This window comes from Thamnophis elegans, chromosome 6, assembly GCF_009769535.1.
Source record: "Thamnophis elegans isolate rThaEle1 chromosome 6, rThaEle1.pri, whole genome shotgun sequence".
Classification (NCBI taxonomy): Eukaryota; Metazoa; Chordata; class Lepidosauria; order Squamata; family Colubridae; genus Thamnophis; species Thamnophis elegans.
Genome location: NC_045546.1, coordinates 60,121,536 through 60,193,624, shown reverse-complemented (window position 1 = coordinate 60,193,624; position 72,089 = coordinate 60,121,536). Strand labels below are relative to the sequence as shown.

The 72,089-nt window shown below is 41.1% G+C and overlaps 1 protein-coding gene and 1 non-coding gene across 2 annotated transcripts; one reads left to right on the top strand and one right to left on the bottom strand.

Annotated features, from left to right (window-relative positions):
• Positions 1-4,206: 4,206 nt before the first annotated feature.
• On the bottom strand, positions 4,207-5,535 carry LOC116510697 (2-aminoethanethiol dioxygenase-like). Its single transcript, XM_032220341.1, is given in 3 exon segments — positions 4,207-4,979; positions 4,982-5,182; positions 5,185-5,535. Coding segments are annotated over 3 exon segments (669 nt in total). The 5' UTR covers positions 5,381-5,535; the 3' UTR covers positions 4,207-4,707.
• Positions 5,536-57,836: 52,301 nt separating this feature from the next.
• LOC116510839 lies at positions 57,837-57,939 on the top strand. The gene has a single exon (XR_004255676.1). It is a non-coding gene; the product is annotated as a U6 spliceosomal RNA (small nuclear RNA).
• Positions 57,940-72,089: the final 14,150 nt, after the last annotated feature.

Below are 72,089 nucleotides of genomic sequence, written 5' to 3'. Positions count from 1 at the left end.
AGACTAGGATACAATAGACTTTAAAGAGCCAGTGTCCACCTCCATGCGACAGGGCTTGCCCTTGAGTTGGATGCTGAGATAAATTTTATTTCCTGATGTCATGTTGGTCTGGCTGTTTGGCAGGACAACCTGCCACTGTTCACAAAAAATTGCAGAACAGTCCTCCGAGGTGTGGTAAGACTGTGACTTTGGCTTGCGAACGGTCAGCTGGTTAACTTTGAGGAGGAGATGGTGCACAGCACACCTTAGCCAATATTCTTTTTTCCACAGTTGTGGCAAATAGCTGATTTGAAATGAGACCAGGCATGGGCATGGTTCCCGCCACAACCAGCACAGTGGTTCTGAGGTAATTTCATTCGTGAGTGCCCTGCTCTGCTGCCTGCTGTCTTGAGATGGTCAACGCCAACCTCATCGGTGTCAGATGAAGAATGTTTGTCCACCTCCCCGTGATGAATAGGTACGGTAGTAGATGGTAACTCAGGGAGCACTGCAGCTTGACCCCTTTCAATCTCAGCAGAGGACTTGTTGGACATCTGAGAGGCACGAGCCTCATCTAACGCTGCTTGCAGGCTGAGCTCAGAATGAGCCAACAAACAGCGACATAGCCTCGAATTGGTCACCCTGCACACGAATTGCTGCAGTAGGGAGTCATCTAGATTAGGAAAATTGCAATGCAACTCCGTAGCCCTGAGGGCAGCCATGTACTGGTTCACTGACTCCCCCTCTTTTTGCAGCCTTTGTTGTAATGTATAGCGACTAGCTATGCGAGATGGAGCTGGGGCATAATGGTTCTGCAGTCTTGCCAACAGAGTCTCCCATGATAGGGACTGGACTGGTTGCAGGGCGGCCAAACCCCTGGCTGTTCTGAACATCTTGCACCCACAAGCATTCAGGAATTGGGCTCTCTTTCCATCACTGGGCAAGTTAACCAGATTGTTTGCCTTGAGGAAACATTCAAAATGGTCAATGTATGCCTCCCAGGACTCTTAACCTGGTGCAAATGGTGTTCAAAGTGGCCATTCTGAGAAAAACACATTCTGAGCCGAAAAGCCTTGTGTTAATAAAAAAAAAACTTTCTTACATGATACAGCCCTTCTTATGTCTCAGAATATCCCACCCTCATCACCAATAATATATTTGAAGGGGTGGCAATGACTGAGGCAAGGCAGTGACTTGGATAACAAGGCTTTATTACAACAGCTAACACAACAGCAACTCCAGAACCAACAAGTTGAACAGTTCCCGCTTGACAGCAATTTATATACAGGCTGTCCCACGGGTAGCCAATCACTGCGCAGTAACTTTCCCACTCTTGCCGCGTGCGCACCTTGACCAATGGCGAGACTCAGAGACGGAGCCACGTCTCCGAAGCTAAGACATAACAGGGAGGCAATGGAGATTTTGCAGTATCCTTCCCCTGCCACGCCCACAAGCCACACCCACCAAGCAATGCCATACCCACAGAACCCGTAGTAAAAAAAATTGAATCCCACCATTGATTTAAATTGAGTGCCAGTTGTCAAAAACTTTTTTTAAAGATTCTCACAAGATCTAACTAAGTAAGCGGAAAACAATGCTTATTGGTCAGCTGCAAAATGCATTTTTAAGGAGGCTACAATGCTTGCAAATAGAGTTAGGTCACAATGAAACTTTTTAAAAATTATAAACAAACTATAAAGTATTAATACAGTACAGGTTTATAAAATTTGGAAATGCAGTTACTGGTTCTGTTGCAGCAGATTGAGGTTTCCTTGATCAATCTACTTACGAAAGACCAGGACTCGAGACCATGAAGGTGCAAGAGAAACAGGTTTATTGATGCATCGAGTTCAGCGTGCTCACACACCAAAATCTGAACTGCCTAGGCTACGCTCTGGGCAGTGATTTTATACCTTTAATCAAACTTCGTCAATCAGAAGGTGTTACGATAGGCATATTCATATAGATTGTCCAAGCCCCCTGCTTAGGACAGGGAAGTACATTTTGGAAAAGTACAGAAGCAGAAATGAATCTTAAAAGTCTTAAAAACAGGAAAGTAAAAATGCCGAGGTGATTCTTACATTATTCTGTAATATTGCTATTCTCAGTATCTTACACCCATGTTGATTTCCTATGCCATCCTTGTGCAGTAATGTTCCAGTAATATTTGCAATACTTATGAGGAAGTTTGAAGTAAAGTGCACTAAAGCTAAATGTCAAGCTAATATGAAGTTATAGTTTTCAGCATACTAAGGGCCACTCAACCTGGCAGACCCCTGGTGGGTATTACCTGTGTACCCCCTCCTGCCTCAGTTCAAACAATTTTTATACAATTCAGAGAGTTAGATTTTAAATTGTCTTGTTTTCCTCTTCCTCATTTCCTTTTAGAATTCTTAAATTTAACAGATTAACAGAGTTGGAAAGGACCTTATAGGTCAGCGATGGCGAACCTTTTTTGGCTTGTGTGTCATAAAAGGGAGGAGTGCAGGGGGGGTTCTGTGCAGGTGTGCCTGACCTTCCGGTTTGCCCATAGGGCTGGGTTTTTGCACTTTGGAGGCTTCAGGGAATAGCAATAGCAGGTAGCAATAGCAGTTAGACTTATATACTGCTTTATAGGGCTTTCAGCCCTCTCTAAGCGGTTTACAGAGTCAGCATATCGCCCCCACAGTCTGGGTCCTCATTTCACCCACCTCAGAAGGATGAAAGGCTGAGTCAACCTTCAGCCAGTGAGATTAGAACCACTGAACTGCAGATAACAGTCAGCTGAAGTGGTCTGCAGTACTGCACCCTAACCACTGCGCGACCTCGGCTCCTGAAGCCTCCAGTGGGCCTCTGAGGGAGGGCGGGGGAAGCTGTTTTTGCCCTCCCAGGTTCCTATAAAGCCTTTGGAGCCTGGGAGGGCGAAAATTGGCTTTAAAAAAGGCTTAACTCACCTGGCCAGCGCGCACATGCGCACTGGCCAGCTAACTGGGCAACGCCTCACATGCCCTGACAAATGACTCTGTGTGCCACCTGTGGCATGCATGCCATAGGTTTGCCATCCCAGTTATAGGTCATCTAGACCAACCCCCCTTTCAAGCAGGAGACCCTACACTAAGGTGACCAGATTTTCAGATTGGTAAAGAGGGACACCTTTGACCGGGGGGGGGGAGGGAGCTGGCCGTGGTGGTTACTGCCAGCCTGCAGCCTCGCTAGGGACGTCTGGTCACCTTAATTATACACATCCTCTCTCTCTATCCATCCATCCATCTGTCTGTCTATCTGCCTGCCTATATGTCTATCTAGTTATGGTATCCCTCTCCCTCTTTCCCCCTCTCTTTCTCCATCCATCTATCTGCCTGCCTACCTACCTATCTCTCTCTCTTTCTCTCTATCCATCCGTCTATCTGCCTGCCTATCTGTGTGAAGTACAGTTATAGGTCATCTAGACCAACCCCCCTCTCAAGCAGGAGACCCTACACTAAGGTGACCAGATTTTCAGATTGGTAAAGAGGGACACCTTTGACCGGGGGAGGGGGGGGGAGCTGGCCGTGGTGGTTACTGCCAGCCCGCAGCCTCGCTAGGGACGTCTGGTCACCTTAATTATACACATCCTCTCTCTCTATCCATCCATCCATCCATCTGTCTGTCTATCTGCCTGCCTATATGTCTATCTAGTTATGGTATCCCTCTCCCTCTTTCCCCCTCTCTTTCTCCATCCATCTATCTGCCTGCCTACCTAGCTCTCTCTCTTTCTCTCTATCCATCCGTCTATCTGCCTGCCTATCTGTGCGAAGTACCCATGGTTCGCCCATGAGGCCAATGTTGAGAAAAGACATGGATACGAGCTTTCTCGGGATGGGACGACCGAGATTGGAGTCTGGTAGCCCCTTTTATTGAGATAGGACAAAGGCAGGAGGAGCAATCAGCATGTGATTAAAAACAGCCTGTCAAACTACAATTGCTAATCTACTGCTCAGGGAAGTTCTGTCTATATATGGTCAAATCCTGGGTGTCATTGGGTAAGGCACATCTAGAGCGAACTATCAGGATGTTATGTTATGAACTATCAGGATGTTATGTTATGAACTATCAGGATGTTATGGAGTTTGTTTTTTCCTGTGTGGCTCAGCGTGGCTGTGCATGCCCTGTTATGCACTGGGCCATGGGTGACCGCCACACCTACACAAGAAGTTATATGACAACATCTCCTACTTTTTTCTTTTTTGTCAAAAAGACTTTTCCTCTTCATCTTACAGGGCTGCTAACAGTGCTTTTTGTTGCTGCAAAATAATTCGACCGGGAGTTTAAAAACAATGGAGAATAACTTGATGGCGGAAATGCCATTTGCTGAAGCAGATATTGAACTTGAACCTAGCACCTCGAGCAAATCTAAGCCATCTGTTAAAAAGAAAAGGAAGAGAATAGCAGGAAAGGGGAGTGAAGAAGACAGCACAATAACAAAGAAAAAGAAAAACCAAGACAGACCCAATTATTTCATTTCTGTTCCAATCACAAATCCAAAGATGGAAAACAAACTGTGGAGTGCAAGAAAAAAAGAATAAAAAAGGGGGGAGTCAATCCATGATCTCAGAAATGCTGTTTTACACCCCTGAAGGAGGAGGGGGCCTTGAAAGTCCAGGCAAGACCCGGCGTTGAAACCCAGCAGAAAGTCCAGGTGGGCATCGTCCCCCTCGGCAGCCCCGCTGTCGAGGTAAGCCAAGGAGGTCGTCCGTCTTCTGTCCTGGCTCAGGGGTAGACTCGGGGGCCCGGGTAAGGCTCCCCACCACACCAGAAGTCGGGCGCCTGCAGGGTCTCCAGCAGCCAGAGAGCCCACAGAGGGCCGGTTGCGGGCGGGAGGCTCTGCCCGTCGGCCAGCTGGTAGTAGTAGCAGTCGTGTCCACGGGCTGGGTTGTAGGGCGGTGCCAGGATGTCGAGGAAGGCGGCGGGCCTGGCACCCTCGGCCGCGATCTGGTGCAGGTTGTCCCGCTGCGGAGAGAGCAGGCAGGGTGGCGCAGAGGCCATGTAGAGGCAGTGCGAGCAGAGAAGGCGCGCAAGCGGCGAGGGCGGCCGGGACAGGAGGCGGCCTCGGAGGTGTCGGCAGAAGCGGCAGCATCGGGGGCATCCTGGGGCTCCTCGGGCTGCTCGTCGAAGCAGGCGATGCGGAGGGTGCCGTAGAGGACCTTCAGCAGCTCCTGTATGCCCGGGTGGTCGTGCAGAGGATGCAGGCGCTGGCGCGGAGCATGAAGACGCCCATGCTGAAGCGCGCCATCTCAAAGATTTGCGTGTAGCTGACGGGCGGCTTTTCCGGGGGTATGGGAAGCGGGCGATCTGCCGCTTGAGAGATTGCAATGGAGAATTTGACGATATCCCGAAGCTCCTGCAGGTGCGCAGCCTCAGCCTTCGAGAAGCCCGAGCCCATTACTCACGATTTGGGAGGGTGCTCCGTTCGCTGACGGCCGGCCCTGGATGCTACACTTTGCCCAGTCGGGGGTGAGTGAAGGGCGGACGACACAGGTAATCATGTCGGGGTCACCAAATGCAAAGTACCCGTGGTTTGCCCATGAGGCCAATGTTGAGAAAAGACACGGACACGAGCTTTCTCGAGATGGGACGACCCAGATTGGAGTCTGGTAGCCCCTTTTATTGAGATAGGACAAAGGCAGGAGGAGCAATCAGCATATGATTAAAAACAGCCTGTCAAACTACAATTGCTAATCTACTGCTCAGGGAAGTTCTGTCTATATATGGTCAAATCCTGGGCGTCGTTGGGTAAGGCACATCTAGAGCGAACTATTAGGATGTTATGTTATGAACTATCAGGATGTTATGGAGTTTGTTTTTTCCTGTGGTTCAGCGTGGCTGCGCATGCCCTGTTATGCACTGGGCCATGGGTGACCGCCACACCTACACAAGGAGTTATATGACAACATATCTGTCTATCTAGTTATGGTCTGTCTGTCTGTCTCTCTCTCTCCCTCTCCCTCCCTCATCTCATTATCATCTATCTCAGTGTTTCTCCACCTTGAAGACTTGAAAGTACTGGGAGTTGAAGTCCACACACTTTCAAGTCTCCAAGGTGGAGAAACACTGATCTATCTAATTAATATAATTATTTCTCCCTCTCTTTTTCACTCTCTCTCGAAAGAAAAGTCCTTTCTTACCCCCACATCAGAGGGACGAGCGAAAGAAAGAACTTTACCCCACTGATTAAAGTAATTTCTTCAAGCACAGACCCCAACAACGCTGTCAAGATTAAGATATCTTGAATTAGATTCCGGCTGATGCAGCGGGCGGCGCGGATTGCAGCAGGGACGGCCGCCGATCGCAGCCCGATTGCACCAGGAACTGCGAGGGTGGGGATGGGCGGAGGGGATGGGACTTGGAGTCCTACGATCTTGGCGAGTGGGGATTCCTGTGATGGGATTTGGAGTCCGATGCCCCTGGCGATTGGGGGTTCTGCTGGTTGGAAGAAAGTACTTCTTCATGCCAAGTGCTTTTCCCTCCCAACCACACCTGGGAGACACAGGGAAAGGCGCCCGCTCGCCAGCCTGCCCACCCTTGGGCTCTGGGGGCAGCACCTTCCCAGCGCCGCTGCTGCCGCACTGGTTCCTTCGCGCCCTGCGCAGTTTCTCGCACACAGGACGGGCGCGACCTGGGAGACACAGGGAAACTCTGCGAAGGAACCAGCACGGCTGCGGCGGCATTGGGAAGGTGCTGCCCCCGGAGCCCAAGGGTGGGCGGGCTGGCGAGCGGGCGCCTTTCTCGCACACAGGGAGCTGAATCCTTTTGAGAGGGGATGGGCACGACCTGGGAGACACAGGGGAACTCCGCAAAGGGGGAGAAGGAGAGGAGGGCCGTCTCCTCCCCCCAGCCACCCTACTGTGGAGGGATAAAGGCTAGTGGAGGAGGCGGGGCAGGGGGGGGGAAGCCAGACCGCGGCCTCCCTAGGGAAGGCCTTCGCAAGGGAAGGCCTTCCCTTGCTAAAGGCCACTGCCGCCCACCCGAAGCGGCGAAGCCTCCCGATTCCCACCGGTACCGTTACTCACCAGTTAAGCAGCAAGCAAACGGCGAAGATGAAATGAAATGGAGACTCGCGTGGCATGCTAAGTGTGCTTAAAATTTTCCATCCCAGCCAGCTCACTGATTGGCTGGAGTCCAGGCCAATCAGTGAACAGCAGGCTGGGCTGGCTTAGATTTTTAGTGTAGAACGGAATGAGCGAGCGAGCTAGCAGCTGATGGGCGGGGGAGCGACCGAGCTGCAAGCGCCAAAATAAAGCGGGTTTTTTTGAGAAAGGCCCGGGACACGGGAAAAATTATGAAAAGGCATGCCTGTCCCGCCAAATGCGGGACGTCTGGTCACCCTACCCTACACCATTTCTGACAAATGGCAGTCCAATCTCTTCTTGAAAGTCTCAAGTGATGAAGCTCCCACAACTTCTGAGGGCAAGCTGTTCCATTAGTTGTTTGTTCTCACTGTCAGAAAGTTCCTCCTTATTTCTAGGTTGCATCTCTTCTTGGTCACTTTCCATTCATTATTCCTTGTCTGGCATTCAGGAAAATAGCTTGACCCTCTCTGTGTGGCAACCCCTCAAATAATCGAACAGTGCTATTATGCCTCCCCTGGTCCTTCTCTTCACTAGATTAGCCATGCCCAGTTCATGTAACCATTCTTCATATGTTTTAGTCTCCAGTCCCCTAACCATCCTGGTTGCTCTCCTCTGAACTTTTTCTAGTCTCAACATCTTTTTTATAGTGTGGTGACCAAAACTGGATGCAGTACTCTAAGTATGATCTTACTAGGGCTTTATAGGGTGGTATTACCTCACTTGATCTTGATTGTATACCTCTGTTAATGCAATTTAGGATTGCATTAGCTTTTTTGGCTGCCGCTTCACACTGCTGGCTCATATTTAGCTGGTTGTCCACTAAAACACCAAGATCCCTCTCACAGTCACTGCTATTAAGCCTGGTTTTACCCAGTTTATATGTGTACTTTTGGTTTTTCTTACCTAAGTGTAGGAGTTTATTTTTCTCTATATTGAATTTCATTTTGTTAGATAGGGCCCAGTATTCAAGTCTGTCAAGATCCTTCTGGATCTTGAGCTTTATCTTGTAGGGTGTTAGCTATTCCTGCCAGCTTAGTGTCATCTGCAAATTTGGTAAGTTTCCCTTATATTCCCTTATCTAAGTCATTTATGAAGATATTGAATAGTTTTGGGCATTCCATTCTCCAATTCAAAGTGCTGTCTATCCCACTTTTTTCTATCTTATGAAGAATTAGGTTGTGGTCTACTTCGTTGAATGTGTGTCTGAAGTATAAGTATATTATGGCCACAGTATTTCACTGGTCTACTCATTTAGTCACTATGTTGAAGAATGAAATAAGATTGGTTTGGCATAATCTGTTTTTAATCATTTCTAGGTGTTGGCAGATCTGTTTTTAATTATCTTTTCCAGGCATTGATATTAGGCAGATTGGTCTGTAGTTTCCTGGGTCTGTTTCCCCCCCCTTTTTTTTGAAGATTGGAATCACATCAGCTCTTTTCCAGTCCTCTGGTCAGAGGTGAGTTCCTACCGTTCTGTCCGGTTAGCCCAAATATAAGGTGACCAGATTTTCAGATTGGTAAAGAGGGACACCATTGACCGGGGGGGGGCTTGATTAAAAAATTTATATTTTGTCAAACATGACCCCAGGACACTGAAACCATCATAAATACGAATCTGTTGCAAAACATCAAAATTTTGATCACGTGACCATGAGGATGCTGCAACGGTTGCTAAGTGTGAAAATGGTCACTAAGTGTGAAAATGGTCATCAGACACTTTTTTCAATGCCATTGTAACTTTGGTCACTAAATGAACTGTTTGAAAGTTAAGGCTAGCTTGCATTATAATGCCTTATGCTAGCTTACATATTCAAGAGAGAAAAGCTAAACTCCTTGTTAGAATTGAAATAGAAATGAATAGAGTAGAGTAAAATAGAATAGAATAGTTTATTAGCCAAGTGTGATTGGACACACAAGGAATTTGTCTTTGGTGAATATGCTCTCAGTCAGTGAACATAAAGAAAAATAAAATAGTAAGATAGTGGGATCCTTGCTGCACCAAGCCTTCACTAATCCTCTCACTTTCATCAAAAACAGTAAAAATCACTCATGCTTTTTTATTTCTATTTATTATTTTGCTATGGCCACATATGAATATATATGCACATTCCAAACAGGTTTTCTTACTAAACAGCAACCATTCTCATCCATAGGCCACTAAATGCCTCACCAACCTTTTCTGTATTCTTTCATTTCCATCCATCCATTTTATTTATTTAACACAGAGTAGATTAGGCTGTCAGCCTTAGTCATTCTTCTAACATGACAACAATTCTTACCAACAAGGATGATGTTGGCACATTTTAGCTAATGCAACCTAAACATAACCAAAGCCTATTTCACTTCAAGTATGCTAACTTTATTCTATGCAAGCTGCAATCTCTAATCTAAAAACCACTTTTCAAGCCAACATGCTGTTAACTACAATTTACTAACCAAACTGCTGATAATATTTATTCCCTTTTGCAAAGGGATCCAAATGGTTACCTCTGATCTTCTACTCCCCTCCCTAATAGAGGTCCAGTTCACCTTTTTAAAATCTTCACATAAGGAGCCTTTCTAAAATTTTGCAAGTAAATTTTGCAAGAATCTTGCCAGGAAAATATGGTCCTGTTTTTTTTTATGTGAGCTCTTGAGCCTCACACTTTCTTCACCAGCTCAACCACACATCTTGGAAATAACCTACTCCCAAATCTCATTCAATTATACCATTAAGATGAAGAACAAAATGGTTTAGTTTATTAAGGCTCAAATGCAGGCAGTAGTTGTGGCTGGGTGGGCTTTTGCACCGCCACGGGAAACACGCCAACCTCAATACAGATGCAGGGAATTCTGCGACTGTACCACCTCTTCGCTGCTCTCGCTTCCCAGGGAGCCCCCTTTCCTCTCGCCGAGCAGCCCATTCTCGGAACAAAACGCCTCCCTGCCACCGCTGTCCTTCCACCAAAATGGAGGGAAAGAGCTTGCACGGTCCGCCGCACGCCACCCTTTCCCAGAGCAAGCCCTTCTCGGCACCGTCTCCACCGACTGCCAGGCGTATCCACCTCTGAGCCTCTCCGCGCAGTCACCCCCTTCCCCGTCGCGCCCCCACCCCAAAAACAAAAACCACCAGCGCTCCTCCCCCCACTCCCCAGGCCTGCAGCGCCTTTTCTTCCCGTTCAGCTCCGAGCCACCGTCACAGACCTCTTTTGACTCCGCTCTAGGCACCAGCCGCCGCGCCGCCGTCCTCCCCTCCATCATTCCCCCTCCTCCCAGAGCGCCACTGGAAACACGCCAACCTCAATACGGATGCAGGGAATCCACCCTCCTCGGGCAGCAGGAAACGCTGGGGCAGGGCTGAATGTGGCCCGCTCTAGCCAGTGGGGTGGTTTGCTGGCGGACGGGCGGGGTCAGCTTCGCTCCTCATGCTAAGCCAAACAAAGAGGTCAGAGGATGAGCTGCTGATCTAGCGCGAAGCTGGGAGGGTTGTCTGCCTGCCTGCAGCCTATTTTTTTCCCCACTTTTTTCCCTCTTTTTATTTCCATTTCATTCTATACAATCACATGTTTACTGTGCAACCGAGGCATATAACATTGGGTAATAAACACAACCCTCACTTTTATAGAAAATGCCCCCTACAATACAAACCCAATATACCGCCTTAGCCCACCATACACTCTCTTTCATCCCCCTCCAACTTTCATTCTTCCTTCTCTCATACCCCTCTACAACTACTTCCCCTCCCCCTCTATCTAACCCTAACCCTATCACTCCCTCTCTTAATCCATTCCCTCCCTTCCTTCTCCTCCTCCTCTCTCTCACCCTCTCTACTCTCCTTCTTCTTTCACTCAGCTCCTCCCTTCGGTATACTTCTATTACCTTCCAATATATTCAGTTTGTTCTGTTTTGACACTAACATTAAAAAACCACAGTATACAAGTGCAATCATGCTTTAAAATTTAACACATATTATATTTCCCCCCTCCCCCCTCCCCCCCTCCCCCTAGATCCCCACCTCCCTTCCCTCCCCCCGACTTCCCAGAGCCCATACATGGTATAACTTTTTGACAATCACAGTCTAAAATATCTCTACATTGAACTCAGCTTCTTGCTGTTACCCAAATTTTTAACAGTTTAAGTTATTACTGATTTTAAGCATAAGCTATCTGGAGTTTCTTAGTCCTGTATTTGCTTTGTATATAATCAATCCATTTTTTCCAGTCTCGTTTATACCTCTCGTTTGAATGTTCTTTAAGATATGCTGAAATTTTTGCCATTTCGGCTAAGTTTGTAACCTTCAAAGTCCATTCTTGAATTGTAGGCAGGTCTTTCTTCTTCCAGTATTGCGCCACCAAGAGTCTTGCTGCCGTTATTAAGTACAGAACCAAATTAATCTCTACTGCTACAAAGTCAATACATATACCTAGTAAAAACAGCTGGGGAGTGAATTTTATCCTTTTTTTAAAAGATATTTTGCAGGATCCACCAAATTTTTATCCAAAATGCCTTAACATTACGACATGTCCACCATATATGAAAATACGTAGCATCAAAAGAACCACATCTCCAACATTTAGGCTGAACATTTGAATAAATAGAAGCAAGCTTTTTGGGATCTAAGTGCCATCTATAAAACATCTTATAAAAATTTTCTCTCAAATTTTGTGCTTGTGTAAATTTTACATTTCTTACCCATATTATTCCCATGTGTCCAGCATTATAGGTTCTTCAATATTCTGAGCCCATTTTATCATACAGTCTTTAACCATTTCGGTTTCTGAATCCATCTGTATTAATACATTATATATCCTCTTTATGTGCATTAAACTTTGATCTCTTATTTGTTTAAACAAGTTATCCTCAGCTATTACAAAGCCTATTTTTTGGTCTATTTTCCACCTGGCCTGTAATTGGCCATACTGAAACCACGTTTGAACTACCTTCTCTTTTTTAAGTACCTCTAAGGATTTTAATTGCAACACCCCTCTTTCTATAATAAGGAGTTGTCTATAAGTGGTTCTATCGTGTTTTTGTTCTATATTCATATTTTCAATTGCATGTCTAGGAATTGCCCACGTGGGCAATTTGTCATTTAGTTTATGTTGATATTTTTTCCAAACCCGCAATAAGGCATTTCTTAAAATATGATTTTTGAAATTCTTATCCAGTTTTTTGTTAAATAACAAGTAAGCATGCCAACCATATACCAAATCATGTCCCTCAATATTCAATATTCTGTCATTGGTTAAATGGATCCAATCACTAATTGCAGATAATGCCACTGCATCATAATATAATTTTAAATTTGGTAATTTCAATCCTCCTCTTTCACGTACATCTTGCATTATTTTCATCTTTACCCTCGGCTTCTTTCCTGCCCATACAAATTTGTTGATACCCTTCTGCCATTCTAAAAGATTCACATCTCTTTTGAGTATTGGTAACATTTGAAACAAAAATAAAAATTTTGGTAAAATATTCATTTTCACTGCCGCTATCCTTCCCAGCAAAGATAAATGCAGTTTCTCCCACCTTTTCATCTCCGTTTGTATACTATGCCAGAGTGGTTCATAATTATGCTTGTATAATTTCCCATTTGAAGTTAAAATATTAACTCCAAGATATTTGACTTTTTTAACAACCTCACATCCTAACATCACTCCCAATTCTTCCTTCTGTTTGGTATTCATATTCATTGCTAATATTTTGGTTTTTCCTAAATTGATTTTAAATCCAGAGACTTGACCATATTGATTAATCGTATTCATTAAAACCTTACTGGATTCCTGCGGTTGTTTCAATATTATAACCAAGTCGTCCGCAAAGGCGCGGACTCTGTATTCTTGCTGTCTGATCTTGATCCCTTTTAAAGCATCCAAGCCCCGTATCTTATTCAACAATACTTCCAAAGTTATAATAAACAATAGTGGGGACAAAGGACAACCCTGTCTTGTACCTTTTTCTATTTGAAAGGAATCTGTTAAACTTCCATTGACTATAATTTGGGCTTTTTGCTGCTGATATATTGCACCAATTGACCTTAAAAAGCCATCTCCTATCTGCATTTTTTGCAGTATCTTCAACAAGAATTGCCAATTGACTCGATCAAAGGCTTTCTCAGCATCCAAAAATATGAATGCAGCAGGGATTTGATTATTCTTTCCCAAGTATTCTAAAGCATTAATAATTAACCTGACATTGCTCTTCATCTGTCTGCCCTGTATAAAACCTGTTTGGTCAGTATGTATCAGTTGTTGGATAACCACCATTAACCTATTTGCTAATATTTTAGTAAAAAATTTATAATCTACATTAAGTAATGAAATAGATCTATAATTTTTCGGCTGAGTAAGATCTTGGTCTTCTTTGGGTATCAACGATATGAACGCTGTCTTCCATGAAGGGGGCACTTTACCTTCCGATTGAATTTTATTAAATAATTCTCTAAGAGGTTCTACCATTTCTAACTGTAAGTTTTTATAGTAAACAGCTGTTAAGCCATCTGTACCTGGTGCTTTCCCTAGCTTTAATTGTTTGATTACCTGCAGGATTTCCCCAGAGGTTATTGGTTGGTTCAACCTATACCTATGTTATTCGCTAACTAGGGGGATTTTCTCTTTATCTAAGTATTTATTTATGTCTAAGTCCCTAATTTTGTCCCCTTTATACAACTCTGTAAAAAATTCTCGAAATCCCTTTTGGATCTCTTCCTGTTGAAACACTTCCTTCCCTCTGTAACACAATTTGGATACATTTCGAATTTTCCTTTTTTTCCTAATCTGATAAGCCAACCACCTACCGGGTTTATTTGCATTGCAGAAAGTATTATGTTTGGCATATAATAAACTGGTGGCTACCTGGTCAGAGATCAGCATATCAAATTGAGATTTTAATATGGAAATTGCTTCTTTAGTCTTTGTATCACCTGGGTTCAGTATTAATTCCTGCTCTTTCCCTTTAATTTCCTCTTCCAATTCTTTACGTTTTTGCCCTTGTTTATGTCTATGTATTTTGTTTATATTTATCAATACTCCTCTCATATAGGCTTTGCTTGCATCCCATACATATTCCATAGGTGTACCCTTATTCATGTTAAAAACAAAGTATTCAGATAACAATTTTTTACAATCATTAACATACTTTTCATATCTGAATAAATTTTCATTCAGCCTCCAGGACCTTCTTGCCTGAACTACCCTTCCCAGCTCCATCCAAACTGGGTTATGATCCGAAAGGACTCTGGCCGTAATCTTTGTCTTCTTCACCCTAGAAAGTAAATCATTAGTAATTAATATAAAGTCGATCCTTGAAAAAGATTGATGTCTATCGGAAAAGAAGGTAAAGTCATATTCTTCTGCATGCCTTTCACGCCAAACGTCTCGCAGTTCGAAGTCGTCCATCATGTCAAAAAAGGATTTGGGTAATTTAGCTCGGAATTTAGTATTCGGGCGAGATGTCTTCTTATCTCTTTTAGTGTCAATCACGCCATTCCAATCACCCAATAGTATGCACGACTTAAAGTCCCACTGTACTAATTTAGCATGGAGATTTCTATAAAATCCATCTTGTTGTTGATTAGGAGCATAGATTCCCAAAAGCAATGTCTTTTTTCCTTCTAAGATTAAATCTAATGCGATATATCTTCCAAAGGGATCTGCTTCGATTAGCTCAGCTTTAATGTCTTTCCTTAAGTATACTACTATACCATTTTTTTTCCGTAGCAGAGGTCACAAAATGTTGACCAAGTTTGGGATTGAACAGATATTTTTGATCAGTTATTTTGATATGAGTTTCCTGCAAACAAATTATGTCGTTCTTAGATTGTTTAAGATAATGAAATATTTTCTTTCTCTTCTGTGGAGAGTTCAGTCCATTAACATTCCATGTCAAAATCTTAGTTGTCATTTTTGGTTGCCTGAAGCTTTTTTAGAGCCTCCCGCATGGCCTATCTCACCTTGGGTCTAGCTCCTCCCACAGCTTCTGAGCTTGTTGCTGTAGCTCCTTGGTCAATGGCCGATGATTGTAGAGATTGTTGTGTTGTGGCTTGTTTTTCTGTTTGTCTGGTGGTCATATGGTTAGATCTTTGTTCCTTAACCCCTTGCCCTTCTGGGAGGGGGAGATGATACGTTTTGTCTGGTGATTGTGTAGTTTGCTGTTTCTCTTGTCCTGCTCGTGGTTTTTCTCCATATCCCGATGGTTCAGGGTGCCCCACTTTCAAAATCTTATAATAGAAATCTCGAGCTTTCCATACAGAGTTGAGACGATATCTTTGCTTATCAAAGATGGCGCAGTGGTTAAATGCAGCACTGCAGGCTACTGCTAGATCAGCAGGTCAGCAGTTCAAATCTCACCGGCTCAGGGTTGACTCAGCCTTCCATCCTTCCGAGGTGGGTAAAATGAGGACCCAGATTGCTGGGGGCAATATGCTGACTCTCTGTAAACCGCTTAGAGAGGCCTGAAAGGCCTATGAAGCGGTATATAAGTCTACTGCTATTATCAAATGTAACTATAATGCCAAACGGGGCATCCCATCTGTACTGTATCTGGCGCTTTCTGAGCTCTTCCACCAAAAAACATAATCTCTTCTGGCTCTTAGCATTTGAGGTGGTATCTCTTTCAAAACCATCAAATCCTGTCCGCCAATTTGAAGCTTGGTATTGTAGGACTCTTGTAATATCTTATTTCTGGATTCTCTTGTAACAAAATATATTACCACGTCTCGGGGGAGTTGCTTTTGTTTTGCCGCCCAGGAATTGATGCGAAAATTTTTATCAATCTGCCAATCAAAATTGGATCCCGGTCTTCCCACCAGACAGTCAAAGGCCTCAGAAAACATCTGCTTTAAGTTCTCCTGTCTCTCTTCGCGCAGCCCCCTAACTCTTAATGCAAGTTCCATCTGGTTATACTGTATCATAATCATTTGTTTTTCAGCATTTTCAACTTTTCGTTCCACCTCTTCGGTTTTAGATGTCAAATTAGTTTTAGCTTCATTGAGAATTTCTAAGTTCTCTTCCATTCCAGAAATATATTCTGTCAGTACGTTTACAATTCCCATCATATCATCATTCATTTTGGTAATCTTGGTATCAAATTTATCATATGAGACTTTTATCTCATTGCTTATCTCTTTCCTTATTTCATCTCTGAACTCTCTGAGAGCTTCCAAATTCTGTTCCCTTGATTCTCTAAACATTTCCAACAAAAATTCTTTTGTTAATACATCTCCACTAGGGAGCATAGAAGCTGGTGGCTGCGACTTTGTGCCAGGTATGGGAGAGGCAGATTTAGGAAGTAATTTCACAGGATTCAATTTGGAAGCCATAATATCTTTGCTTCAAGCACTTAATCAAACCACTATGCCGAGAAGAGAAAAGAAAAAAAAAATTCTCCCTTTTTTGCCAAGAATTTTACGGAGGATTTCAAAGGGCTGGCATTACGCCAAAACAGTTCAGCAAAACAAAACAAAAAACAGAGAAAAGCCCTGTTTGGAATGTCTCTATGTCAACAAAGAGCCTTTGAGAACTTTTAATTAGATAAGGGAGAGTCTTCAAAGGGAATGAGGCTAATTAGATCGTGAAAAGCTGCCAAAATATACCATCATTGCAAATACAAAAGCTGGAGAATCGCCATCTTGAAAACTTTTTAACACTGAAGCTTGAGTTTTCTTAAAAAAACAGACGTAAAGTTCTCAAATATGAGCTCTGCTTGTATTAATTTCATAAAAAAAATAATTTCAATAATTTGTCCTAAGAGGGGGTTCTTCGCCTTGTGCCGTTAATACAGCAGAGAAATCTGTCCGGAGATGACTCAGCTTAAAAAAAAAAAAAAACCCTTGTTTGCAGCAGAAAAAAAAAAGCTGCAAACTGCAAGGAAAAGTTCTTACCGGCTGAGCCGCTCACTGCAATCTTCTTGTCTGAAGTTTGAGTTATCTAAAGGATGTTTAATTAGATAACGAGCCAGAAATCTGGGAGCGGCTCAATTAAGCCGCTGCCGACGGCCAAGTCCCTCCCCGGAAGCCCCCTGCCTGCCGCCTATTGTGTTGCTGCCTCCTTTACGGTGATGCGGTGAGAGGCTTTCCCACGGCTTGTCCGGAAGTGGGGCTGGAAAGGTGAGCTCGCTGCCCCGCTCATCCGCCCGCTCACTCGCTACGCTACCCCGCCCATGCGAGCGGCAGCGGATGGGCGGGGGAGCGAGTCGAAGAAGGTGCCAAAATTAAGAGGGATCTTTTGGGAACGGCCCGGGACGCGGGAAAAATTATGAGAAGGCGTGCTGTCCCACCAAATGCGGGACGTCTGGTCACCTTACTCAAATAGGTAGTGAAAATCTGGTAGCCTTCTGAACTGTTAGTAATGGCAGCCTGGCCACATCCCATAACTGGTTCCCTGGTCACTGCTGGCTTGCCCCGCCCCACCCAGTCTCTGCTCTGCACCTTTCCTGCTTGAAGTGCTGCAGCCCTGATCTGGCTGCCAGGTAAGTCTGTGAGTCACAGCTTAGCTAGCTGCCTCTGCCCCCTTCCACATGGCCCTGCCATGCTTCCCTGCCTTCCACGTGGCCTCCCTGGAATCCCTGTGGCCAGCCTGCGAAGGAAGGGAAGTAGAAGGCTGTATGGAAAACACGGAAGCATAGCAGGGCCAAGGGGAAGGGAGCAAGTAGCCTATTCCCTTCCCTGAAGCCTTGCCATGCTTCCCTGCCTTCTACATGGCCTTACCAGTGGTCCCCCATGCTTGCCTTCTGAGGTCGGCATCCAGCCTGGCCTGCGTGGGTGGGTGGCCCTTGGTGGAAACACAGATTCTGTGCCTGGGCTGGGAGGGGTGGCGGCAATGCTGTGGGAGGGCAATGCTGTGGCTCCATGGGGCTTTGGGCTCCAAAGCAACCAACTGACTTCCCATTCAGCCACCTGCCTGCTCCTTGGCCGCAGGGCTGCTTACTGCCAGCAAAGAAGCGGAGCAAGAGGCAGAAGCCGCTGGTGGGTGGGTGGGCAGCCCCTAATGCAGGGAGTGGGTTGCAGCCAAGTCTCCTCCCCCCGCTGAGCTCCGGATTCCATAGGCCAAGTTCTAGGAGTAGCGCCGGTGGTCAGACGGGCCTATATGCAAAGATCGACCTTCCCCTGATTTCTCCCTGGCTGTGCTCGCCTTGTGCTGCAGCAAGCAAGGTGGCTCTCAAAGAGAAGGAAGTGAGCACCACACTTCTTCAGAGAAGCTGAGGCTGGAAGGTGGTGCAACATGGCTCTGCCCTCGGCACCTCTGAAGAAGTGCCGCACCCTCTTCCTTCTCTTTGAGAGCCGCCTTGCAAAATGTGGAAATTTCTGACATTTTGCAAGGTGGCTCTCAAAGAGAAGGAAGCTGGTGCGGTGCTTCTTCAGAGGAGCCAAGGCCAAGGCCCTCCAGCCTTGGTTCCTCTGAAGAAGCACATGCTTCTTCTTCGCCGATGCCCTTGTTCTGTTCTCCTGAAAATGGCCCGGAGGCATGAGTGAAGGCTGGGGGGGGTGTGCAACACGGCTCTGGCCTCCAACCTTGGCTCCTCTTCCATCCTTGGCTGCTGCTGCAAAGAGGCGTCGTGCTCACTTCGTTCTTTTTGAGAGCCACCTTGCAAAATGTCAGAAAATTCCCCACGGGGCGGAATTTCACAACCTTGCAGGTTGCCACTCACTTCCTACTAGGAATGGAGGCCGCTGGCTACATTCAAGGCTACATACATTTGAGGCAGCATCTGCAGGACTGCAATGCAAGTAGCCTTCAGGCGCCACAGACTTCCCAGGGCTCTGGATTTCTCTGGTAGGGAAAGCGAGTGCCTAGACCGAGCAAGCCTAAAGGGGAGAGGCGGCTGAAGGCAGGCAAGGGAGACTTATTCCAGCTTGGCGCTTCCACTTTCTTTCTCCCCTTTCTGAGGCAAAAGAGGCCATCAAGCCAAACCTCCCATGCCGTTTTCTCGCTCCTGCAGGGGGAATGGCCAGGCCAGAGCGCAGATGGCCACAAATGGGTGAGCAGATAGCACGGCTGCATTTGTTGAAGCCGCTGGCGTTGCGAAGGTGAGGCGGGTGTGGTGGGCCTGGCAATCTTCGCAGCTGGTTGCTTTGGGACACGCTAGCCTGGCTAGCAGCGTACTACTCTCTTCCCCATGGCCTTGCCATGTTTGCCTTCCACGTGGCTTTCCTGGCAGTCCCCTACACCTGCTTGCCTTCCGAGGTTGGGTCACACATCCAGCCCGTGAAGGGAGACACACTGTTTCTGGGTTGGCCTAGCCAGTGGGTGGGTGGGCAGTCCTTGAGGGAGACGCAGCTACTGTGCTGGGGCCAAGAGTGGTGGCGGCAGTGCTCCGGGTGGACGGGTGGATGCATAATAAAGTATACTGTCTTGAAAGTTTTGATCTACTCGAAGAGAACTGGATGAAAGTCCCCTTTTTAACTTGCTTAAAGAAGCACTGACTGAAGTGTACCTTGGCAGTTCATGAACCCAGAATTAGGGATCTTTTGCTTTTCAAAGTATGGAAGGGCCGAGAGGGGTGGCAATGGCATTCCAGGAAGGCGAGTGGATGTCACGGGGCTGCACTGGAGCAAAGCAGCAGTCTAAGCTCCAGCTCCGTGTCTCCCCTTTCACATCAGCACCAGTCAGCTGTTGAGAGCCCAGCCTGTAGGTCCAGAGGAGGAGGAGGAGAAGGCGGCCATCCGGTGTGTCTCAATTTCTCCCCACCAGCATTTGGAATGATTCGCATAATCCCCGACTTCCGGTCCATCTGATGCACCCTAAAAAGTTGGCTTTTCCAGCAAGCTGGCCTGGCCTGAATAGAATAAGGTATAGGATTAATTTGGTTGTTAATTTTAATTTAATTTTTAAATTTTTATTGTAAATATCAATTGGATTTTTTGGATACTTTATTTAATGTCCCTTTTAATTTTTGTAATATGTGTTTTATTTTATGTTGTAGACTGTCCTGAGTCCTTGGGAGAAGGGTGGCATATAAATCCAATAAACTTCAAAAAACCCTCAAACTTCATTTAATCATTGCCTCCTTGTAATCATCATTAATTTTAAAATTATAATTTGATGAAGTTTGCAGAGCTCTGTATCTTGGCTCCCAGGATTACATGTGACCCCAAACAATTTTGGAGAGAGGGACAAGGAAGGAAGGGAGTTGGGAATGAGATGGATGAATGGAAGGAAGGAGATGGGAATGAGAGGGAGGGGGGTAAGGAAGGAAGGAGATGAGAATGAGAGGGGGGGAGGAAGGGAGGAAGATGGGAGGGAGCTGGGAATGAGATGGAAGGATGGATGGATGGAAGAAGAGGGGAATGAGAGGGGAGAAAGGAAAAAAGGAAGGTAGGGAGGCGAGGAAGGATATGGGAATGAGAGGGGAGGGGAGGAAAGAACAAAGGAAGGAAGGAAGGAGATGGGAATGAGATGGAAGGATGGATGGAAGAAAGGAGACGGGAATGAAGGGAGGGAGGGAGGAAGAATTGCAAATGACCCCAAATAATATTTAGGAGGGGGGGCGAGGGAGACAGGAAATATTCTAATACTTTATTACTAGCATGTTTATTAAGAAGATACAGTCAAATATTAAGAATTGAATACCTTTCTTTTTCTTTTCTTTCTATCTTTCTCTACTATATTGTTTTGCTCATTTCCACATTTTAAAAAAAACTTAAATTCTCCAAATGAGATCATTTATAGTCAAGTTAACAAATCTGAACTAAAGCTTTTGTCATGGAGTACAATCAGTTTTGAACCCTTTATATGTGATTCCTAAAATGTGTGTGTGAGAGAGAGAGAGGAGGGGGGAGGGAGGAAGGGAGGGGGAGAGAGGGAGGGAGGGAGAAAGAGAGATAGAAAGGAAAGAAGGACTGCAAACCTTGGCACTATACGTGGCTTCAGAAGACGCTTTGAAACAGCACAGTAATCTAGAGCTGGAAGATATCTCGGAGGTCATCTAGTCCAACCCCCTGCCCTAGCAGGAAACCTTATATCATCTGGATTTTGGTGCCTCTAAGAAAGAGGAAAATTGCCAGAAAGGAGAAGTTTACTAGGACAAGGCTGCCATGCAGAGGAAGGCAGAGATAATCCTTGACTTATTACCCCAATTGAGCCCAAAATGTTGGTTGCTAAGCAAGAGCATTGTTAAGTGCATTTCACTGCATTTTCATCAAGTCACGTGCAAGCTAGGGAATAACATCTGAAGGCATGTATAATGTTCTAATGTAAGTTATAGTTAAATATGTGGTAGAAAGTGGACTCTGTGTTTTTTCAAATGCATTATAGTTGAATGAATGTATAGTTGTGGAAGAGCTGTGTGTGTGTTTGTGTGTGTATGTGTGTGTGTACATACACATACAGTATCTATAGTAGATAATGTATCTTTTTGTGTGCCTATACAAACTCTATACTATGTAATATGTATGTAGACATATGGCATATATGTCTCCTCTCTCTCTCACACACACACAGGATTAAATAATATATTTTGGATGTTCAGAAGCAGTAAATAAATAGAGAAATTGTATCTTGTTGAGGCCTTTGAGGCGAGGAGAGGCGAGGGAAGGCGCCCCTTGATGTGAGTAATGTCAAGTTGGCCATACCCACCCAGTCACATGACCAACTGGTCACATGACTATAAAGCCACACCCATCACCTGACCAACAAGCCACACCCACAGAAACAGTAGTAAAATGTTTTGAAACCCACCTGTCTCTGGTAGTTCCCCGGTGTTCCAGGATTTTTGAAAGATGTGGTGCAGTGGTTGTGAGATGACATTGGCCAGCTCCTTTAGAACTATGGGATGTAATCCATCAGGTCCTGGTGATTTGTATTAATGAAGATCAGACAAGTGTTCTTTCACTGCTTTTTGCTTATTTTAACTTTTAACTTTTATTTCCAGTCTGTTTTTTACAATTATGTTTCTGGTAACATTGATTTCATAGAAATGTCCCTAGGGATTTAGCAAGCAAAAAGTCATAGAAATATGATAAGCAACAGAAATAAAATCAGTAAAGATTCTAACCAAACTCTGCCAGCAAATCTGGAGAATGCCACAGGGACCAACTGATTGAAAGAGATCAGTCTATTTAACCAAAGCCAAAAAACAATATTTGTAATATTAATATTAATTTTAACTTAATATTCATTGTAATATTGTACAATTTCACATGCTAGCAAAGTATTACTTTTAATGACAAAGCACATTACAGCTCTATATGGAAAGGGAGATGCAGATGTTTCAGCTGGTTTAGAAGAGACTGAGGAACAATGATATTATTTTTGATGTATGCTAGATAACAGAGAAAGCAAAAATATCCAAAAATGTCAAATGTGCTTCATCGATTACAGAACTTTGAATTATCCATGTCAAACCAATAGCCTTAGGAAAATAGGACTCTGAGAACACACTGAGAAAACTACTGTATACACAGTATAGTAAGCCACAGTCTGGACTGCAATCATCAGATTATTACAATGGAATACGAAGAATGTATATTCTCTTCTTATTAAATGTGTGTGCATTAGAAAAAAATATTTAGATACTATGAAGTATAAATCTACCAAAATCAGAACAATACAATGATCTTCCCTATAGCATCACATGGAAGCAAAAGTTGGATTTAAAAAAAAAAATTGGATAGAAACTTTTGAACATTGGTGTCGAAGAACATTCCTGAGAATATCCTGAATAGCTAAGAAAAGAAATGGATCATAAAAGAAATCAATTTAAATGCTCATTCAAGGCACAAATGACCAGGCTCAAATAAATTATCCTATTTTGGACACTTCATGTAAAGATCCGGCTTCTTTGAAAATTCTATAATACTGGGGAAGTTGAAAGGAAAGAGAAGAGGATGACTATCAGTAAGATAGATGCATTTTATTTAGATTGGCAATGGGTCCATCACTAGAAGATCTGAATGGCCAAGCTAGGGACAGTAGGTCTATCTGTGTGTGCACCAACAGTCAATTTCATAGTCACATTCAATTGAAGTCTTACAATACAATACATTTTAGACATTACTAAGGAACATTATAAGAATGCAAAGAAGTGCTGCAGCCACTATATCTGGACTCTATCTAAATTTCCGAGTGGACGAATAGTGGAAAGTAAAATTGACATTAGCTCCTAGGCTAGCAAGGATATACTGTGCCTACTGGAATTTAAACTGTTCATCACAGTATATCTTCCACTTTATATTGCTTTTAAAAAGATGTCTATGGAGATTCTCAGTCATCCAGGTCATGGTTGTCCCAAAAGAGCTTATTCAAAAATACTTCGTTTTTCCTTGAACAAATTTTGCGTCTCATCCAAGAAGCTTCTTCAATTCTGACTGAATGGTGGAGAATGGAAGGATTTATATTCCTTGTAGTCATCTGGTTATTAGCGCTCTCTTCGACAGTTGTTGTTGAGGATACTTGGGGCTTTATCTGTGCCCTCGGGTCACCTGAATAGTGCAAATGGGTGTGGAACCTTCTTGGAACTGCTGAAAGGACTATGTTGTAAAGAGGAGGTAGGTGGTGTAGCAGTGACATGCAGTCAGGGGAGGCAGGGAAGGCAGAGCCTCACCACTGTCATCATGAAAAGAAAAAAAATGTAAAAGGAAAAAGGCTGAGGTAGTTGCTGCCAGAGTCACAGTGGGTGACTCTGCTTAGTGTTTAACTGTTTAAAAAAGCCTCTAAAAAAGTGCCCTCTACAGGAGGAGGCGGGAGAACCACGTGCCTCATTTAGTCTGACTTTATGATCACTCGAGCAGAGTTAAGCAAGGGTTAAAAGCTGAAAAATTCCTTGTGTACATGAGGTACATGGTTCTCTTGCCTCCTCCTGTAGAAGGCATTTTTTTAGAGGCTTTTTTAAACAATTAAGCACTAAGCAGAGTCATCCATCGGGGATTCTGGCAGCAGTTAGCCCAGCCTGACCTCAGCAGCTATTGCCTTTTTCCTTTTACATTTTTACATTTTCATGATGGCAGGCAAGAGCAGAGTTGAAATCCTCTGTGAAACAGCTGGAAAAGGTATATGGGTCAGAGGAAGGGGGAGGAATTCAAAATTAATGTAATTTGTAAGTAATTGTAAGTAATTTGTGTGTGTGTGTGTGCATGCGCATGTGTTTGTTTCTTCACTCAAACAAACTCTCTCTCAATTTGAGAGTTTGTTTGAGAGTGAAGAGAGGGAAGGGGGGAGAGGCAAGGGGGGCAGCCCGCCAGCTTTCTTTCTCTGTGTCCACGGCAGCCCACCAGCAGAGGTGGGTCTTTTGCCCACCTCTGCTGGCGGGCTGGCACTTTCTTTTGCCCAGAGGCGAGCAGTTCAGGCGAGCTGGCGCTTTCTTTCTTTTGCCCAGAGGCAGCAGTCCGCCTGAGCTGCCAGCCTCTGGGCAAAAGAAAGCGCCAGCCCACCGCTGGCTTTCTGTTGCCCGTCACTATGTCTGACATAGAGGCAGGCAAAAGAAAGCCAGCGACGGGCTGCCGCTTTCTTTCGCCCACCTGTCAGAACTCAGGTGGGCAAAAGAAAGAAAGCACTTTAGACAGTGGAACGTCGGGAGAGAAGACTGCCTCACCAGCCATAAACCTCACCGCACGTCACTGTAGTGTAGTATCCCTCTCCCTCTGTTAAGAGAGGGCTGGTCAATCTTTTTTTTTTAAATTGAAAATTTTGGAAAAAAAACTTTTACAAATATTTACCTCCCTCCCCCTCCCCTCCCCACCCAAACCCCACCCCCTAACCTTCCCTGACCCTCCCCCTGGCTTCCCAGAACCAATACAGGGTATAAATCTTTAACAAAGATATTCTAAGATAAACTTTAAAAAAAGTATCATCTTTCATTTGAGCTTTAACTCCTCTTTGCTAGGCTAGCTCTAAACAGATTATATCATTCCTTGTTTCTTCAGTCGTAAACTATCTGGAATTTCTTAGTCCCATATTTATTTTGAGTATAGTCAATCCATCTTCTTCACTCCAGTTTATATCTCTCATTTGAATGGTCCTTGAGATATGCTGATATTTTAGCCATCTCTGCTAGGTTTGTTACTTTTAATGTCCATTCTTGAATAGTAGGCAAATCTTCCTTCTTCCAGTATTGCGCCACCAAGAGTCTTGCTGCAGTTATTAAATGCAAAATCAAGTTAGTCTCTATAACTGTACAATCAGTAATTATACCTAACAAAAATAACTGAGGGGTAAACTTTATCCTTTTTTAAAGAACATTTTGCATAATTCACCATATTTTTATCCAAAATGCTTTAACCTTTTTACAAGTCCACCATATATGAAAGTAAGTAGCATCAGCACAATCACATCTCCAGCATTTAGGTTGTAAATTCGGATACATAGAGGCCAGTTTTTTAGGATCTAGATGCCATCTATAAAACATCTTATAAAAGTTTTCTCTCAAATTTTGGGCTTGTGTAAATTTTACATTTCTTACCCAGATCTTTTCTTATAATATTAGATCAACTGCAGGAATCTAGTATGATCTTAATGAATACGATTAACCAATATGGTCAAGTTTCTGGCTTTAAAATAAATCTAGGGAAAACAAAAATACTAGCTATAAATATGAATACTAAACAAAAGGAAGAACTAGGAGGAATGATAGGATGTGAAACAGTTAAGAAGGTCAAATACTTGGGAGTTAATATTTCAACCTGAAATGGGAAATTATATAAGTATAATTATGAACCACTTTGGCATAGTATACAGACAGAGATGAAAAAATGGGACAAGTTGCAGTTATCTTTGTTGGGAAGAATAGCAGCAGTGAAAATGAATATCTTACCTAAATTTTTAATTCTTTTCCAAATGCTACCTATACTTAAAAAAGATGCGAACCTGCTAGAATGGCAGAAGGGTATTAATAAATTTGTATGGGCAGGAAAGAAGCCGAGAGTAAAGCTAAAAATAATGCAAGATGTGCGTGAGAGGGGAGGTTTGAAATTACCCAACCTAAAATTATATTATGATCAGTAGTATTATCTGTAATTAGTGATTGGATTGACTTAACTAATGATAGGATACTTAATATCGAGGGACATGATTTGGTATATGGCTGGCATACAGCAAAAATGTGGACAAAAACTTTAAAAGTCATATTTTAAGGAATGCTTTATTGCGGGTTTGGAAAAAATATCAATACAAATTAAATGACAAGATACCCATGTGGGCAATTCCTAGACACGCAATAGAAAATATGAACATAGCACAAAAACAGGATATAATTACTTACAGACAGCTTCTTACCCTAGAAAGTGGTGTATTACAACTAAAATCCTTAGATGTATTAAAAGAGGAAAAGGTAATTCAAACATGGTTCCAGTATGGACAGCTACAGGCCAGGTGAAAAACAGATCAAAAAATTGGTTTCATGCAAGTCAAGGATAATTTATTTAAACAAATAAGAGATCAAAGTTTAATGCATATAAAGAGGATATACAATGTATTAGTACAGATGGATTAAAGATTGTATGATAAAGTGGGCTCAAAATATTGAAGAACCAATAATGTTGGATATATGGGAAAGAATTTGGGTAAGGAATGTAAAATTTACACAAGCCCAAAACCTGAGAGAAATTTTTTACAAGATGTTCTATAGATGGCATTTAGATCCTAAAAAGTTGGCTTCTATGTATCTGAATTTACAACCCAAATGCTGGAGATGTGGTTCTCTCGATGCTACATATTTCCACATATGGTGGACTTGCCAAAAGGTTAAGGCATTTTGGATAAAAATATGGTGGATTATGCAAAATGTTCTTAAAAAAGGATAAAGTTTACTCCTCAGTTATTTTTGTTAGGTATAATTACCGACTGTAAGCGGTAGAGATTAACTTGATTTTGCACTTAATAACTGCAGCAAGACTGTTGGTGGCGCAATACTGGAAGAAGGAAGACTTGCCTACAATTCAAGAATAGACATTGAAAGTCACAAATTTAGCCGAGATGGCTAAAATATCTGCATATCTTAAGGACCACTCAAATGAGAGATATAAACGAGACTGGAAAAAATGGATTGATTATATACAAAATAAATACGGGACTAAGAAATTCCAGATAGCTTATGCTTAAGATCAGGAATGATTTAAATTATTTAAAGTTAGTTTAGCAAGGAGGAGCTAAGTTCAATGTAAAGATGTTATCAATTTCTTATTCTTTTTTCCAATATATTTTAGACTGTGTTTGTTAAAAATCTATACCGTGTACGGGTTCTGGGAAGTTGGGGGGGGTAGGTTGTGGGGGCTGGGGGGGAGGGTGGGGGGAGGGATGTATCAGGTTTGACAAGACGTGTTAGACTTTAATGTAATTTGACCCCACATGTATACTGTTTTTTTTCTTATATTTTCATTACTATTATTATTACTATTTTTTCTTTAAAACTAGTATATGTTAAGCATATTGACATGTAGCGGAAATACACCAAGGAGAGGAGGAGTGGGAAATAGAAGGGAGAAGAAAGATGGGAAGAGAAGGGAAGGAGAGAGGGTAAGGGGGGAAGATGAGAAGGATAAGGAGGAGTGGATTGTAGAGAGAGGAGCAGTACAAAGTGAGGGGAAGTAGAGTAGAAAAGGATGATGGAGGGAAGATAGAAAGTTGGAGAGTGGTAGAAGAAAGAGGTGTATGGAGAGCAGAAGAGCTATAATGGGTTTCTATTTTTCTGGGCATTGTTGACAAGAAGAACTGATGTAATTATTGTAATTATTATTTAATACTATATGATACGGGCTATGTATAGTATGCATGTGAGTGTGTGTTATGAAAATGAAAATGGAAATAAAAAATATTAAAGTTGGCAAAACCTTACTAGATACCTGTGGTTGGGTTAATGTTATAACCAAATCATCCGCAAAAGCACGTACTCGATATCCTTGCTGCCTAATCTTGATTCCTTGTAAGTCCTCTGAACCCCGTATTTTATTCAACAATAATTCCAGAGTTATGATAAATAGTAATGGGTATAGGGGACAACCCTGCCTTGTACCTTTCTCGATTTAAATGGATCTGTTAAGCTTCCATTGACTATAATTTGAGCTGTTTGTTCCTGATATATTGCTTTAATTGATTGTAAAAAGTGCTGTCCTATTTGCATTTTTTGCATTATTTTCAATAAAAATTGCCAATTCAATCGATCAAAAGCTTTCTCGGCATCTAGAAATATAAGCACAGCAGGGATTTGGTTATTCTTTCCCAAATATTCCAGTATATTAACAATTTGTCTTACGTTACTTCTCATTTGTCTCCCTTGTATAAAACCTGTTTGATCATTATGAATCAATTGCTGAATAACCAACATTAACCTATTCGCTAGTATTTTAGTAAAAAATTTATAATCTATGTTAAATAATGATATAGGTCTGTAATTTTTTGGTTGACTAAGATCTTGATCTTCTTTTGGTATCAGGGATATGAAGGCTGTCTTCCAAGATGGGAGTACCTTCCCTTCCCTTTGGATCTTATTAAATAGTTCCTTAAGAGGTTCTACCATTTCTAATTGTAAATTTTTGTAATAAGCTGGTGTCAGCCTGTCTGTACCTGGTGCTTTCCCTATCTTTAGCTGTTTAATTACCTGGAGAATTTCCCCTGAATTTATTGGTTGATTCAATCTCTCTCTCTGCTCGTCTTTAACTATGGGTATTTTTTCTTTATCCAGGTATCTATCTATATCTAAACCTTGTATTTTGTCATTCATGTACAATCCTGTGAAAAATTCACGAAAAACCTTTTGAATCTAATCCTGTTGATATGTAGCATTTAGGGTCCTGAGGCTGAAGATGAAAGAATAATCCAATCCACGGTTAGCTAAACCAACAGAAGTTTATTGAGCAACCAGAATTGACATGAGAATCAACAGCAAAATTATTAATCATGAAACATCATACTTATAGTGTTTTCAGCTTCTTTGCTCTAACTACTTTACGTGTTATATCATTATTGGCTAACAAGTCTCCAAGGCACGATAATTGGTTAGTCCTTACATCATTGATATACGTGAGAACGTTCACGTTGTTATAGCTGAATAAATCAAGTGTTATCAAATGAGTGAATAAAAGGTTGCAGGTTATTACTTTGTTTCATCCCGTGCACTTGAACCATGCCTGGGAACACTGCAAGCAAAGAATAGCTGACAGGCAAATATTTTCTGCAGATTGCTGCAGTTTTTGCTTACACGTGTAACCTCAGTTCTAAGGACCATTCAGATGATTCACTTTAAAAACCCTACATTTCCTCGCTTTTTGTTTTTAATGACGAAAAAAGATTTTTCAAGAGTATGCATTTGAATCACATTCAAAGTAGGTGCAGGAGACTTACTGTCAGAACCTCTCCATTAGATAATTAGGAAAGAAGACCATGAGACTCCATGAGTAGAAATCAAGTGTACTTTTACTAATTATAAATGATTAAAGACATCACAGTTACAGTCCAATCATAATTCTCCCAAGTGTCAGGTGTGAGATAACTTCAAAAAGCATCACGAAGATGGAATGTCGGTGCCGTTAGTCCTGGCGGGAACCTCCTACGCATGCGTAGTCCGACAGGCAGTTGAGCTCCAGAACCTTCCTCCAGCACAATTAGTAACCCCTCCCAAATACCATGCCCTCCCTCCCCGTTTCATGGCAGCCGAAGCAACAGCAAAGCAGAGGCTGACATCCGGCCGTCCTCCGGAAAAAGGCGGTCAGGCCTGGAAAATGACAAAACACAAACAAACAGACAAACAACAAAAACAGAAAAGAAAAAGAGGGGGGGAGAGAAAGTCAAGGCTTGTCAGGATAAGCAGAATAAAACTGTCGAAGCAGTCGGGGAGCACGGACATGGGACTTGTCCACCCATTCGGTATGAGATGGAGGAAAATGCTTCCAAGCCACTAGGTACTGTATCTGATTCCGCCGCCGTCGAGAGTCCAATATTTCTTGAACCTGAAAATGTCGTTCACCATCAATCAACAGGGGGGCAGGTGGTGGGTCCACAGGCGGACATAAAGATGAGAAACTAACTGGTTTAATGAGGTTAACGTGGAAAACTGGATAAACATGGTTGAGGTGCTTGGGTAGCTGCAAACGAATCGAAACAGGATTGATGACCTTGATGATGGGAAATGGGCCCACGTACTTAGGCCCCAACTTCTTAGACTTTTGTGTAGTTTGAAGGAACTTCATGGACAAATAAACCTGTTCCCCCACTTTGTACTGGTAAGGTTGCGCACGCTTCTTATCAGCCTGCTTCTTATGAGCGCGATGCGCAGCATCCAAAGTACTAAGTGCCAAAGGCCAAACATGGCTCAATCGCTCACTCCACTCAGAGACAGAAGAACCTTGTGGTTGCTCAAGGGGAATTTCAGGAATAGGAACAAAGTCCTGACCAAACACAACACGAAAAGGAGTGAACCCAGTGCTGCTATGGACAGAATTATTATAGGCCACTTCAGCATGCGGCAACAAGTCCACCCAATCATCTTGCTGATAATTGATGAAACAACATAAATATTGTTCCAGAACAGAATTAGTCCTTTCGCAAGCCCCATTAGTCTGAGGGTGGTGGGCGGAGCTTAGACCCTGGGCGGAGCCAATGCGCTTAAGAAATTCCTTCCAGAAAACAGAAGTGAACTGGACACCTCTATCGGAAATGATGCGATCAGGCACCCCATGCAAACGGTAAATGTGAGAAATGAAGAGCTTAGCAAGTGCCTTCGCAGAAGGAATCTTGTGGCACGGAGTAAAATGAACTTGTTTGGAAAATAAGTCAGTAACCACCCATATGACAGTGTGCCCCTGGCTCTCAGGAAGTTCGACAATAAAGTCCATAGAAATTTCCTCCCAAGGGGCGACAGGGCGGGCTACAGATTGGAGGAGGCCTTGTGGTTTCCCTGGTGGTCGTTTAGCGGCTGCACAGACCGGACAACTGGCAACATAAAGTTCAATGTCTTTTTTCAAAGAGGGCCACCAAAACTGCCTCTTCACCAAATGCAGCGTCTTCACAAATCCAAAGTGACCCGCCAACTTGGAATCGTGAGCCCGTTGGAGAACAACGGGATGAAGAGAGGCAGGGACGTAAAGTTTTGCCCCAATCCACGGTAAATCGTCCCTCATTGTGCATTCACCTTGATGCTGCTGGAACCAGTCATCCTGGGGAAAGGCCTGTTTGAGGTCAGAAAGGAAATCTTGAGGCACTTCTACTTTTGAGCGCGCCTGCTGCCGAGTGACAACTGGAGCAGCAAGGCTGGATGCGGGAATCACGGGTTGAACAATACTCAGCTTAGAGCAGTTGTACTGAGGGAGTCTGGACAAAGCATCAGCCATGAAATTCTTCCCTCCCGGGATGTACTTGAGTGTGAAATTGAAACGATTGAAATGCTGAGCCCAGCGCATCTGCTTAGGGGAGAGGCGCCTTGGAGTTCTCAAAGCCTCTAAGTTTTTATGGTCAGTCCACACCTCAAATGGGTGCTTAGCACCCTCCAGAAAGTGGCGCCATGTGGCCAAAGCCCAACGCACTTCAAATGCTTCTTTCTCCCAGATTGCCCAACGCCTTTCTGTGTCCGTGAGCTTACTGGAGGTGTATGCGCATGGTTGCAAATTACCTTGGTCGTTGGCCTGAAGCAAGACGGCCCCAACTGCCACGTCGCTGGCATCAGCTTGAACGACAAAAGGCTTGTCCATGTCCGGATGCTTCAGAACCGGTTCCGCTGCAAAGAGCCGTTTCAACTTCTCAAAAGCAGCCTGACACTCCATGGTCCAATCCAGCAACTTGCTAGGCTTAGGTTTAGGCCCACCTTTGGACTTCAACAAATTAGTGATGGGAAGCGCAATTTTGGCAAAAGAAGGGATAAACTGACGATAGAAATTGGCAAAACCCAAAATTTTCTGCAATTGTCTATGTGTACGGGGCGCCTCCCACTCAGTGACCGCCTTCACCTTAGCGGGGTCCATCTCAATACCAGTGGGGGAGATACGATACCCCAGGTAGTCAATCTTCTCCTGGTGAAATTCACACTTGGACAACTTGGCATACAGTTCAGTGGCCCAGAGTTTTTTCAGGACACTGCGGACCAGTGTTCATCATAAGTTTGAGTGTAAATAAGGATATCGTCCAAATATACAATAATGCCTTTGTAAAGGTGGTCATGCAAAATCTCATTAATTAATTGCATGAAGACTGCAGGCGCCCCCTGCAGGCCAAAGGGCATCACCCGGAACTGGAAACAACTGAGGGGGCAGTTGAAAGCCGTCTTCCACTCATCCCCCTCCTTTATGCGGACCCTATAGTATGCTTCTCTGAGGTCCAGTTTAGTGAAAATGCGGCCCTTCCCCAATTGGGCCAGCATGTCCTTCATCAACGGTAACGGGTAAAGGTTTTGAGCTGAGATACCATTCAGGTTTTTGAAATTAACACATAATCTCAGGGAGCCATCTTTCTTCTCTCTGAACAACACGGGTGCAGCTACCTTGGGTCGTGCTGGCTCAATGAAACCCCTTTCCAAGTTTTTATCAATGAATTTTCTCATTTCCTCCATTTCCCTAGGGGACATTGAATATATTTGGGGCTTTGGAAGCTTAACCCCCGGCAAAGTATCGATGGAGCAAACAGTAGGTCTGTGGGGGAGAAGTTTATCTGAAGATTTTTCACTAAAAACTCCTTTCAGGTCCCAATACTCTTTTGGAATCTTTTCTTCCCCCACAATTTTCTCCTGGCCCCTGGCGGCCAATGCGGGGCTGGAGCCAGGAGGCTCTGGTGTATTGCCCTCCCCGTCTGGAGCTGTGCTGGTGCGAATGCGCAGCCAACCCTCCCTCCAATTAATGCGAGGGTTCCATTTACGAAGCCAGGGGAGGCCCAAAATCAGGGGTCTGTCCATTCCAGGAGCCACAATAAAAGAGATCAATTCTACGTGGGTGCCCATTTTCATCTCTAGAGGTTCAGTATAGAAATGGGCTGGGCCACCCCCTGCAATGGATCCATCGATTTGGCAAAACACAATAGGGGTTTTCAAAGTTCTTAATTTCAGGCCCAGTTTTTCCACCATTGCAGGATTAATCATACATCTCGAACAGCCCGAGTCAAGGAGGGCAGGAAGCTGTTCTGTCACCCCATCAGGTGGTACCCTTAATTCTATTGGGATCAACATGGGGCCTTTATTTGAACTCACCCAGCGAGGCGAGGCGTCATCATCGGAGTCATCAGAGGAGCTGGGGGTGACGTCTGCTTCTTCCTCCACCTCCTGTCTGAAGCGCTGGGAGGTATTATCAGCAGCGAAAGCAGCCTCTTTCTTCTTCCCTGGGCCCTTGCTCATCTTCCCTTCCCTCTTGGCAGGGGGCGGGGTGGTTGCAGGAAGTTTAACACGGCAATCTGTGGCGCGGTGGCCTCCCCTCCCGCAACGGAAGCATGTGAGTGGCTTGGCCTTGCCGGTGGAGCTTCCCTTTCCCTCACCCCTCATGCGGAATGGGGCCTTTTGAGCTGGGGTGTGTGATCTTCCTGCTTTCTCCTCTCTCGCACATTGAAGTCTAATCAAATTGAGCTCAACGTCTGCTGCATTTTCATATCAAGCTGTAACTCGCTTGGGAAGGTTTCTGTTAACGCATTGTTGGTAAATGTCCTCATTTAATCCTAATGCAAACTGGTCCAAAAGGGCATCTTGAGACCAGCCTCTCATATAACAAGAAAGCTGTTGAAACTCCTCAATATATTCAGCCACCGGTCTATCTCCCTGTTTGAGGGCCATAAATTTCATCTTTCCCTGTTTCTCAATTAGAGGGTCATCAAATCATCTCTTAAACGCAGTCATAAAAGCATCAAAATTCCTCAGAAGGGGGGAATTGCTTTGGTGCAAGCTGATCATCCATTTGGCCGCCTCTTCCTCCAAAGCAAGCAAAACCATTCACACTTTCATTTCATCTGTTTCTAAATAAGGCCCATAAATTTCCATATAGTTCCAAATTTGTATAACAAAGAGACCCAGTTTCTTGGAATTCCCGTCATATTTTACAGGTAAGGGAGGGACTTTTGCCATTCTGCGTCTTCTGGGCCCCCCCCCCTGCTCTGGCAGCCGCCCTGGCTGGGGGGGGGGGAAGAAGCTGTTTCTGGGTTGGTTTGCTCCCATCCTCCCTTGGCCTCTTCACCTCCCTAAATTTTTGCATAGAGTACCTTTGTTCAAATTCTTCCGTTTGGTCTCTTTCTCGGGGCTTCCGTTCGGTCAAGGTTTCTTCCCAGTTGGCTGGTTTTCCCCTTTGTTTTCTCCTAGTAACTCCAGCATCCCAATGTTCGCTGTCCTCTTTTTGTCCCACACTTAGGGACCATCGAGGGGGAATCGCAGGGTCCGCTATTCCTAGGCCAGCCATCCTCCCAGGTAATGATGGGTCTGCAGTTTCCCTTTCAATCTCTTCTTCATCGCTTGCTCGCAAAGACATTTTTCCTCGTTCCTTCTTGTAAGTACACCCCCCACGGAAGGTTGAAATCTCCTGGTGGGGTGTGAGTGAGACTTCGCTTACTGTCAGAACCTCTCCATTAGATAATTAGGAAAGAAGACCACGAGACTCCATGAGTAGAAATCAAGTGTACTTTTACTAATTATAAATGATTAAAGACATAGCGAAGCGAAGTCTGATTATTTAGGCGCGAAAGCGATTGATATATAGAATAACCCATACCCCTCCCCTTGGCATCACAGTTACAGTCCGATCATAATTCTCCCAAGTGTCAGGTGTGAGATAACTTCAAAAAGCATCACGAAGATGGAATGTCGGTGCCGTTAGTCCTGGCGGGAACCTCCTACGCATGCGTAGTCCGACAGGCAGTTGAGCTCCAGAACCTTCCTCCAGCACAATTAGTAACCCCTCTCAAATACCATGCCCTCCCTCCCCGTTTCATGGCAGCCGAAGCAACAGCAAAGCAGAGGCTGACACTTACAAAACATGGCAAAACATGAAGGAACACATTGCATACAGCAACAGCAAAGTGTAAGTAATGTGATTATGTTCACACCATAGAAAAACAATTGTTTTAACCAAGAAATATCAGGTAACCAATTAGTTAACCAAGCATAAGGAGAAAATTCATCATGTACATTATTTTTTATAGAAACTTGTAAATTAGCTAATTCATCTTCAATAGTTTTATTAAGTGAATGAAAATGCACAGCGCAAGGACGTTGACCAACTAAGCTGCAAAATCCACCTTGACGAGCTAGCAAATAGTCTAAGCAAAGCGTTGTTGAATTAAATCTTGATTAAGTTCTTCAATTTCATTTTGCAAATCTCTAATAATTGCAGCAGTAGCAGTAATAGATTTCTCCAATCGGCATGTGAGACCTAAAATAGAATGTCTATTTTCTTGAGCTAATATTCCTGGGTATGATCCAAAAGTAATAGTTCCAGTTATGGCTCCAACTAATGCACATCCAAAAGTAGGCAATGAAGAAAATTGAGTATCAATAATAACTTCATCAGAACATTTTGATCCCAAGTCTGCGCATCTTTTTTGAGTTGGTAAACTTCCATAAACACCCACTTGTACAGAATAAGACTAATATCCAATGGCAGCAGATTGATAGTTCTGAGGGTGTATATTAGTTGCATATTTGTCAAAGAAAAACCACATTGCAGGATCTTTTAATTGCCATCCAGCACAGATTGATCCACCTGTTCCAGTATTAGAAGAGACAGTTTGAAAAATAGGAAAATTTTCAGGATACATATCAGGTATAGTGTTATGACCTTGTGATGTTTTAATAGTACACCATAACCAATATTTCTGAGTACAATAACTATAATTCCCTACTTTATCTAAAATACGTTTAACTTTTGGGTAATCAGACCATTGATTAAGCCAATTATAACAAGCATAACAACAAAAATATAAGCCTCTAGTAAATTGGTTAATACAAATATAACCAAGAAGAAGAAATATGTTGAAGTTGCGAAACAATGAAAGCAGAAGAATTAATTAAATTAGGAATAAAAGCAACTTGACCAAGAGCCATTAGGAGGTTCATAATATAAAGTTATATTACGACTATGAATCAAAAACATATATTGAGCGTGATGAATCCAAAGATTAGGACTAAGAGGAAAAGCAGGAATTGTCTCCGAGTTAGTAGAAACCAGAAAGAAAAAGAAAAAGAGAAAACAACACATGAGAAAAAAGGATTTTTTCAATTGAGGTTGATCTTCAATGTGATTCCAAGGCAAGATTGGAGGACGTTGCATCCTTGGATCTTTCATTTGTTTTTCCATGATAAGGACGAACACACCGGCCTGGAATCCACACAGCTTGCTTTGTTTGCAAATCTTCAACTGTAGCGTAACCATGTCCAACTTATAACCACGATCAACTTATAACCTGGGGACGTCTGAAAATGAAACTTGACTGGAATCTAGAAAAGTTAAGTAATTCCATGCATAAAGAGCAATAGAGATCAAATTTTGAATTTTTCTCAAATTGAAGGGACCAGATTCAGTTTTTACTAATTTAGTTAATGTAGCTTTGAATGTATGATGAGCTCACTCAATTATAGCTTGCCCTTGAGAATTGTAAGGAATTCCATGTATCAATTGAATGTTCAATTGTTGACAAAAACAATTAAAGTCATTGCTAGTATATGCAGGACCATTTTCAGTTTTTAATTGAATTGGTCGGCCCATTACGGAAAAAGCAGAAAGACAATGAGACATTGCATCAAAAGTGTGCTCATGTCTAGCAGCAGTGACCCATAAAAAATGAGAATATGTATCAATGGATGCATGTAAATAAGTGTATGGTTTAAAGGTAGCAAATTGTGTGACATCCATTTGCCAAATTTGATTAGCTTTTGTTCCTCGAGGATTTACTCCCATAGGAAAAGGAACAGCAAATTGTTGACAAGAAGTACATCCTCGAACTATGTCACGAGCCTGAGACATAGGAACAGAAAATTGTTTAGCCAAAGATTTAGCATTTTGATGAAAATATGAATGACTAGCAATAGGATCTGAAAAAAAAGTTGTGACTTCTTTGAGAGTCTTATCAGCTCGTCTATTTCCTTCCGTGAAAGGATTTTGAAAAGGAGAATGGCTCCTAATGTGCTCAACATATAAAAGAAAGACACGTTCTTTCAAAACATGTTTTAAGGATAAAAACAAAGACAAAAGATTAATGTCAAGAGAAACAGCACAATAAGCATAAGGAAGAGATTGCATTGCAAGAAAAACATATTTGGTATCAACAATCAAGTTATTAGGCTGATCAGAAAATAATCTCAGAGCCAAAATAACAGCTGCCAACTCAGAACGTTGGGCAAATGTCTGAACAGAAGTGAATTTAGAAAACCATTGTTGACCATCCATCCAAACCACAATTCCACGAGTGGGTGATCCATCTGTGAATATTGTTAGCACTTCAGGAAGAGGAGAACGCGTAAAAATAGAAGAAAATGAAAGAGTCAATGTATTTGTAATAACTATTCTAGGATCTTTAGGTAAAGAATATTGAATATCACCAAGGTAGTGTGAAAAGGCAATTTGATATGAATCAGAAACAGTCATCAAATGTTCATGTTCAAGTTTAGTATGAGTGAAAGCTATTCCATCCAGGTCATGACCTATTAATTGCAAAGATCGTCGTGCTTTCATAATCAATTCTTCTAAAGCTTGTTGATAAGGAAAAATATTTCTAGGAGGAGAAGCAGAGAAATTCAACCATTTATGAATATGAATCACTTTTTCATCCAAAATAGAACAAAGACAACCAGTAGGTAAAGGTGAAGTAGGAAGAATTGCTAACCATAATTTCTTAGCGATAGAAACAATTCTATCAACATATCTCAATTTAAGTTTATTTAGAATGTCCTGGAGACATTTCTTTTGCAAAACAGTAAGCGAGGCTAAATCTCCAGAATTTTTGGAACCTTTTAATAGAGAGAAAGAGGTAACATTTCTCCTGTAGAAATTTTAAAATATGGGCGAGCCCAATTGATTGTACCTAAAAGTTTTTGCCACTGAACCAAAGTATACGAAGATTGCACCTTAAGTTCAGGTAACATAGGAATGGAAAAAGATTGTAAAACTTTAAACCCTAAATATGAATATGGTTCATAACGTTGTATTTTTTCAGGAGCTATGAAAAGCCCTCTGCTTGCTACAATGGTAGTCAATGTTTGTAGCACTTGTTCTTCATCAAGATCTGAACCTGCAATTAAAACATCCATGTAATGGTAAACTAGATAAGAAGGAAATTGATCACGAAAAGGTTATAAAGCTTGATCCACAAAATATTGACAAATAATAGGAGAATTGAGCATACCTTGTGGTAAGACACACCAATGAAATTATTGTGTAGGTTGACTATTATTTAAAACAGGCACAGTGAAAGCAAATTTTTCTTTATCCTGTGACTGTAAAGGAATAGTGAAAAAACAATCCTTCAAATCCACAACTAATAGTTTATAAAACTGTGGGATTAAATTAGGATTAGGAAGATCACATTGTAAAGGCCCCATTAGTGGAACACATTCATTTATTTTTCTAAGATCAGATAAAAACCTCCATTTTCCACTTTTCTTTTTAATAACAAAGACAGGAGTGTTCCATGGACTAGTAGAAGTTTCAATATGGCCAGCAGCCAATTGCTCCTGTACAAGGGAATGCAAAGCAATCAATTATTCAGAAGATAGAGGCCATTGCTCAATCCAAACAGGTGTAGAACAAAGCCATTTAAGAGGAAGCACCATCATCCAAAATCAAATGAGCATTAGGAAGAGAAAGAAGATCCCTACCCCAAATATTAGTATGAATATCTAAAATGTAAGGATGTAAAGTTACAGACTTACCAGCAGAAGTTGTGATGGCTATGGAATGAATGCTTTGCCAAGCAGTTGTAGACCCACCAATGCACCACAAGGAATTAACATCACATTTAGGCCATTGCACAGGCCACTGTAAAAGGGAGATGACAGTAACGTCGGCTCCTGTGTCCAACAAACCCTGAAACAGCTGTTTATTATGATACAAAGTAAGAAGTGGCCTATGAGAATTAATAGACTGCAGGAGTCCTATAGAAGTAAGAGTTGAACCAAATCCAGAATCACCACGATTTCCAGTACCTGGGTTAGGTACCTTATAGGGAAGCAAAAGAAGTTGTGCTACAGAAGATCCTTTAGGAAGAAATTGTGGAATGTTAACCCAAATTTGCATAAGAATCACTCCAGTGTAATCAGGATCAATAACTCTAGGAACTACAGAACATCCCAATTTATGAGCAGATGAATGTGGTAGGTTTATGCCAACCAAACCAGAAGGAAGAGGACCAGTGTATTGAGAAGAAACTAATTTTACTTTGAAAAGAAATTTAAAACAAACACATCCTGTTTAATAACTTCACTTTTGCACTTAGGAAATTCTGTACAATGGTAGTCAACCACCACTAAATGGCGTGAACGACAATCTTTCTGACAATGACCTGATTTTTCACATTTGAAACAATTCCAAGCAGCTGCATGAGAATAACGCAAATATTCACTTTCCCAAACAACACACTGCACAGAAGTAAAAATCACACGAAACATCCACCTCCAATTTTGAGGCAACACAGAACAACCACTCTCAATTCCCTCCAAAAGACCTTTAGTAAAATTTCCAGTAATTCCATAATCAGAAATAGCCTTTTTAACTCCCTTAAAATCTGAATTGGCAAACCTTCCCATTCAGCAATTTGCTGACCTGGTTGTGGACCTGGTTGATACTGAATCGGACACACACAACCACAATTCAGCTCTTCTCCAGAAATATTAACATCCAATTTACAACTTTCTACCATTTTCTGAAAAGCAGACTTTGGAAGAATATTAGCAGAAGGATGGGGAATAGGAGGAAGAGAAAGAGGAGGGGGATAGGAAGAGGAGGAGGCTTTAACACAATGTCAGAAGAAGCAGAAGAAGGTGTTATTTCAGCCTTAGATTTAAGATCAAAAGACTAAATTTCTTTTTCAGACAACGGAGGAAAGATCACAGTAGAAGAATGTTGAGAGGAAGGGGATGATAAGAAAGAAACAGAATCCTCTTTCTGGCCAAACATTTCTATAGCATAACGACACAAATGCCAAGCATGCAAAATATCTATATCTTTCCTCGGCTCAGAATGCAAAACCTTGGCAACTTTTTCCCAATCTGACAACTTCAGAGAGCTTTTTGCAGGATAGAAAGTACAATTTAAAGCAATTTCACGGACCAGCCGAAAAAGAGCCTTTTGTGAAACAGATAACTCAGACGTCTTAAGAAGATAACCCAACTCATTAACATGCTTCCTTTGTTCCTGAGAAAGCGAAGATCCCATACTTACAGAAACCTTAAGATAAGGTTGTGGAGCCCTTAGGCTGACGACGCGTCTGTCCTTCCCTGGACGAAATATGGGTTCCTGTTCGGGGCGCCAAAATGTAGCATTTAGGGTCCCGAGGCTGAAGATGAAAGAATAATCCAATCCACAGATAGCTGAACCAACAGAAGTTTATTGAGCAACCAGAATTGACATGAGAATCAACAGCAAAATTATTAATCATGAAACATCATACTTATAGTGTTTTCAGCTTCTTTGCTCTACCTACTTTACATGTTATACCATTATTGGCTAACAAGTCTCCAAGGCACAATAATTGGTTAGTCCTTGCATCATTGATATACGTGAGAACGTTCACGTTGTTATAGCTGAATAAATCAAGTGTTATCAAATGAGTGAATAAAAGGTTGCAGGTTATTACTTTGTTTCATCCCGTGCCCTCGAACCATGCCTGGGAACACTGCAAGCAAAGAATAGCTGACAGGCAAATATTTTCTGCAGATTGCTGCAGTTTTTGCTTACATGTGTAACCTCAGTTCCAAGGACCATTCAGATGATTCACTGTAAAAACCCTACACTGATACACTTCCTTCCCTTTATAATGTAATTTCGATATATTGCGAGATTTCTGTTTCTTCCTAATCAGATATGCTAACCATCCACCAGATTTATTTGCATTACAAAAAGTGTTATGTTTTGCATATAGCAAGTTAGTAGCCACCTGGTCTGACATCAGCATATTAAATTACTCTCTTAATAAAATAATTACTTCTTTAATCTTCTTATCTCCTGGGTTTAGTATTAACTCTTGTTCTTTCTTCCTGATTTCTTCCTCTAGTTCGATTCTTTTCCCCCCCTGTTTACGTCTATGTAACCTATTTAAATTTATTAGAACTCCTCGCATATATGCTTTACTTGCGTCCCAAACCATTTCCATAGATGTAACCTTATTCATATTAAAAACAAAATATTCTCTTAACAATTTTTTACATTCATTAATATTTTTCTCATATCTAAATAAGTTTTCATTCAATCTCCAAGTCCTTCTTGCTTGCATCCCAAATTCCAACTCCATCCAAACCGGATTATGATCTGATAAAGCTCTGGAACATATCTCCATCTTCTTTACCCTAGAAAGCAAATCATTGGTTGTTAGTATAAAATCAATCCTAGAAAAGGATTGATGTCTATCGGAGAAAAATCTAAAGCCATATTTTTCTGCATTCCTTTCTCGCCAGATGTCTCTCAGTTCGAAATCATCCATCATATCGAAAAAGAACTTGGGTAGTGTCAGGTGCATCTTCATTTAATAATCAGGAAAGAAACCACTCAACTCCATGCCTCAGAATTAAGTGTACTTTTACTAATTACAAATGATGAGAAGCAAAGCAAAGCTGAGTCTGAGTAAAAAAGCGCGAAAGCAATAGATATCATGTATGATTCAATTCCACCTCCCCTGGCACCCCAGTTCATAATCCAATAATAATTCACCCAACCGTCAGGTGGGAGATATCTTCAAAAAACATCATCAGGTTGGAATGCTGGACAGTTGGCCTTGGCGGGAAACTCCCTTCTTCCACATGTGCAGAGAGATGGTCAGAATAACTCCTAATAACAATCCTCCAGTACATAATGATTCCCCTCCCAAATACCATGCCCCCCCTCCCCGTTTCAATGGCAGCCAAAAAGCAGCAGCGAAACAGAGGCTGACAGGTAGTTTCGCTCGCGTTTGGATATTTTCCGGAGACCCTTCTTGTCTTTCTTGGTATCCATAACACCATTCCGATCACCCAGTAATATGCAAGATCTATAGTCCCAATGTACTAACTTAGTATGGAGCGTTTTATAAAATTTATCTTGTTGTTGATTGGGAGCATATATTCCCATTAGAAGTATCTTTTTCCCTTCTAATACCAGTTCTATTGCAATATATCTTCCTCGAGAATCTGTTTCAATTAATTCGGCTTTCATGTCCTTTGTTAAGTAAATAACTATACCATTTTTCTTCTCAGGAGCAGAAGCTACAAAGTGTTGTCCAAGTCTTGCATTAATCAAGTATTTGTGGTCAGTTGATCTAATATGAGTCTCTTGCAGGCAAATTATGTCATTCTTAAATTGTTTCAAATAATGATTTATTTTCTTCCTTTTCTGTGGGGAGTTTACACCGTTAACGTTCCAGGTTAAGAACTTAGTTGTCATCTTTAGCTCCCTGAAGCTTTTTAAGAGCCATCTGGAAATCCTGTAGTTTGGCTTTCGGCCTGGCTCCACCCACTGCTTCTGAGCTAAAACCTGTGAATTCTTGGATGGTAGCATGTGTTTGTTGTAAAGCTTGTTGCTTTTTTAACTCTTGTTCCATTCGCCTGGTAATCACGCAGGTTTGTCTTTGCTCCTTCGCTCCTTCTAGTTCTGAGAGAGGAAGTTGGTCCAGCCTTGGTGATCCTTGGGTAGCTTTTGTCTATCCTGTCCTTCTTGTTCTCTTTCTCTGGGTCCTGGAGGGGGGGATGTTCAGCCTTCAATATATTATTGTAAAAATCTCAAGCCTTCCATACTGAGTTAAGACGATATCTTTGTCCCTGATAGGTGACTGCAAGTTCGGCTGGAGCCTCCCATCTGAACTGTAGCTGATGATTTTTGAGTTCATTGACTAAGAAGGCACAGTCTTTGCTCGATCTCAACATTTTAGGTGGTATTTCCTTCAAAACAGTCACCTCCTGACCCCCAATTTGAAGCTTAGTTTTGTAAGACTCTTGCAATATCAAATTCTTCATATCTCTCATAGCAAAATACACCACAATATCTCTTGGGAGTTGCTTTTGTCTGGCGAGCCAGGAATTAACACGATATATTTTGTCAATCTGCCAATCAAAATGCCCTCCTGACCTTCCCATCAATTGATCAAAGGCTTCTGAGAAAATCTGCTTCAAATTTTCTTGATTTTTCTCTTTGAGGCCTCTTATCCTTAAGGCAAATTCCATCTATCTATACTGCAACATTATAATTTCATTTTCTGCATCACCAACCTTTTATTGAACCACATCCATTTTCGTTACCAGATTAATATTAGAATCACTAAGATCTTCTAATCTATCTTCAATTTCTGAGACATAGCCCAATAGGCAGTTAAAAGCCACTAGAATATCATCTCTAGTTTGCTGGTTCCGAATCTGAACTGAATTCATAAGCTCTTCTGACAATTCTTTACAAGCAGCTCTTCCTTTATTTTAATTTAAATCACAGCTGCATGATTTTTTAAAGCCTCGGCTAATTCTTTTTGTAAAATTTCTCGGGTCAGGGGCTCCCCTGCAGGAGTAGGGGGGGAGTAGTGACTGTAATGTAGTTCCAGGAGCAGGCGAATTTCCTGCGCTTTTCGACGCGTTGGGGGGGGGGGACTTTGGCTGCTTAGAAGCCATTCCAGATTTAATCTTCTTTACCCAATTAGTAAATCCAGGCAAGCCGCTTATCCAGCAATTACTATTTAGTTTGGTAATAAATCACTTGATCTTTAAATGTTCTGAGCTCCGTAAAAATGTCGTCAGAGCCTGACCCCTTCTACAAAGCTGTTCGGTGCCATTTTATGTGTATTTCTAGCAAGTAAATTGTCAGAAGGAATTCTTTTTAAAAAATGGAGTTAAAGATTTATACATACAATTAGGAGTTCATGAGTATTAGTTCTGCCCGCTTTGAAATCAGTAATAAATCAGTCTTTGTGCTGAGGGTTCGTGAATGCCTTTGTTCTGCAAAAAAGGCAGAAGAGATCCTTGATGCGGAGAAATACTATGCTGCTGGCCAGCTCCCACTTCCTGCCCCAGATTTATGTTCTGGGGGGGTTAGTTGGAGCGTTGCCCAAACATAGCTTGCTCGCCTTCTTCTTCTTTGCCCGGAGAAGAGGTAATCAAACTGCCAAACAGTTGATGGATACTGTTTAGACAGTTTAGCGCAGCCAAGAATCCAGAGCTGTTAAAAACAACAACCCTCTCAGGCCAATTTAATGATCTTTAAATGTTCTGAGCTCCGTAAAAATCTGTGACATCAGAGCCTGACCCCTCCTACAAAGCTGTTCATCAACATTTTCTGTGTATTTTTAGCAAGTAGTTTATCAGAAGGAATTCTTTAAAAAATGGAGTTAAAGTCTTTATACATACAATTAGAAGTTCTCCAGTAGCAGCTCTCCCCGTATTGGAATCAGTAATAAATCAATCCTTGAGCTGAGGGTGGACATATGCCTTCGTTCTGCAAAAAAGGCAGAAGAAGTCCTTGACACGGAGAATCCACTATGTTACCGGGCAGCTCCCTCCTTCCACCCCCAGATTTATGTTCTGGGGGGGGGGGTAAATGGAGCGCTGCCCAAACACAGCTTACTCGCCTCCTCCTCCTATACCCGGAGAAGAGGTAATCAAACTGTCAAATTGTTGATGGATACTGTTTAGACAGCTTAACGCAGCCAAGGATCCAGAGCTGTTAAAAACAACAACTCCTCTCAGACCACGCCCAAACCGGAAGCCCCAGGGCTGGTCAATCTTAATGTAGATGGCGTCTTTGACCCCTCTTTCAAACCATACATCTCTGTCCAAAATGTGGAATTTGCTGTCTTCAAAAGAGTGACCTTTGTCTTTCAAATGCAGATGGACCACTGAATCTTGTTCTGATGGCTTTGTTCTCCTATGTTATGCACATTAATTTGTGTTGTGGTTGTTTGGTTTCTCCAATGTACAAATCTGTACATATCTCACTGCATTGTACTACATATATCACACTACTCAGTTTGTGTCTGGTTGTTTTATCCTTGGGGTGGACAAGCTACTGCCTTTGTGTATTTTTGGGTTTCAAATCTGTATGTATATTGTGTTGATTGAAAATCTTCCTGGCCTTTTCAGATATTCCTGCAACATAGTTTAAAAACTTTTTGCCTTTTTTTTTTAAATGTTAAAAAAGTTAGAAAGCAGAGACAAACATTATACATTATACATGATTAAGGATTTCTGGTCTATCTCAGAGGAAGAAAGGAGGGGGGGAGCTATAAAGAAGATTCATTTAAAGAGACAGAGTATAAGAGAAATGAAAACTCCACCCCTGAGAATTAAAGTCAATTTGAAAAACTTTACAAGCCCGGGACAACACTATTATTTCATCACCGACATTCAGAGCCCAAAGGTGCGAAGATATCTTTGTTTGGATTTGCTTATAAAAACATTTGGTAAATTTATCCAACGCGTGGCAATTGGTTTGAGAAGATCTTGCTATTGGAGAGACACAGGCTGACAGATGGAAGAACGCAACTTAAAATTAGCTAAATCTGATTACCTTAATTTGTAATAGATATAGCTGAATAATGACTGATATGGATAGTAATGTATATAATTTGGAACTGGCTGATAGATTGAAGAATACAATTGAAAACTAGCTAAACCTAATTGCTCTTTTTTGTAACAGATATAGTTGAATAATAACTGATATTGATAGTAATGTATATGATGTGGAGTTGATATGATAACTAACAATTGGATATGAGAAAACATTTTTAGATTATACATAAAGAGTATTAACTACAATAATTATCACTATTAAAAAAACTAAATAAAATACATACAATCAAATGTTAATACTGGGAAAATGTTATGATATATGATATAATTAAATATTATGGATGTTCAGCTAAAATAGGACATGAGGATTTGATGATAATAGAGGATTTTACAAATAAGTAAATGAAATGTCAGCATGTGTTATGGATTAATTCTTTGGCATAGCTAAGGATGAAGGATGTTTAAATAACCATAGGTAATTAACACTGGAGGTATAATGATGTTGATATGGTAAATATTCGAGTTAAGATATTTGAATTAATATGAGTTAATGGAAGAGAAGCACCAAAGCATGTTGTAACCAGTTGATATACTTCTTTTTTTTTTTATAATAGATACCTGTGTTTTGTTTTGTTTTCCTGCGTTGTCTCTTGTCGTTTTTGTCTTTTTTTTGTATTATTTTTATTTTTTATTTTTTATTTTTATTTTTTGTTGCCCTTTTTTTTTATTTTTTCTTTTCCCACCGGTGTGGGCAGGTATTGTTCAAGATTATTACTTTTATTAATATCTCTAAATAATAATTACAGTTAAATGAAAATGGATATATAATAATGCTTGAGTTAATATGAGTTATGTTGGTTGACTGTGGAGGAGATGTACCAAAACTTATCTGTAATTGATTGACACATTTTCTACAGATGTAAAGAAAGATGCTGTACCTGTTTTAAATTAAAATTAAAAAACATTTATTAAAAAAAAACTGTCAAATTGTTGATGGATACTGTTTAGACAGCTTAACGCAGCCAAGGATCCGGAGCTGTTAAAAACAACAACTCCTCTCAGACCACGCCCAAACCGGAAGCCCCAGGGCTGGTCAATCTTAATGTAGATGGCGTCTTTGACCCCTCTTTCAAACCATACATCTCTGTCCAAAATGTGGAATTTGCTGTCTTCAAAAGAGTGACCTTTGTCTTTCAAATGCAGATGGACCACTGAATCTTGTTCTGATGGCTTTGTTCTCCTATGTTATGCACATTAATTTGTGTTGTGGTTGTTTGGTTTCTCCAATGTACAAATCTGTACATATCTCACTGCATTGTACTACATATATCACACTACTCAGTTTGTGTCTGGTTGTTTTATCCTTGGGGTGGACAAGCTACTGCCTTTGCGTATTTTTGGGTTTCAAATCTGTATGTATATTGTGTTGATTGAAAATCTTCCTGGCCTTTTCAGATATTCCTGCAACATAGTTTAAAAACTTTTTGCCTTTTTTTTTAAATGTTAAAAAAGTTAGAAAGCAGAGACAAACATTATACATTATACATGATTAAGGATTTTCATTTTAAAATTCAATTGTAATATCCAATAGTGGTCAAAGTAAAATGAATGCAAATAAAAGTAAAGCAAATCTGCTCAGAGGCCAATATTCTTGAAGTACATCCAATCCAAGAGTTTATAATATAACAATCTGGCATAGAGTTTGCTGATAATGGATAGAAGACAGTGGTGGGTTTCTAATTTTTTCCCTACCAGTTTGCTCGTGTGCGCGTGATGCTTCTGCACATGCACAGAAGAGTTTGGGCAATGAGATCGCAGTCGACACTTTTATTACTGGGGGGGTCCCAACGGACCTAAATCATCCCGAAGAGATGGTGAATAGGAAGATTATGTATTGCTGATCTCGGGGATATCGCAAAATCTCCGAAAGAAGCAAGAAAAGGTCTTTGAGACGGTAATAAAAATTCCAGTCTTTTGTCAAGACTGTCAAAGTCAGGACGGCCCCAGAACGGAATGATGTGGAAAGAGAAAGTGTTTCCAGCTGGTGAGAAACTTTTATTGTTTTTTAAAAAACGGACTGCCTATAAAACCTAAAAACCAACTTAAATCAAAGAATAGAAGAACTTAGTGGCAAATTTGATCTTTGTAATGGTTCTGGACAGTGGTTATCTTACTTTTTAAATGCTATTTACATGGATTGAATCTAAGCAAACCTTTTTCAAATGGCTGGATTAAGCTTTCTTCTTCTAAAATTTCTTTGTGACTTTCTGCAAGCTACAGATTGATTGTTTTGACTTCGACATTGCAAGGTTTTACTGCCTGGCTGTTTGGCTGATCTGATAAGATTCCACAGCTGTCCCTTTGAAGTTTGTTTTCGCTTACAAAGAGCTTGTGAATGTATGTTTTAATCTTGCTGACCTTCTAAGAAAAAAATAAATGCATATGAATATGGCATCCGCAGTTTTTGAATTTGCAAGGAATACTTTTAGAACTGCAAAATTAAATACAGAGGAAAAAATTGAGAGAAAATAGGGATATTTGGAGCATTTAACAACAAAATATGATGAGAAAACTGAGGATGTTTTTCAAATACAAAATAAGGAGATTGAAATTCAAAAAACTGAAATGGAAGACGAATATAAAGAGATTAAACCCATTGATATTCATGGCAATTGGTTTATTTCTGAAAAAAGAAAAAATTGAATATTGAAAGAGTAATTAAATGGAGAGAAGATTTATTTCAAAGGACAGGATATAGAAGAAGAAGAAAACATTAAAGAATCTATGGACTATGAAATACTATTTGCAAAATATTTGATAACACTGCTGATAATTAAAGACAAGCTGAACAAGGAAACAGAAAGAAGGCGTCAAGACTATATGAGAGATATTACAAGCAAGGAGTTGCTAAGAGGAGTCCATACAGATTTGATCAAGAGGATGTTTGGACTGGATCCACAAATGGCAGAAGACATTAGATTGTTTTGCTATTGGAAAGATACAGGTTGATAGATGGAAGATTAAAATTTAAAACTAGCTAAACTTAGTTAAATTTAGTGACAATAGGTATAATTAAATAAAAATTGATAATGATAGTAATGTATACTATGTCTAGTGTTATGATAAGTAATAATTGGATATGAATATTGAATGTTACCCATGAAGGGAAGGCTAGAAATACTTTTGGATTATATATAAAGGTTATTAATAACAACAACAATAAAAAAGAACAAAATTAGACACAGCTAAGTTTTAATTATTAGGGGGAAAATGTTATGATATAGGATATAGTTAAATAAAGAAAGGATAATGATAATAAATTATATAGATGTATGGGTATAAGGGAATTGGATGTAAATGGTAAACAGGGATTTGGAAAGGAGGATTAGAAAATTTTGGTATTAAATATTATGGATGTTTAGCTAGAATAGGATATGAGGTTTTAATGTTAATGGAGGATTTTATAAATAAGTAAATGAAATGCCAGTATGTGGTTATGTATTAATTCTTGGTATATTTTATGATGAAGGACGTTTAAATAATCAGTCAAATAAAAGTGGAGGTATGATGATGGTAACATAATAAATATCCGAGTTAAGATATTAGAGTTAATATGAATTATATTTGATGACGGTGGAAGAGATGCACAAAAGCCTTTTGTAACTAACTGATACACTTTCTACAGTATGTAAAGAAGGAGGATTTGTATGTTTGTTTTGAAAATAAAAATATATTTAAAAAAAAGAGTTTGGGCAGGTGGGCAGAGCTTCCCACCATTGCTACCAGTTCACCCAATTCGGACTGAACCGGCAGCAACTCCTCCTCTGATAGAAGATTAATTGGGCAATAATTTGCAAGATAACTTGTAGTATCTTTTTTATATATTGGAAAAATGTTGCAATTAAGTCAAACTTTAGAGACAGAAGATTTATTTATAATTGTAAAAAGTGTGGCTAGCACAACAGAATTTAACTTTAAAAATTCTCTTAAAATTGGATATATACAACAGTTTTCTGCCTTGACATATTGTAAATAAACTGTGATAATGTTGAGCCCACTATTTGAGAGGTTAATTTATCATTATAGAAGATAATTTTGACAGGAACTCAAGAAATATGTAACTACAGCAGCAAGAATTGTATTTGCCCAAAATTGGAAATTAAATAAGCTACCAACAGACAAAGAGATAATAAAAAAGATATTAGAATGTGCAGAGATGAATAGGTTGACAATGAAAATAAAGGATCAGAGTGCTTCAAGACAGGGGGAAGATTTTATGATTGGCTAGAGAAAGCAAACTAGAAAAGAAAGTAGGGAGAAGATAAAGTACCCAGATGACGCACTATTAAATGGAAAGGGGGGGAGAAAACAGAAAAGAAAATATTAAACATATAAGTATATATTCAAGAATGAGATATAAAGGGGGGGGACATATCTAGTGACTAGTGAAGGTAAGGGAATAAGAAATGATACTAAATTATATCTGGGCTGATGGAAATACCATCCCAGGGAAACATAAACTGAGTTTTGAAATATACACCAACAATAATAGAAAAGGAAAGGGAGAGAAGAGGAGAGAAAGAAAGGAAGATGGGGGAAAGAAGAAAGAGGTAAGGAGGGAAGGGGAAGAGCAGGAGTAGGAGAAGGAGAGGAGAAAGGAAGGAGAAAGGAAGAAAGAAGAGAAGGGAGGGAGGGAGAAAAGAAAGGGAAAACAAGGAGTGTTACAAAAGAAGGAAGGTAAATTAAGCAACCCAAAATGTACATTATAACTTATTAAATAAAATAATAAATGTATAAGAATGATAAATGTAAAGAAGAATACCAATTATGTCAATGTATGCTTAATATGATATGTAATAGAATAAAAAAATAAAAATTCTTTGGAAAAAAATAAATAAATAGACCTTTATTTCTCAAGCAGCCTCCATTTTATTCCTGGCTTAGAACCGGAACCTGATTTTTCTTCCAACAATGCTTTCTAGGAAGTATTTTAAGACTCCAACTAGATGGACAATAGAGGGTCTGAATTGAACATATTAATTCTTGGATGTTCAATTTCAAATTTTTAGCAGTGGTCAATAAAGACACAAGTTTTGTTTAAAAAGCTCCTCTTTCATATTTTAGATTCATTGTTCATAAATCAATTTGAAAATAACTATAGCCAGAAGTGGACTCCTACTGGTTCGGTCCAGTTCAGCCAAATAGGTAGTAATAATTGGCTGCACCTTTCAGAACCAGTAGCAATGGTGGCCTGGCCACATCCCCGAACTGGTACGGTCCCCTGGCCTGTCCCTGCTCATTCTCCCTGCCCCCCAGTTGCTGCTTTCTCTCTGTCTCGCCCTGCCCGTCTGCACCATGCTTCGCCTGCCTACCTGCCTGCCGCTCACTGACTTGCTAGCTCACTGACAACCCTGCTTCTGAGAGCTCTATATATACTGCAGTCAACATGCGGCCCATACCTTTACTGGCTTGGCTCTCGCATGGTCACTTCCTGATCCTCACTGACTTCCCAGCCTGCCTGCCCTGCTGCATTACTGCTGCCTCTTCCTGCAGCTGCCTAAAGGTAAGTAAGCCTACAGCTGCGACTTCATGGGGTGGATAGTAGGGGGGTGGCAAGAATCATCGAGAGCCTTGGTGGGTTTCGTGTTCTATGCGAGTCCAGGGAGAGATAGCAAGGAAGGCCCTAGCCAATCCCTGGGCTTGCATAGATGGCAAAGCCCATCGGTGCTCTCAGTAGCTTCTTGCCACCACCACCCCCAGCCCCTGGTCTCGCCTGGCTGGCTAAGCTGCCTCAGCTCCATGCAAGGGGGGTCTAGCTGACTAGGTTGACCCTGTTTGCCTCCAGTAAAGCTTACCTTCAGCTGGAGCATCTGGCCTGGTTGCCTGCTACCTACATCCATTCCCGCATCTATCACATCAGAGAGCAGCTGATTCTGCCTGCTGGTAAGTGACTGGTTTTTATTCTTTATTCTTTTAATGTTTTTTTAAAAGGATATTTTATTGTTAATTTTTTTCAGGAAATTTGGCTGTTTTTAGGAAATGTTTTTTTAATATTGTTTTGAGGAAATGTATTTTTTAATTATTGTTTTGAAGAAATGTTTTTAATAGAAATTTTATTGTTTTGAGGAAATGTTTTTTAAAAAATTATTGCTTTTAGTAAATGTTTTTAAAAAGAAATTTTATTGTTTTGAGGAAATGTTTTTAAAAAGAAATTTTATTGCTTTTAGGAAATGTTTTTTTTCAAATTGTTTTTAGGAATTGTTTTTTTTAATTTTTGTTTTCAGGAAATGTTTATTAAAAGAATTTTTATTGCTTTTAGGAAATGTTTTATTTGTGATGCAATATGTTGCTTTTTTTTTTAATAAATGTTTTTAAATTTTAATTAAAACAAGTACAGCATCTTTCTTTACATCTGTAAAAAATGTATCAATCGATTACAGACAAGCTTTGGTACATCTCCTCCACGGTCAACAAACATAACTCATATTAACTCAAGCATTATCATATATCCATTTTCATTTGACTGTAATTATTATTTAAAGATATTAATAAAAGTAATAATCTTAAACAATACCTGCCCACACCAGTGGGAAAAGAAAAAATCAAAAGGAAAAGGCATAAAAAAGAAAAAAGAAAAAAAGAAAAAAAGGACAAAAACGACAAAGGACAAGGCAGGGGAAAAAAAACGAAACACAGGTATCTATCATAAAAAAGAAGAAGTATATCAACTGGTTACAACATGCTTTGGTGCTTTTAAATGTGCAGTTGGTGCATGGTTTGCAAGATTTTGTGTGTTTCTGTGTGTTTCTGTAGTGAGTGTGAATAAATACACCAAATCTCGCAAAGCTGCCTTGCACCAACCTGCACAAAGAAAAGCAGCCATTTTGAGGTACATAAATTTTAAAATTCAAATTTCCACATCAATTCCACATCAAAATGGCTGCTTTTATATGTACAGGTTGGTGCAAGGCAGCTTTGCAAGATTTTGTGTGTTTCTGTGTGATAACTGATTTTTGAGGTAATTGTGAGGTGGTTGCTTCTTGCAGCAATCACCTTTTCAGCTGTTTTCATATGTTGATCTGTGTGCTGCTTTGTGAGCTCTTGCAGCTTGATGGGTTTTGATGGTTTCTGATTGCCCTGCTTTTGTTTTCCTGTTTCCTGGGGGTTAATCCTGCCAGGAAAAAGGTAAAGAGGAGTTCCAGGTGAGCTATTTTTAGCCTGCTGATTCCCTTTGTCTTAACAGGTGTACTTAAGAATTTAAGTCTTCCTGTCAGCTGGTGTTTTTGCCTGGGGTTTTCTTAAAGGGGGAAAGGCTGGCTTGAGTTTCTTGCCACTGTTTTATGTGGTTTCTGGTTCTGTGAGGTTTCTGCAACTGTCCTTTATGCTAATACGTCCCGCAATGCCTTGATGGTTTTTATTCCAGTGGCTTTATCTTTCCTGTCCTTCGAGTTAGAGGGAAAACTGTTTTCATCTGCAGTCTTTTGGGGTAAAACATTTATTCATTTGGTGTTTTCCTGGCACTGTCATAGTTTGGGGTATGTGTGTAATGTCCCACAGTTATATACACATTAATAATGATCAAATACTAATAATATTTGCTTTTATATTTTAGTGACTTTTCCTTACATAATTGGTGTTTTCTTTCGTACTTTTAGATTTCTAACTTCTGTTTCTGTTAGTTAGCCAATGTAGGGTTTTTACAGTGAACCATCTGAATGGTCCTTGGAACTGAGGTTACACGTGTAAGCAAAAACTGCAGCAATCTGCAGAAAATATTTGCCTGTCAGCTATTCTTTGCTTGCAGTGTTCCCAGGCATGGTTCGAGGACACGGGATGAAACAAAGTATAACCTGCAACATTTTATTCACTCATTTGATAATTCTTGATTTATTCAGCTATTACAACGTGAACGTTCTCACGTCTATCAATGATTTCATTTATTTCATTTCATTTATTAAATTTATAAGCTGCCCAATCCCGGAGGACTCCGGGCGGCTTACAATGAAAGAAGAAAAAAAAAAGAAAAGCAAAATAAGTAAAAAAATAGTTTAAAATTCACAACACACATACGTTCTAATCGGGGCTGGACCTTAGCACTAAGGTCAACAGCCCCAGGCCTGCCGGAACAGCCAGGTTTTAACGGCTTTCCTGAAGGCCATGAGAGTGGGTAAGGTCCGGACCTCTGGGGGTAGCTGATTCCACAGGGTCGGAGCAGCCACAGAGAAGGCTCTCCTCCGGGGGCCCGCCAGCCGACACTGTCCGGCTGACGGTATCCGAAGGAGGCACACCCTGTGGGATCTTATCGGCCATTGTGTGGTGTATGGCAGTAGACGGTCTCGCAGATAGGCTGGTCCTAAGCCATGTAGGGCTTTAAAGGTAATAACCAACACCTTGAATTGCGTCCAGAGACCAATTGGCAGCCAGTGCAGCTCACGGAGGACAGGTGTAATATGGGTGTATCTCGGTACACCCAATATCGCTCACGCGGCTGCATTCTGGACTAGCTATAGTCTCCGAACCCTTTTCAAGGGTAGGCCCATGTAGAGCACATTGCAATAATCGAGCCTTGAGGTGATAAGGGCCTGAGTGACCGTCTGAAGTGCCCCCTTGTCCAAGTAGGGCCGCAATTGGTGTACCAGGTGAACCTGGGCAAAGGCCCCTGTCAGCACCTCTTCATTGAGTAATTAGGAAAGAAGACCATGAGACTGCATAGGTAGAAATCAAGTGTACTTTTACTAATTATAAATGATTAAAGGCATAGCAAAGCGAAGACTGATTATTTGGGCGCGAAAGCGATTGATATATAAAATAACCCATTCCCCACCCCTTGGCATCCCAGTTACAGTCCAATCATAATTCTCCTAAGTGTCAGGTGTGAGATAACTTCAAAAGGCATCACCAAGATGGAATGTCGGTGCCGTTAGCCTTGGCGGGAACCTCCTCCGCATGCGTAGTCCGACAGGCAGCAGAACTCCAGAATCTTCCTCCAGCACAACAAGTAACTCCTCCCAAATACCATGCCCTCCCTCCCCGTTTCATGGCAGCCGAAGCAGCAGCAAAGCAGAGGCTGACAGCCCCCCTGGTCATAGCCGACAGATGGTGTTCAAGTGTCAGCTGCGAATCCAGGAGGACCCCCAAATTGTGAGCCCTCTCTGAGGGGTGTAAATTTTCACCCCCCAGGATCAAGGATGGACTGTCTGAACTGTTCTTCGGGGGCAACATCCAAAGCCCCTCAGTCTTGTCAGGATTGAGTACCAATTTGTTCATCCCCATCCAGATCCTGACAGCTTCCAGGCATCGGCACATCACGTCCGCTGCTACACTGAGCTGGCACGGGGCAGATAGATACAATTGAGTATAATCTGCATATTGATGGTACTTTATCCCGTGCCGTCGTATGATCTCACCCAGCGGCTTCATGTAGATGTTGAATAGGAGGGGGGACAGGACTAAACCCTGTGGCACCCCACATTTGAGGGGCCTGGAGGTCGACGTCTGTCCCCCGACCAACACCGACTGTGACGTACCGGAGAGGCACCGTAGAACGGTGCCCCTCACTCCCACCTCCTCCAGACGTCGCAGAAGGATACCATGGTCAATGGTATCGAAAGCTGCTGAGAGGTCAAGAAGCACCAGGATAGAGGAGTGCCCTTTAACCCTGGCCCGCCAGAGATCATCGATCAGTGCGACCAAAACGGTTTCAGTGCTGTACCCAGGCCTGAAACCAGACTGAAAGGAATCCAGATAATCCGCTTCATTCAAGGTCCGTCGGAGTTGAAGCGCCACGACCTTCTCAACAACCTTCCCCAGAAAAGGAAGGTTGGAGAGGAGGGGTCTCACCACCGCTTCCTTTAGTGGCTGCGGGAAAGACCCCTCCTGCAAAGATGCGTTGGTAATTGCCTGGAGCCAGCCTCATGCCACCTCCCTGCTGGTCGAGACCAGCCAGGAGGGGCATGGGTTCAGTAAGCAGGTGGAGGCGCTCATCGCTCCCATGGCCTTGTCCACTTCCTCAGGGGTGACAAATTCGAACTCATCCCAGGAAGTCCGACTTAGACCTGCCCTTGGCATCTCGGCTGGTACTGCCCAAGCGGAGTCCAGGTCTGTCCGAATCTGAGTGATTTTATCTGACAGAAACTGAACAAATTCCTCAGCTCTTCCCTGCAGGGGTTCCCCCACCCCCTCACCTTTCAGGAGGGAGCGGGTCACCCTGAACAGGGCTGCTGGGCGGGATTCTGCGGATGCAATAAGAGCGGAAAAATGTGTGCATTTTGCCGCCCATATCACCACTAGGTAAGTCCTAATAAAGGCTCTTAGTAGTGTTCGATCAGATTCAGAGTTACTAGTCCTCCAACGTCGCTCTAGGCGTCTCTTTTGGCACTTCATCTCCAGGAGTTCCTCAGTAAACCAAGGTGCCCTCCTGGATCCACTGCCACAGAGAGGCCTCAAAGGCGCAATCCAGTCCAGTGCCTCAGTCGCCGCAACATTCCAGGCAGCGACTAAGGATTTGGTCGGATTGCGTGCAAGGGAGTCAGGTATTTCTCCAAGCTCCCTCTGAAATCCCATCAGGTCTATCAGGCGCCTGGGGAGGAACCATTTAATTGGTTCCACCTCCCTGCAGTGAGGGAATAGTGTCCTGAAGTCAAACCTCAGCAAGGAGTGATTTGAGCATGACAAGGGTGAGGTCTCTATTCCCCAGATCACGTCTCCACTGCCCCAAGAGAAATACAAGGTCGAGTGTGTGTCCCGCTCTATGAGTTGGACCCTGAACTACTTGGGTCAAGTCCATGGTTGTCATGGAGGCCATGAACTCCTGTGCTCCTTCAGAGTGTTCGCCAAGAGACGGTAGATTAAAGTCCCCCAGCACCATTAGCCTGGGGAACTCTACCGCCAACCCGGCTACTACCTCTAGTAGCACAGGCAGGGCTGTCATGACGCAGCTGGGAGGTAGGTACGTCAGGAACAAGCCCATTTGAACCCCTAGGTCCAACTTCAAGAGAAGAGACTCACACCCCACAATCTCTGGGGCAGGGATCCTGCGAGGGACTAACGACTCCTGGACAACACTGCTACTCCCCCACCCCATTTTCTGGTGTCGTGGTTGGTGGAGCACCTGGAACCCATCTGGGCACATTTCTGAGAGGGGGACTCCTCCCTCTTGGCCCAGCCAGGTTTCAGTTATACATGCCAGGTCTGCCCCCTCGTCTAATATTAAGTCCCAGACGAGGGGAGCCTTATTCACAACAGACCTGGCATTTAGCAGCAGCAACCTGAGACCAGGGCCCTGATCTCCTCTGCCACCAGGTTCTTGAGGTGAGCCTGAGGGGCTGGAACAAGGAATCACTGTAATGTAGCGAGTCCTTCTTCCCTGGTAATGGCTAGCCCTACAGCTCCCGTCATATCTGCCCCTCCCAGTCGTAACCGAAATGCTGCGACCCTCTCCCCCATCCGTAGACCCTCCCCCCTCTCCCATGGCCCCCATTCTTCCCGGCAGGCCACACATACCATTCACTCTAGGGTGAGGGGCAGATCCAGGCCCCTATCCACTTCTGCTTCTGCACTCAGTGGAGGGGGCTCCAGGTCGCACCCCCAGTCCTATCATGTTCACCCAACAAACATTCTGCTCAGACGCACCCCACAGTAGTCATTAAAAATACAATATAGTGATAAAAATAATTAAATTAATTAAATTAAAAGTGGGCACATTCACTCTCACAGTCGTACTATCATACATTCAACACACTAGTTAAAATGCCATTCTTGAGGCCGCAAAAAAATGATGTAAGGACTAACCAATTATTGTTCCTTGGAGACTTGTTAGCTAATATTGGTATAACACGTAAAGTAGGTAGAGCTCAAAGAAGCTGAAAACACTATCAGAATGATGTTTCATGATTAATAATTTTGCTGTTGATTCTCATGTCAATTCTGGATGCTCAATAAACTTTGGTTGATTCAGCTATCCGTGTGTGGATTACATTCTTTTCATCTTCAGCCTCGGGACCCTAAATGCTACATTTTGGCGCCCCGAACAGGGACCCATATTTCGTCCAGGGAAGGACAGATGCGTCGTCAGCCTAAGGGCTTCTCAACCTATCAAGGTTTCTGTAAGTATGGCATCTTCGCTTTCTCAGGAACAAAGGAAGCATGTTCATGAGTTGGGTTATCTTCTTAAGAAGACTGAGTTATCTGTTTCACAAAAGGCTCTTTTTCGGCTGGTCCGTGAAATTGCTTTAAATTGTCCTAGCTTCAGCAGCACATATACTAAAATTGGAACGATACAGAGAAGGCATGGCCCCTGCGCAAGGATGACATGCAAATTTGTGAAGCGTTCCATATTTTTTTTTCTTTTTAAATTGTTTCTTTATTTTAACTCCTTATATTAACTTGTTTCTGTAAGCTGCCCGGAGTCCTATGGGATTGGGCGGCATATAAATTTATTAAAAGTTAAAGTTAACGTCCTTTCTATCCTGCAAAAGGCTCTCTGAAGTTGTCAGATTGGGAAAAAGTTGGTAAGGTTTTGCATTCTGAGCCGAGGAAAGATATAGATAATTTGCATGCTTGGTATTTGTGTCATTATGCTATAGAAATGTTTGGTCAGAAAGAAGATTCTGTTTCTTTCTTATCATCCCTCCCTCTCAACATTCTTCTACTACTGTGATTTTTCTTCCGTTGTCTGAAAAAGAAATTTCGTCTTTTGATCTTAAGTCTAAGGCTGAAATAACACCTTCTTCTGCTTCTTCTGACATTGTGTTAAAGCCTCCCCCTCCTCCTATCCCCCCTCCTCTTTCTCTTCCTCCTATTCCCCCTCCTTCTGCTAATATTCTTCCAAAGTCTGCTTTTCAGAAAATGGTAGAAAGTTGTAAATCAGATGTTACTATTTCTGGAAAAGAGTTAGCTGAATTGTGGTGTGTGTGTCCGATACAGTATCAACCACAGGCTGGATAGCAAATTGCTGAATGGGAAGGTTTGCCATTTCAGATTTTAAGGGAGTTAAAAAAGGCTATTTCTGATTATGGAATTACTGGAAATTTTACTAGAGGTCTTTTGGAAGGAATTGAGAGTGGTTGTTCTGTGATGCCTCAAAATTGGAGGTGGTTGTTTCGTGTGATTTTGACTTCTGTGCAGTGTGTTGTTTGGAAAGGTGAATATTTGTATTATTCTCATGCAGCTGCTTGGAATTGTTTCAAATGTGAAAAATCAGGTCATTTTCAGAAAGATTGTCGTTCACGCCATTTAGTGGTGGTTGACTACCATTGTACAGAATTTCCTAAGTGCAAAAGTGAAGTTATTAAACAGGATGTGTTTGTTTTAAATTTCCTTTAGAAGTGAAACTGGTCTCTTCTCAATACACTGGTCCTCTTCCTTTTGGTTTGGTTGGCATAATCCTACCACGTTCTTCTGCTCATAAATTGGGATGTTCTGTAGTTCCTGGAGTTATTGATTCTGATTACACTGGAGTGATTTTTATGCAAATTTGGGTTAACATTCCACAATTTTTTCCTAAAGGATCTTCTGTAGCACAACTTCTTTTGCTTCCCTATAAGGTACCTAACCCAGGTACTGGAAATCGTGGTGATTCTGGATTTGGTTCAACTCTTACTTCTATAGGACTCCTGCAGTCTATTAATTCTCATAGGCCACTTCTTACTTTGTATCTTAATAAGCAACCGTTTCAGAGTTTGTTGGACACAGGAGCCGACGTTACTGTCATCTCCCTTTTATAGTGGCCTGTCCAATGGCCTAAATGTGATGTTAATTCCTTGTGGTGCATTGGTGGATCTACAACTGATTGGCAAAGCATTCATTCCATAGCCATCACAACCTCTGCTGGTAAGTCTGTATCTTTACATCCTTACATTTTAGATATTCATACTAATATTTGGGGTAGGGATCTTCTTTCTCTTCTTAATATTCATTTGATTTTGGATGATGGTGCTTCCTCTTAAATGGCTTTGTTCTACACCTGTTTGGACTGAGCAATGGCCTCTATCTTCTGAATAATTGATTGCTTTGCATTCCCTTGTACAGGAGCAATTGGCTGCTGGCCATATTGAACCTTCTACTAGTCCATGGACCACTCCTGTCTTTGTTATTAAAAAGAAAAGAGGAAAATTGAGGTTTTTATCTGATCTTAGAAAAATAAATGAATGTATTCAACGGTCTTCCTAATCCTAATTTAATCCCACAGTTTTATAAACTATTAGTTGTGGATTTGAATGATTGTTTTTTCACTATTCCATTACAGTCACAGGATAAAGAAAAAGAGGTAACATGGTTTCGCTTATTGTCTTTTCTCTTTATTAAAAGGTTCCAAACAACCTGGAGATTTAGTCTTGCTTACTGTTTTGCAAAAGAAATGGCTCCAGGACATTCTAAATAAACTTAAATTGGGATACGTTGATAGAATTGTTTCTATAGCTAAGAAATTATGATTAGCAATTCTTCCTACTTCACCTTTACCTAATAGTTGTCTTTATTCTATTTTGGATGAAAAAGTGATTCATATTCATGAATGGTTGAATTTGTCTGCTTCTCCTCCTAGAAATATTTTTCCTTATCAACAGGCTTTAGAAGAATTGATTATGAAAGCACGATGAAGATCTTTGCAATTAATAGGTCATGACCTGGATGGAATAGCTTTCACTCGTACTAAACTTGAACATGAACATTTGATGACTGTTTCTGATTCATATCAAATTGCCTTTTCACACTACCTTGGTGATATTCAATATTCTTTACCTAAAGATCCTAGAATAGTTATTACAAATACATTGAATCTTTCATTTTCTTCTATTTTTACTCGTTCTCCTCTTCCTGAAGCGCTAAGAACCATACACTTATTTACATGCATCCATTGATACATATTCTCATTTTTTTGTGGGTCACTGCTGCTAGACATGAGCGCACTTTTGATGCAATGTCTCATTGTCTTTCTGCTTTTTCCGTAATGGGCCGACCAATTCAATTAAAAACTGATAATGGTTCTGCGTATACTAGCAAGGACTTTAATTCTCTTTGTCAGCAATGGAACATTCAATTGATACATGGAATTCCTTACAATTCTCAAGGGTAAGCTATAATTGAGCGAGCTCATCGTACATTCAAAGCTACATTAACTAAATTAGTAAAAACTGAATCTGGTCCCTTCAATTTGAGAAAGATTCAAAATTTGATCTCTATTGCTCTTTATGCATGGAATTACTTAAGTTTTCTAGATTCCTTTTCAGACATTCCAGTCAAGTTTCATTTTCAGACGTCCCCAGGTTATAAGTTGATCGTGGTTATAAGTTGGACATGGTTACGCTACAGTTGAAGATTTGCAAACAAAGCAAGCTGTGTGGATTCCAGGCCGGTGTGTTCGTCCTTATCATGGAAAAACAAATGAAAGATCCAAGGATGCAACATCCTCCAATCTTGCCTTGGAATCACATTGAAGATCAACCTCAATTGAAAAAATCCTTTTTTCTCATGTGTTGTTTTCTCTTTTGCTTTATCTTTCCGGTTTCTACTAACTCGGAGACAACCATTGCTTTTCCTTTTAGTCCTAATCTTTGGATTCGTCATGCTCAATATATGTTTTTGATTCATGGCTGTAATATAACTTTATATTATGAACCACCTATGGCTCTTGGTTATTCCTAATCTAATTAATTCTTCTTATTTCATTGTTTCGCAACTTCAACATATTTATTCTTCTTGGTTATTTTCTACTCCTCCAAATGAATTAAATTTAGTTAGATGGAATTCTATTCGTATTAACCAATTTACTAGAGGTTTATGTTTTTGTTGTTATGCTCATCATAATTGGCTTAATCAATGGTCTGATTACCCAAAAGCTAAACATATTTTAGATAAAGTAGGGAATTATAGTTATTGTACTCAGAAATATTGGTTATGGAGTACTATTAAAACATCACAAGGTCATAACACTATACCTGATATGTATCCTGAAAATTTTCCTATTTTTGAAACTGTCTCTTCTAATACTGGAACAGGTGGATCAATCTGTGCTGGATGGCAATTAAAAGATCCTGCAATGTGGTTTTTCTTTGACAAATATGCAACTAACGTACACTCTCAGAACTATCAATGTGCTGCCATTGGATATTTGTCTTTACCTGTACAAGTGAGTGTTTCTGGAAGTTTATCAACTCGAAAAAGATGTACTGTCTTGGAATCAAAATGTTCTGATGAAATTATTATTGATACTCAATTTTCTTCATTGCCTACTTTTGGACGTGCATTAGTTGGAGCCATAACTGGAACTATTACTTTGGGATCATACCCAGGAATAATAGCTCAAGAAAATAGACATTCTATTTTAGGTCTCACATGCCGATTGGAGAAATCTATTACTGCTACTGCTGCAATTATTAGAGATTTGCAAAATGAAATTGAAGAACTTAATCAAGATTTAATTCAACAACGCTTTGCTATAGACTATTTGCTAGCTCGTCAAGGTGGATTTTGCAGCTTAGTTGGTCAACATGCTTGTGCTGTGCATTTTCATTCACTTAATAAAACTATTGAAGATGAATTAGCTAATTTACAAGCTTCTATAAAAAATAATGTACATGATGAATTTTCTATGGTGTGAACATAATCGCATTACTTATACTTTGCTGTTGCTGTATGCAATGTGTTCCTTCCTTTTTTGCCATGTTTCGCAAGTCTCCTGCACCTACTTTGAATGTGATTCAAATGCATGCTCTTGAAAAATCTCTTTTTTCGTCATTAAAAACAAAAAGCGAGGAAATGTAGGGTTTTTACAGTGAATCATCTGAATGGTCCTTGGAACTGAGGTTACATGTGTAAGCAAAAACTGCAGCAATCTGCAGAAAATATTTGCCTGTCAGCTATTCTTTGCTTGCAGTGTTCCCAGGCATGGATCGAGGACACAAGATGAAACAAAGTATAACCTGCAACATTTTATTCACTCATTTGATAACACTTGATTTATTCAGCTATTACAACATGAACGTTCTCACGTATATCAATGATGTAAGGACTAACCAATTATTGTTCCTTGGAGACTGGTTAGCTAATAATGGTATAACACGTAAAGTAGGTAGAGCTCAAAGAAGCTGAAAACACTATAAGAATGATGTTTCATGATTAATAATTTTGCTGTTGATTCTCATGTCAATTCTGGATGCTCAATAAACTTTGGTTGATTCAGCTATCCGTGTGTGGATTACATTCTTTTCATCTTCAGCCTCGGGACCCTAAATGCTACGAGCCATTGATAAAATAAATCCCACGTTAAAAAGTATTTGAAGCCTTCTCCTTGATTTTAATTGTCAATTTTATTCATTCCCCCACATTCTAATATTTTCTTTATTCATTTTCATGTCTTTGTTTTTCCACTGTTGTGTAAACACAATTCCAGCAACTGTTAACATGGGTAAAATTAAATATGTATTGTATTCCCTTTGAAATACCCAACAAAATATTTCTGGTTTCAAATCCATATCTTGCTTTACCATTGCTTCTAACCATGACACCACTAACTCTTGAATAACTACTTGGACTGATTTAAGTACTGAACCTAATTCATATATTCCTGTTTTTTTATCTAAAGAATAAATTTCAGAAAAAGAAATCTGTGTTGCTCTGTGAATCTATCTATGACATTCATTCTTCTTGATCTAACTTCTTAGATGAAAAAACTATATCTTTCCTGTTTGTTGGGGGACATCCTTCCTGAAAAGACTGTACATTGTTGGGTGAAAACAGAGGTCCCTTCTGTTACCTATAGTTCTCAATAGTTCTACAACCACAATTGAGTCCAATATTGTTTTATTTCTTTTGCAGTTAGTATTATTTAACATGATAAAGAAGAGGCAACAGAGTATGACCGCTTTCTTCACCAAAAGACCAGGAGCAATCAACTGATCCACAACAGTCCATCAGTACCAGCAGGTGGGCCAGCACCACCAGCGCCAACACCAGCAGGTGGACCAGCACCACCAGCATGACCACTTCCACCACTTGAAGTCAGAGAAAGCAGCAAGTCCATCACCTCCACTGAAAGTCTTCCAAAACCTCCTGACTGCTGGAATTTGCAGCAATACAAAAACTTCAAGAAGTATGATGGACTGGCAGTGTTGGACAAAAAGTTAGTTTGTGTGTATTGTACGAAACACGGTGTCAGATCCCCAAAAGTGATACTGCCATTCAATTGGGAGAAGGGGAACTTTGGAGTCGATTTATTAGCAGGACCTGTGTCAACTGATATTTTGCAACTGGTTTCCTGGCGCCAAAGTACCTTGAGAGCCCATCACCTTTTGGGGGAATGTTTATAATGGCCATGTGGGACGTTTCACTTTAATGTCTAATGGAAGATAGCCATAGGAATGTGTTGTGGCCCAGCAGGAGCCGTTGGAGCTGCCAACAGACTCCGATAGCGAGGGACCCTATGAGTTGGCTCTGGAAGATGTGGAGGACCCTGGGCAGGGTTCAGACTCTGAGCAGGGACCAGAGAGGCTGGTTGGCCACCCAGAGGCACCTGAGGCATGGAGCAGTGGTGAAAGTCAAAGGGAGTTTGTCCCTGACGTCAGGCACTGGAGCAGTGGGGAGGAGCAAAGGGAATTGGTCCCTGACGCCTGGTAGAGAAGGGCGGAGTAGCAAAGGCAGCAATTACGGAGACAAACTCATAGGAGATAATCAGGCCCAGGTGGTTGTGATTTGGCTCCTCCCAAGAGAGTATATAAGAAGAGACTTTGGGAGGAGACCTTTTGCAGGACACAACCGTTATACTAGGCTGGAGAAGTTCTTGTGTGTATCTCTTATCATTGGGCGTCTGGGTTGCTGCCAATGTCTTGTCTGTGAGTTCACTTGTGTATTGGCTAAAATCTGCATTCTAACTAATGGGAGGGGTCTCTACTGCTTTAATTCTACTTGCATTGCCTAAGGGGATTCAGATGTTGCTTTGAATTTAATGGCTTCCATTTTTCTTAATAAAAGGTTTCTTTTGAAATACTCCATTTCAAGAGTCTTCACTTTCTTAAGTTAGGAGAGTAGCCCTTACACATGGGTTCTCATTAAAGTTGTTCATGTTTCCAGAGAATGGAAAAATTTCCAGGTTGAGGTAGCAGGGACAAATAATGAGAATCAGCAAGCATCTCTCAGAAAAAAAAATTAAGGAACATTTTAAATCAAAATCACACACCATTTGTAGAGAGAACATTAAACAACGGGAGCATGATGCTTTAACAAAATCTATAGGTAAATCAACTGGAAAACATTTACCCAGTACTAGCACAATATTTTTACAGTTTACAATCAGGCACAAAGATGCAAATTATTCTCAGACACTTGAAGGGCAGGTAGATTTGCTAACTGCCATTGGAGTAGATCTGGGAGTAGGCTTGCATCCACAGACATCCACAGTGAAAATAGTTGAATTCATTGCAAACGAAATTAAAACCACCATGTTTGCCAGCATTATTGCAAAGAATCTGAAAGTGTGTTTGAACATTGATGAAGCCTCAATGCTATGAATGAAAGCAATTGAGATAGTTTTTGTTAAAGGTGAGGATTCAGAATGCCCAAAAACCATTTTTGTTGAGCTGGTGGAATTGGAGAAACAAGATGCAGAGACCATATGTTTTTCAGTGATGGGAAGCTTACATAAAGTTTGGTTTACCACTGAATATCTACAGAAGCATTTAATAGCATTCTGCTCCGATGGTGCCAGCATTATGTTTGGGAGAAAATCTGGATCAGCACCAGAATAGCTGAAGATTTCCCAAACATTGTAATCTGCCACTGCTTGAACCATCGCCTCCACCTTGTGCTGGATGACTCCATAAAAGACATCAAACAACTGAACCACTTCAAAATATTCCTTGACAAGATACACACCACTTTCCATAAATCCTGCAAGAGCCATACGGAACTTTTCCAAATCTCTGAGCAAGTGGGCATTGAAATCTTGAAGATTGGCAGAGTTTTGGGACCAAGATGGGTTGCCTGTAGTTTAAGATCAACTATAGCTGTGTGGCATGCTTATCTAGCGCTACATCAGTTTTTTTCTGGGCAATGGAAAATCTCCAGGCATGGCTGCCCATTTTGAAATTTTAATTTTTTTGACCTTTATAATTGATATTCTAAATGAGATTTCTCTTCTGTCAAATGCCTTGCAGGGGAGAAACACAGACATCATTAAGGCCAAAAAATTGGTATTGCGATCAATTAAAGCATTTGAAATGCTTAGACGGGGAAAGGGCCCTTATGGAAAAAAGGTTGATGGAATGATAGCTTTAGAAGCCTTCTAAAATATAAAATTAGTTCAAAATCAATGATTTGTTGCACTTCCTCATGAAAATCTTTTGGAAACCATCATTATCAATTTGAAGAAAAGGCTGATGGATTGCGAACATCTAAAAACAGGTAGCCAATTGTCAGACACAAACAAATTACAATTTCTCACATATTTGGAGCTAGATTACTGGAACATTGAAGATGTAGTCATTCCATGGGCAGAAGCAGAGGAAGGATTGATTGAATTTGGTGAAATGTTTAATTATGAAATTGATTTGAATAATTAGGGAGTTTTTGGGGAAAATGTATTCAAAGATCCAAGAAACTACACAATTCCTGACAGTATCAAGAAAGCTAGAGATATTGTCAGGACAATTGCTGTTAGTTCAGCAGAGGTGGAAAGGGAGTTCTCAAAAATGAACCTCATATGTTCAGAACAAAGAATAGCGGAGGGGTGTGGCCTGAATCCCAGCAACAGGACATGTTCTCTGGAGGGCTCTCTGAAGAACCGTCAGATTCCTGCTGTATTGGGGGAGGGGTTATTTTGTAACCTGGGGGGACAGTGAAGAGGGGGGATGCAAGTGGGTGTGGTTGGGGAACCCGCAACTCCCCTAAAACACCTGCATTTGCCTTTGGCAGGAAAGGTAGCCAACATGAGCTACCGCAGCTGGAAGGCCAGACAGAGCACGGGAATTTAGCGTGTATTATCTACATGGGTAGATAATAAGAGTGCTTGAAAGTGCAACATTCCTATAAATTAACTTTTTAACCTCGGGTTAAAGCTTTTTAAAGAGAGAGTGGCAGAAGAAAGAGGGGGAGTGAACATTACAAAGCTCTCCATCCCATGGGCCTGCAGTGAACATGGACGGAGCCGATAGATAGAAGAAAGGAAGTGATAGATCTTGAGAACTGCTTAAGGATGTTAGAAAGCAAATTGTTTAACTTCCATTTTATGCCTTTGATTTTCTTGGTAACTTTCAAGAATCACTGAGATTTGCTTTCGAAGGCAGGAACTTAAAAGAAAATATGTTGAATTAATAGTGTGCATGCTGTCTAGTAGTAAATGGTGCCCAGTAAAAGCTGCGTAAGAAGAGTTGACCTTGACTTACTGCGGGCAATACAGTTGGCACGCTTTTTTGTGGTATGATAAATTAGGACACATGGCTATTTTCAAAGACATTATGTTAGGAATGGATTATTAACAATATGGGAAAGAATGAAAGGGAAATATTATTCAGAAATACAAAAGTGGCTTTCAACAATGGGAGCATTGACACAGCCAAATATTAGTAGCATGAAAAATATTATTAGATACAAAGATATCTTAACAGAAAGGAGGGAACTAAAACAAAAACAAGAATTAGAAAAACAAGGGATTGATATAGGTTGGTTTTCACAACTGCAAACACAATCAAGATATGAAAAAGATAAAAGGAGTATGGTTTTAACTTAGGAAGTTCGGAGCTGGATAAGATACTTATGGGAACGGAAGAAGAATAATCAAGGAACTATATAGCTACCTATTAAGAACTATGTTAGAAGAAGAAGAGGTTAAAGATACAATGTTAACTTGGGCAAAGAATTTTGGCCATACGATTGAACTAGAGAAGTGGCAACAACTATGGGAAAGGAATTATAAATTAACCATGTCAACAGCTTACAAAGAAAATGTATACAAAATGTTTTAAAGATGGCACATGTCACTGGGAAAACTAGCAAAGATGTTTAAAGACAAGTCAGGGAAATGTTGGAAATGTCAACAAGCAATAGATTCATACTATCATATGTGGTGGACATGTGCAGAAGCAAGGAAATATTGGACTAAAATAAGAGTATGGTTAAAGAAAATGTTACAACAAGAAATAGAATTTAGACCAGAGATATTTTTACTATGTATTATCCCAGAGAAATTCAAGAAAGAGGAAACGTATTTGATTATACATGTAACTACAGCAGCAATAATTGTATTTGACCAAAATTGGAAATTAAATAAGCTACCAACAGACAAAGAGATAATAAAAAAGATATTAGATTGTGCAGGGATGAATAGGTTGACAATGAAAATAAAGGATAAAGAGGAATCAGAGTACTTCAAGACGTGGGGAAGATTTTATGATTGGCTAGAGAAAGCAAGCTAGAAAAAAAAGTAGGGAGAAGATAAAGTACCCAGACAATGCACTATTAAATGGAAAAGGGGAGAGAAGGGGAAAACAGAAAACAAAATATTAAATATATAAGTATATATTCAAGAAGGCGGGGCTTAGCAGTGAGAAGACGGAGTTTCAGGCTATTCCTGAAATTCCTCTATTCCGAAGGATTTTTGGATGGGTCGTTGGACCCTAGCTGTCCCGTAGAAGACAGTGAAAGGTGAGGGGAGATCCAGTGACCTCAGAGACGATCGCAAAGTCTCTGGGGGGCATGGAATTAACCCCTCCTGCCAATTCCTTTTGGATTAGCTGTATGCTAACTGAAACTGCAGGTTGCCCCTAAGAATGGTATGAATGGATTCAACTGGTAAGCTGATTTTATTACTCAAAGAGAGACGGTCCGCACTAAAATTTAAGCTAATTGGAACCAAAGAACAGAAGAATCTAGTGGCGAATTGGTTTTGTTTTTTTAATGGATTTATGGCTGGTGGCTACTCTACTTCTTAAACGCTTTAAGGAATTCTTCAACATTTCCCCCTGACTCTTTCTAAGTGGGTTGTAAAACTAACGATCTGACACTTTTATTGCTTGGCTGTGTTGGTCTAAGATCAGAAAAGATCGCACAGCTTCCAGCGTGTTTTTATTTGCAAATATCTTAGAGTCTTTAACTACGACACAACATGGCGTCGAATTATATTTCCAAGGGCTCGCTTCATACACTTTTTTCTGCATTTCGAAAACTGTTTGATTCTTATCAAAGATTTGAAAAAAAACTGGATTATTTGACATTAAAACTTGAAGGAAAAGGTGAGAACGCTGAATGTTTGAATGTTCCTGAAATACAAATGGAAAATGTGAGAAATGACGTCTGTTCTATCTCGGAGGAAGGAAGAAATGCTATGCTGGAAAGGGGGGGAGCTAAAGAAACTACACTTTATGAAACATCATTGGCAGATTCCATAATTCCACCTTCGAGAATTAAAGTCAATTTGAAAAGTTTAACAAGCTTGGGACAATATTACTATTTCATCAGAGACATTCTGAGCAAAAAGGTGCAAAGATATCCCTGTTTGGACTTGCTTATAAAAACATTTGGTAAATCTATTCAACGAATGGTAATAGAACTGAGAAGGTTCTGTTATTGGAGAGACATAGGCTGACAGATGGAAGAATACAACTTAAAATTAGCTAAATCTAATTACTCTTATTTGTAATAGATATAGCTGAATAATAATTGATATTGATAGTAATGTATATAATGTGGAGTTGATATGATAAATAATAATTGGATATGAGAAAGGAAGGTTAGAAATACTTTTGGACTATATATAAAGGTTATTAATTACAATAATTACCACTATTAAAACATAAAATAAAATATATACAGTTAAATATTAATTAATATGGGGAAAATGTTATGATATATGATATAACTACATAAAGAAGGGAGAATGATAATAGACTATACTGCATGGAAGATGGACTTTTTGGTATTATATATTATGGATGCTCAGCTAAAATAGGATATGAGGATTTGATGTTAATAGAGGATTTTACAAACAAGTAAATGAAATGTCAGCATGTGGTTATGGACTAAATCTTTGGCATAGTTAAGGTTGAAGGATGTTTGAATAACTGTAGTTAACTAAAAGTGGAGGTATAATGATGGCAATATGGTAAACATTTGAGTTAAGATTTTTGAATTAATATGAATTAATGGAAGAGATGCACCAAAACATGTTGTAACCAGCTGATATACATTTTTTAAATATATAATATATACCTGTTTTGTTGTTGTTGTTTTTTGTTTTGTTTTTTCTTTTTTTTTTTTCCCTGCCTTGTCTTTTGTTCCTTTTGTCTTTTTTGTTTTTTCTTTTTGTTGGGCTTTTTTTTTTTTTGATCTTTTCTTTTCCCACTGGTGTGGGCATGCATTGTTTAAGAGTATTATTATTATTAATATTTTAAAATAATAATTACAGTCAAATGAAAATGGATATATGACGATGGTGATATGTATGAATATCTGAGTTAAAACACTTGAGTTAACATGAGTTATGTTTGTTGACTGTGGAGGAGATGTACGAAAGTTTATTTGTGACCGACTGATACACTTTCTATAGCATGTAAAGAAGGATGTTGTACTTGTTTTAAATTAAAAATTAAAAAAATTAATAATAATAAAAAAAAAAGAATGATATATAAAAGGGGGGGAACTAGGGTAGACTAGCGAAGGTAAGAGAATAAGAAATGATCCTAAATAATATTTCGGTTGGCGGAAATACCATCCCAAGGAAACATAAACTGAGTTTTGAAATATACACCAACAATAATAGAAAAAGAAAGGGAGAGAGGAGGAGAGAATGAAAGGAAGACGGGGGAAAAGAAGAAAGTGGTAAGGAGGAGGATGGAAGGGAGAGAAAGAGCAGGAGAGAGGGCAGGAATGGGAAGAGCAGGAGTAGGAGAAAGGTAAGGGAAGAAGAAAGGGGAAGGAGAGGAGGAAGGAAGAAAGTAGAGAAGGAGAAAAGAAAGGGAAAACAAGGTGTTACGAAAGAAGGAAGGGATGGTAAATAAAGCAACCCAAAATGTACATTATAACTTATTAAATAAAATAACAAATGTATAAGAATGATAAATGTAAAGAAGAATAACAATTACATGAATGTATACTTAAAATGGTATGTAAGAGAATAAAAAAATAAAAAATCCTTCGGGGAAAAAAAAGTTTAGCTATAGCAACAATTCCTGGTCCATCTCACTTTGCTTAACAAGTTTGGCTCTACCCTAGAGAAAAATTAGCAATGGCTTGGTATATTGTGGCATTTCCTTATTGGCAGTTTCTTTGTCTGGCTGAATTGTGGCTGAATTAAAGAAGAGGAATCAGGACTTAAATTGGCAGCCATACTTTTCCATCTTTTCTATTGCATAATTGCTCTCCCCAAACCCTACTAATAAAATTAATAATTTTAACAATTTATAGGGTCTCCACAAGAAACTTTACTGTGACATAAATGGGGTATTACCCATTACCCATTAGCTTTTGAATGAAAGTCAAGCCTGCTTGAGCTATGTACCATACAAAGCAGCAGACGACGATGAGACGCAGGGGGAGGCATGCAATCCGGCCACGCTGCGTGGGCCATGGGAAAGCTGAGAGTTGATGAGTGGAGCTGGCAGTCAGCTGCAGGAGGCTCATCTCTGCACAACGGCACTGGCAGCAGATGGAGGCAGGGACGCGGGAGAGGAACACAATCCAGACTTGTTGTGTGGGCCACAGGCAAGCCAGGAGATGGTGGGATGGAGTGGGTGCCAGCTGCGGGATACTCAGCTTTGTGTCTTTCAGCTTCCTTGTTGCCCAGGAGGAGCATCGAGATTGCCTTGCCTTCCTTCCTTTGCCTCTGTGCTGCTGGTGTGCCACAGAAGATGAATGTCCCAATATGGCCCAACTATTGGCTTTCATGTGGCCCACATGGCGCATCCAGATTGCTTGCCTTTTCATCCTGCACCTTTGCCTCTATCTGCTGCTTGGACAGGTAATCAACTCACCTGTGCTGCACAGGTTGTGGCTGCCTAACCCTGGTGCTCGCCACATCCCCTGGCTGATGACCTTAACTAGGGCTTATTTTGGGGGATAGGTCTTATATTAGGACAGTGATGGCTAGCCTTTTGCCATTGCATGCCAAAAGTGGGGGGGGGACGTGGGGGGGGGGCTGCACGCAAGCTTCAGGGAAGCCTCCGGAGGGCGAAAAGCGGTAAAAAATGAAGGCCAAAATCAGCTGGCCATTGTGCACATGCGCGCTGGCGCTGACAGGGCAATGCTTTGCGTGCCTTAAGAAGTGGCTCTGTGTGCCACCTGTGGCACACGTGCCATAGGTTCGCCATTACAGTATTAGGAGAATGCTAAAATCAGGCTAGGTCTTATTTTTGGAGAAACACAAAGACAAAATTCTTATCAATAACCATGGCTTTTAAAAGTTTCCTGGTGCTTTGGCTACATTACTACCTTATTCAGGGTTTTATTTTATATAGTTCTATACTTCTATGTTATTTGTTGCATTTTTTCTTTATGATAGGTGTTGGA